The sequence below is a fragment of the Salmo trutta genome, chromosome 22 (genome assembly GCF_901001165.1).
Source record: "Salmo trutta chromosome 22, fSalTru1.1, whole genome shotgun sequence".
NCBI lineage: Eukaryota > Metazoa > Chordata > Actinopteri > Salmoniformes > Salmonidae > Salmo > Salmo trutta.
Genome location: NC_042978.1, coordinates 8,837,051 through 8,899,494, shown reverse-complemented (window position 1 = coordinate 8,899,494; position 62,444 = coordinate 8,837,051). Strand labels below are relative to the sequence as shown.

At 44.1% G+C, this 62,444-nt stretch overlaps 1 protein-coding gene across 1 annotated transcript; it reads left to right on the top strand.

Moving 5' to 3' along the window:
* Nucleotides 1-33,310: 33,310 nt before the first annotated feature.
* erich3 (glutamate-rich 3) lies at nucleotides 33,311-51,725 on the top strand. Its single transcript, XM_029706459.1, has 15 exons — nucleotides 33,311-33,653; nucleotides 35,534-35,627; nucleotides 38,133-38,258; nucleotides 38,612-38,683; nucleotides 38,838-38,966; nucleotides 40,708-40,866; nucleotides 41,080-41,292; nucleotides 42,641-42,818; nucleotides 43,006-43,192; nucleotides 43,450-43,682; nucleotides 45,203-45,355; nucleotides 45,653-46,105; nucleotides 47,604-47,738; nucleotides 47,837-51,421; nucleotides 51,542-51,725. The coding sequence occupies exons 1-14, from the start codon at nucleotides 33,613-33,615 to the stop codon at nucleotides 51,394-51,396; spliced, it is 5,733 nt and encodes a 1,910-aa protein (XP_029562319.1). The 5' UTR covers nucleotides 33,311-33,612; the 3' UTR covers nucleotides 51,397-51,421; nucleotides 51,542-51,725.
* The last annotated feature ends 10,719 nt before the right edge of the window (nucleotides 51,726-62,444 follow it).

The following is a 62,444-nucleotide window of genomic DNA, read 5'->3' as shown; positions in this document are numbered from 1 at the left end:
AATTAGAGAGAGCATATTTAAATTCACACTGGACACCGGAAAAGACAAGAGAAATACTCCAGATGTGACAGACTGACCCTAGCCCCCCAACACATAAACTACTGCAGCATAAATACTGGAGGCTGAGTCAGGAGAGGTCAGGAGACACTGTGGCCCCATCTGATGAAACCCCCGGACAGGGCCAAACAGGTAGGATATAACCCCACCCACTTTACCAAAGCACAGTCCCCACACCACTGGAGGGATGTCTCCAACCACCAACATACCATCCCGGGACAAGGCCGAGTATAGCCCACAAAGATCTCTGCCACGGCACAACCCAAGCGGGGGCGCCAACCCAGACAGGAAGACCACGTCAGTGACTCAACCCACTCAAGTGACGCACCCCTCCCAGGGACGGCATGGAAGAACACCAGTAAGCCAGTGACTCAGCCCCTGTAATAGGGGTAGAGGCAGAGAATCCCAGTGAAAAGAGGGGAAAACGGCCAGGCAGAGACAGCAAGGGCGGTTCGTTGCTCCAGCCTTTCCGTTCACCTTCACACCCCTGGGCCAGACTACACTTAATCATAGGACCTACTGAAGAGATGTGTCTTCAGTAAAGACTTAAAGGTTGAGACGGAGTCTGCGTCTCTCACATGGGTAGGCAGACTATTCCATAAAAACGGAGCTCTATAGGAGAAAGCCCTGCCTCCAGCTGTTTGCTTAGAAATTCTTGGAACAGTTAGGAGGCCCGCGTCTTGTGACCGTAGCGTACGTGTAGGTATGTACGGCAGGACCAAATTGGAAAGATAGGTAGGAGCAAGCCCATGTAATGCTTTGTAGGTTAGCAGTAAAACCTTGAAATCAGCCCTTGCCTTAACAGGAAGCCAGTGTAGGGAGGCTAGCACTGGAGTAATATGATCAAATTTTTTGGTTCTAGTCAGGATTCTAGCAGCCGTATTTAGCACTAACTGAAGTTTATTTAGTGCTTTATCCGGGTAGCCGGAAAGTAGAGCATTGCAGTAGTCCAACCTAGAAGTAACAAAGGCATGGATTAATTTTTCTACGTCATTTTTGGACAGAAAGTTTCTGATTTTTGCAATGTTTCGTAGATGGAAAAAAGATGTCCTTGAAACAGTCTTGATATGTGTCACGTCCTGACCAGTATAAGGGTTATTTGTTATTGTAGTTTGGTCAGGACGTGGTGCAGGGTGTTTTGTTTATGTGGTTCGGGGTGGTGATTTATGTAGTAGGGTGTTTGATTTATTAGTTCTGGGTTTTTTTGGTCTATGTTCTATGTTTTGTATTTCTATGTTCTTTCTGGTTTGGGGTATTTCTATGTGTAGGTTAATGGGAGGTTGGACTCTCAATTGGAGGCAGGTGCTTTCTCGTTGCCTCTGATTGAGAGTCCTATATATGGGTAATTGTTTGGTGTAGTGTGGTGGGAGATTGTTTCTTGTTTTGCCTGTGTGAGCATGACAAGACTGTTTTGTTGTTCGTGAGTTCTTCGTGTTGTTATTTTGGTGTTCTCTTTTTAAAAAAAAAATACAAGATGATCATCCACGTTCCTGCTGCGTTTTGGTCCTCCATTCCCGACGACAACCGTTACAATATGTTCTTCAAAAGAGAGATCAGGGTCCAAAGTAATGCCGAGGTCCTTCACAGTTTTATTTGAGACGACTGTACAACCATCCAGATTAATTGTCAGATTCAACAGAAGATCTCTTTGTTTCTTGGGACCTAGAACAAGCATCTCTGTTGTCCGAGTTTAAAAGTAGAAAGTTTGCAGCCATCCACTTCCTTATGTCTGAGACACAGGCTTCTAGCGAGGGCAATTTTGGGGCTTCACCATGTTTCATTGAAATGTACAGCTGTGTGTCATCCGCATAGCAGTGAAATTTAACATTATGTTTTCGAATGACATCAACGGACCCTTCCAAGTACCAACGGACCCTTCCATTACAAAAATATTGTATCATTGTTCAAATTTCTGATGTTACCATCTTGTAGAGTCTTTCTCTGTGGTAACAAAAGGGCTTTCCAAAAGTCCATTCTGTAGGGTGGAGAGAGAGTTTCGGTATTTATGAAAGGTCATAAACTGGTGGGGGGAAAAAGAAAGGGGGGGGTTATGACCCTCACCCAACAGGGCAAAGTCATGACAGTCCCCCTCTGTTGGGTTCATTCTTGTGATTATCCTGCAAGAAGCAAACCAACATAAAAATGTTGTGGGTTGTCCTGGTTGTGGGTCATCGTTGCTGTCCCCCTCTGGTGGTTTACCTTGGTAGGTTTTCTGGATGCTGCAATGTACCACAGGAATAGCCAGGGGATGTTAGGCTTGGTTTCTGTCCAGCACTTTGTGACATCAGCTGATGTAAGAAGGGCTTTATAAATAAATTTGATTGATGTCCGGGTTGAGGATCGCCGTTCCGGACCTGTCGTCTGGTCATCCAGACTGGAGGATCTGGGCAGTAACTTAGGCAGATGTTAACAACACACACACACTCACAAAATATATAATTACATTTCCTCCCAAATTGAGTGGCGTTGTGGCACTAACTGATGGTTGTATGGGGAAGTTGTTTATGGCTTCCTATCACTTCCTAAGTGTCAAAGAAAATGAAAGAAAATGAATAAAAGCATAAACAAAAGATAAATACAGTTATAAAATATAGTTATCACATCTTAATCCTCTAATTGGACTGTATTCTATATACGTCCAAGGTCTTGGCAAAATGACTATCGTGGCATTGTCTCTAATGTCATGTCTAGGACGTACCTAATTTGCGTTGTGTTGCTTAGGGCACTATCCTAAGTTGATAACTAGATGTTAAGTCCACAGCTGTAAGGAACTAGTTTTGGGCAGTCTACAAGACCTATGGACTTCTGGGGAGAAACTGGTGAGTACAGCGGCAGTAGGGTCAAAGGCCTCAGGGTAAATTTTCAATTAAGTGATCCTAACCACAATCCTCATTGAATGTTCTGTTGTACATGTGCGTTTATGCTTACACAAGCGTGCGTGCCAAGGGAAGTATCCTGGTCTCCTACAACTTGTTCAGAATGAGTCTGACGCAATCAGGTCATTTTCAGGTCAATGCCTGGAGGTCAGTCAGAATTGGTGTCGAGGGAGTCTGTAGTGGTTTTACTACACGTCACTAATGCCTGGAGGTCAGTTGGAATTGGTGTCGAGGGAGTCTGTAGTGTAGCGGCGATAGGTATGAAGAAGTCTATTTCATAGCTATGATATCCACGGAGGAGCTAACCTCACGACGGAAGTACTCTATAAGCACTGAACCAGTCGTACGCGGTGTGATCATGGTTCATGACTTCTAATAACTTTCCTCCTGAATGGAGGGTTCTATTTATTAGTGGCACGTGTGTTAACCATTGGAAGAGTGCTCTGGAGATTCCCTTCCACGTGTTGCAATCTGAGTGACTCCTAACTACGCTGTCGCTGTTGTGAAGCGCAATTTGATTTGTTAGGTCTCTAACCTTCTTACTGATTGTAGCTGGACTAACTGTTGCTGGCATTGGTACTGGTACTCAAGGGGACCAGGTATCCTACCGATTTGTTCTGAAATGTTATCCTACTGGAATAAATGATTAGAGCACTTTACTAGTTGCATTCTAGTGGCTACTACACATGGCAAAGAATCATTATTGTTGCCATTTGTTTTGGAGGTGAAAAGGTCCACTGGACTTCTTTTACGATTAGTGTGGTACACCTCAGTGATATCTCAGATGTGTTCTGAGTTATCCCCATCGAGGAGCCTGTCCGCTCCTCTCTGTTCTCATGGGAAAGTTTACAGATAGATTTTCTTCCTGCTCTGGCGGCCTCGTACGGTGCTGCTCGTAGTCTCGACCCCCCCACCGGCCTCGAGGAGGCTCATGGGTCTGGGCTGGTATTCCCCCCTTTGTGTCTCGGGACCCCCCCACCAGATGTTGGTGTGGGTATCCGAGGCACCAATGAAAAGGTCGGACCCTGTGTACGAGTTGTCAGCAGCCGCGTAGGTTGTAGATTGTGAATGACCAGCTTCCAAGGAGGAGGGAAGCTGGTCATTCACAGAGACTGCTGGCTCTAAATCATGAATAGGCTTTTCAATCAGGTTTTCTGATTGAAGGTTACGAGATACCGTAATATCTCCTTGGGTCAGATACAGCACCGAGAAGTGTTGAGACATCCTTTTCAAAAGGGGTCCTTGTGATAGATGGTTCTTGTGGGTGACTGTGTTGCAGTCAGCGGTTGGAGACGACAGTGTGGTCGGTGGAGACTGCACAGTTGCCTGTGACCATACTTGGTTGGTCTTCCAATCCATCAGAGGGATCAAACGATCCATCAAGTCTGTTCCGAGTAGCAGTGGTTCAGATTCGAGGCTGGCAACATACACAGGGTGAACAAGCGATACGTCTTGGAAAAGTAGTTTCAGCATGATTCGCATTGTGAGAGGTGAGGTAGCCTGAGTGACACCTCAAAGGAAAGTATTGCATTGTTCTGTTTTCAACAAACGTTTAACTGAGTTCAAAGCATTTAGTCGAGCCCGAATCAATTAGCACATGACAGGTTACGCAGTCCTCTAGGACTGTTTCCAGGTATGGGCGCCTTGAGTTGCGTTTTGTGGTCATGTAGCCCACAAAGTGGGGTGGTCGTTTGCAATAACGTGGTGTGTCGTTCTGTTCATGGTGAAAACAGACTGACTTCTCGGGTTTCGAGTGGAATTGGATCTTGCATAGTTTTTGATCTTCTTCGCAACCTTTTTATCAGAGTCTATAGACAAAGCCTGCATGCTTGTGTCTTGCTCTAGCTGGCCCAGGATAGGGTCTTGAGTGAGAGCGGGGGTAATTTAATTGTTAACGTCCTTGCTAAGGGTGTAAATTCTGGCGGACCTGTTGTCCGGCAAATCCACGTCTAGTCATAGTGACTTGTCTGGGTTATCACATTTTTTCTTTACTTCTCTTAGCAGAGCTTTTAGAGAGTATTCACGTATGTTTCAGTCATTATTGAACCCTTCGTCACCCTTGTGTTCTGACACTTCGGGTGGATGGGGTGCAGGAACGTAGTAATCCGGTCGATTGTAACGGTAGTCGTTTTGCTGGCGACGTACTTTACAGTTATGTCCACCGCGGTGGGTATTAGTATTGTGGTTTCGTGGTAGAAACTGTTGCTGTGTGTCATCTCTTGATGCTTCAATACCTAACAATGCACCCTCTAACTGGAGTGTGTGCTCCTGTTCAAACTTCAGAACTGGGATGTCAGGGCTCTCAGAGCTGCACACCTTTGATGCCTCAAAAGCTGTGCGCGTAAGCTGTCTGAGTTCAGAGATTGGCAAACCAACGTGGGCGGTAAGGCCCAAGTAGGTAATGAAGTTGGGATACATGTTCAACAGAAACATTTGTTTGAATGGTAACAGCTCTTCCATTCCTGTTTCAGTTAAGTAGGCCAAAGTAAGCTTAATGAAGCCTATGATAATAAGCTTGTGGGTGTTCATTCTGAGCTTGTTTGACAGTGTTAGCCAGTGAGCTGTCGTGTTTGTGAGTCACAGAACCACAGAATTAGGCTGAGAGAGGCTGGACTGAGAGCTTGTAGGCCTGTTGTAAGGCAGGTCCTCACCAGACATCACCGGCAACAATGTTGCCTATGGGCACAAACCCACCGTCGCTGGACCAGACAGGATGAGCAAAAATGGCTCTTCAGGTTTTGTCTCACCAGGGATGATGGTCGGATTCACGTTTATCATTGACGGAATGAGCATTACACCGAGGCCTGTACTCTGGAGCGGGATCGATTTGGAGGTGGAGGATCCGTCATGGTCTGGGGCGGTGTGTCACAGCATCATCGGACTGAGCTTGTTGTCATTGCAGGCAATCTCAACGCTGTGCGTTACAGGGAAGACATCCTCCTCCCTCATGTGGTACCCTTCCTGCAGGCTCATCCTGACATGACCCTCCAGCATGACAATGCCACCAGCCATACTGCTCGTTCTGTGCATGATTTCCTGCAAGACAGGAATGTCAGTGTTCTGCCATGGCCAGCGAAGAGCCCAGATCTCTATCCCATTGAGCACATCTGGCACCTGTTGGATCAGAGGGTGAGGGCTAGGGCCATTCCCCCCAGAAATGTCTGGGAACTTGCAGGTGCCTTGGTGGAAGAGTGATGCAACATCTCACAGCAAGAACTGGCAAATCTGATGCAGTCCATGAGGAGGAGATGCACTGCAGAACTTAATGCAGCTGGTGGCCACACCAGATACTGACTGTTACTTTTGATTTTGACCCCCCCCCTTTGTTCAGGGACACATTATTCCATTTCTGTTAGTCACATGTCTGTGGAACTTGTTCAGTTTATGTCTCAGTTGTTGAATCTTATGTTCCTACAAATATTTACATATGTTAAGTTTGCTGAAAATAAACGCAGTTGACAGTGAGAGGTTTCTTTTTTTGCTGAATTTAGAATGTGTAGACTTTCAAAGATACACTTCTGTCGTCCTATCATCATCAGTAACAATCTACCAAAACAATGACTGATCTGACATCGTATTCTTTAAGTACCAATGGACCCTTCCATTTCAGAAATATTGTATCATTGTTCAACTTTCTGATGTTACCATCCTGTAGAGTCTTGCTTTGTGGTAACAAAATAAATATGAAAAAAAAACAGAATATGACAGATGCGTTTGAAAAAAATGGTAGATGGAACTTCAAGCCAATTTATGCTTGATCCAAAAATGTGGTTGGAGGCTCCATATGGAGGATGTGATGCAATCGTGGAGCTCTAGAGGCATGCAGAGGCCAAACTGAGCTCAGTACCGCATCGCCGTGCACCTCCCAAATGTTATAACAATGCGGAGGGCTCCCTATAGCTCCGCATTGACATGATTGGTTGACGGTAGGTGAGGGCGGGAGGTCCTGTATAAATAAAAAACTCACTTCCTTTACAAGAGCTCTGCTCAACAGCTCTGCACTGCTCAGCAAAGCGCAAGACGTTTTAATCTCCTGCCATCTGCAGAGGCCATATCAATTCATTTCTATTTTCAATTTAAGGGCTTTATTGGCATGGGAAACATATGCTAACATTTCCAAAGCAAGTGAAGTAGATAATAAACAAAAATGAAATAAAATTAAGACTAAACATTACACTCGCAGAAGACATTTCAAATGTCATATTATGTCTATATACAGTGTTGTAACAATGTGCAAATAGTTGTAACAAGTACAAAAGGGAAAATAAATAAACATAAATATGGGTTGTATTTACAATGGTGTTTGTGCTTCACTGGTTGCCCTTTTCTTGTAGCAACAGGTCACAAATCTTGCTGGTGTGATGGCACACTGTGGTATTTCACATAATAGATAGGGGAGTTTCTCAAAATTGGGTTTATTTTTCGAATTCTTTGCGGATCTGTGTAATCTGAGGGAACATGTGTCTCTAATATGGTCATACATTTGGGAGGAGGTTAGGAAGTGCAGCTCAGTTTCCACCACATTTTGTTGGCAGTGTGCACATAGCCTGTCTTCTCTTGAGAGCTAGGTTTTGCTATGGCGACCTTTCTCAATAGCTCACTGAGTCTGTACATAGTCAAAGCTTTCCTTAAATTTGGGTTAGTCATAGTGGTCAGGTATTCTGCCACTGTGTACTCTCTGTTTAGGACCACATAGCATTCTAGTTTGCTCTGTTTTTTTGTTGATTCTTTCCAATGTGTCAAGTAATTCTCTTTTTGTTTTCTCATGATTTGGTTGGGTCTAATTGTGTTGTTGTCCTGGGGCTCTGTGGTGTCTGTTTGTGTTTGTGAACAAAGCCCCAGGACCAGCTTGCTTAGGGGACTCTTCTCCAGGTTCATCTCTCTGTAGGGGATGGCTTTGTTATGGAAGGTTTGGGAATCGCTTCCTTTAAGATGGTTGTAGAATTGAACGGCTCTTTTCTGTATTTTGATAATTAGCGGGTGCCTGCCTAATTCTGCTCTGCATGTATTATTTGGTGTTTTACGTTGTACACAGAGGATGTTTTTGCAAAATTCTGCATGCAGAGTCATTTTGTGAATTCTTGGTTGGTGAGTGGACCCCAGACCTCACAACCATAAAGGGCAATTTGGTCTATAGCTGATTCAAGTATTTTTAGCCAGATCCTAATTGGTATGTTGAATTTTATGTTCCTTTTGATAGCATAGAAGGCCCTTCTTGCATTGTCTCTCAGCTCGTTCACAGCTTTGTGAAGTTACCTGTTGCGCTAATGTTTAGGCCGAGGTATGTAATAGTTTTTTTGTGTGCTCTAGGGCAATGGTGTCTACATGGAATTGTATTTGTGGTCCTGGTAAGTGGACCTTTTTTGGAACACCATTATTTTTTGTCTTACTGAGATTTACTGTCAGGGCCCAGGTCTGACAGAATATGTGCAGAAGATCTAGGTGCTGCTGTAGGCCCTCCTTGGTTGCTGACAGAAGCACCAGATCATCGGCAAACAGTAGACATTTGACTTCAGATTCTAGTGGTTGAGTCTGTGTGCTGCAGACTGTTCTAGTGCCCTCGCCAATTTGTTTATATATATATATATATATATATATATATATATATATATATATATATATATACTGCTCAAAAAAATAAAGGGAACACTAAAATAACACATCCTAGATCTGAATGAATGAAATAATCTTATGAAATACTTTTTTCTTTACATAGTTGAATGTGCTGACAACAAAATCACACAAAAATAATCAATGGAAATCCAATTTATCAACCCATGGAGGTCTGGATTTGGAGTCACACTCAAAATTAAAGTGGAAAACCACACTACAGGCTGATCCAACTTTGATGTAATGTCCTTAAAACAAGTCAAAATGAGGCTCAGTAGTGTGTGTGGCCTCCACGTGCCTGTATGACCTCCCTACAATGCCTGGGCATGCTCCTGATGAGGTGGCGGATGGTCTCCTGAGGGATCTCCTCCCAGACCTGGACTAAATCATCCGCCAACTCCTGGACAGTCTGTGGTGTAACGTGGCGTTGGTGGATGGAGCGAGACATGATGTCCCAGGTGTGGTCAATTGGATTCAGGTCTGGGGAACGGGCAGGCCAGTCCATAGCATCAATGCCTTCCTCTTGCAGGAACTGCTGACACACTCCAGCCACATGAGGTCTAGCATTGTTTGCATTAGGAGGAACCCAGGGCCACCCGCACCAGCATATGGTCTCACAAGGGGTCTGAGGATCTCATCTCGGTACCTAATGGCAGTCAGGCTACCTCTGGCAAGCACATGGAGGGCTGTGCGGCCCCCCAAAGAAATGCCACCCCACACCATGACTGACCCACCGCCAAACCGGTCGTGCTGGAGGATGTTGCAGGCAGCAGAACATTCTCCACGGCGTCTCCAGACTGTCACGTCTGTCCCGTGCTCAGTGTGAACCTGCTTTCATCTGTGAAGAGCACAGGGCGCCAGTGGCGAATTTGCCAATCTTGGTGTTCTCTGGCAAATGCCAAACGTCCTGCACGGTGTTGTGCTGTAAGCACAACCCCCACCTGTGGATGTCGTGCCCTCATACCACCCTCATGGAGTCTGTTTCTGACCGTTTGAGCAGACACATGCACATTTGTGGCCTGCTGGAGGTCATTTTGCAGGGCTCTGGCAGTGCTCCTCCTTGCACAAAGGCGGAGGTAGCGGTCCTGTTGCTGGGTTGTTGCCCTTCTACGGCCTCCTCCACGTCTCCTGATGTACTGGCCTGTCTCCTGGTAGCGCCTCCATGCTCTGGACACTACGCTGACAGACACAGCAAACCTTCTTGCCACAGCTTGCATTGATGTGCCATCCTGGATGAGCTGCACTACCTGAGCCACTTGTGTGGGTTGTAGACTCCGTCTCATGCTACCACTAGAGTAAAAGCACCGCCAGCATTCAAAAGTGACCAAAACATCAGCCAGGAAGCATAAGAACTGAGAAGTGGTCTGTGGTCACCACCTGCAGAACCACTCCTTTATTGGGGGTGTCTTGCTAATTGCCTATAATTTCCACCTGTTGTCTATTCCATTTGCACAACAGCATGTGAAATGTATTGTCAATCATTGTTGCTTCCTAAGTGGACAGTTTGATTTCACAGAAGTGTGATTGACTTGGAGTTACATTGTGTTGTTTAAGTGTTCCCTTTATTTTTTTGAGCAGTGTATATATATATATATATATATATATATATGTTGAAGAGGGTTGCATCCCTGTCTCACCCCAAAGCCATGTGGAAAGAAATATGTATGTTTTTTGCCAATTTTAACCGCACCCTTGTTGTTTGTGTACATGGATTTTATAATGTCATATGTTTTCCCCCCCAACACCACTTTCCATCAATTTGTATAGCAGACCCTCATGCCAAATTGAGTCAGAAGCTTTTTTGAAATCAACAATACGTAAGAAGACTTAGCCATTGTTTTGGTTTGATTGTTTGTCAATTAGGGTGTGCAGGGTGAATACGTGTTCTGTCGTACGGTAATTAGGTAAAAAGCCAATTTGACATTTGCTCAGTACATTGTTTTCACTGAGGAAATTAACTAGTCTGCTGTTAATGATAATGCAGAGGATTTTACCAAGGTTGCTGTTGACACATATCCCATGGTAGTTATTTGGGTCAAATTTGTCTCCACTTTTGTGGATTGGGGTGATCAGTCCTTGGTTACAAATATTGGGGAAGATGCCAGAGCTAAGGATGATGTTAAAGAGTTTAAGTATAGCCAATTGGAATTTGTTGTCTGTATAGTTTATCATTTCATTGAGGATACCATCAACACCACAGGTTTTTTTGGGTTGGAGGGTTTGTATTTTGTCCTGTAGTCCATTCAATGTAATTGGAGAATCCAGTGGGTTCTGGTAGTCTTTAATAGTTGATTCTAAGATTTGTATTTGATCATGTATATGTTTTTGCTGTTTGTTCTTTGTTATAGGGCCAAAAAGATTAGAGAAGTGGTTTATCCATACATCTCCATTTTGGATTGATAATTCTTCGTGTTGTTGTTTGTTTAGTGTTTTCCAATTTTCCCAGAAGTGGTTAGAGTCTATGGATTCTTCAAATACATTGAGCTGATTTCTGACGTGTTGTTCCTTCTTTTTCCGTAGTGTATTTCTGTATTGTTTTAGTGATTCACCATAGTGAAGGCGTAGGCTCAGGTTTTCTGGGTCTCTCTGTTTTTGGTTGGATAGGTTTCTCAATTTCTTTCTTAGTTTTTGTTGCATTCTTCATCAAACCATTTGTCATTGTTGTTCATTTTCTTACGTTTTCTGTTTGACATTTTCAGATTTGATAGGGAGGCTGAGAGGTCAAATATACAGTTTAGGTTTTCTACTGCGAAGTTTACACCACTATTACATTGGAACGTTTTGTCTAGGAAGTTGTCTAAAGGGGATTGAATTTGTTGTTGTCTAATTGTTTCTTGGTAGGTTTCCACACTACTTTCTTTCCATCTATAGCATTTCTTGATATTATTTAGTTCCTTTGGCTTTGATGCCTCATGATTGAGTATTGCTCTGTTCAGGTAGACTGTGATCTTGCTGTTTTCTGATAGTGTCACAAAAATGTCGTACTGGAGAGAAGACCAAGGCGCAGCAGGTATTTGAATACTCATATTTTTTTTTTTTTTAAAAGGAGTAAAGCATCCACTGGACAAAAACAATTCACACGACATGAACAGTCTTGCAGGCATACAAAACGCAATGCAAGAACAACTACCCACAATCCCAAAGAAAAACACACCCTTCTATATAGGACTCCCAATCAAAGGCAACTCAACACACCTGCCTTCAATTGGGAGTCCCATCCCCAACACAAACCCTTAACATACAAACAACCTGTCACATCCTGACCACAACTGATACAATACCTCCCTCTGCTGGTCAGAACGTGACAGTACCCCCCCCCCTCAAGGTGCAGACCCCGGAATGCACAAAAAAAAAAAAAAAAAAAAAAAAAAAAAAAAAAAACAACAAAACCAATAAACAATAACCCCTAAACAATAAGGGAGGGAAGGGAGGGTGGCTGCCGTCACCGATGGCACTGTGCTACACCCTCCCTCCCCAACCCACCTATCCTGGAGGTGGCTCAGGTGCAGGACGTTGACCTCGCTCCACCTTCGGCGTCGCCCACTTCGGTGGCGCTGATAGCTGCGCCGGGCAGACGGGCCACTCGGGCTGACCCTGGCAGACGGACCACTCTGGCTGGACCGGAAGACATGCGGGCCACTCGGGCTGGGCCGGAGGACAGGCGGGCCACTCGGGCGGGGCCGGAGGACAGGCGGGCCACTCGGGCGGGGCCGGAGGACAGGCGGCCACTCGGGCTGGGCCGGAGGACAGGAGGGCCACTCGGGCTGGGCCAGAGGACAGGCGGGCCACTCGGGCTGGGCCGGAGGACAGGCGGGCAACTCGGGCTGGGCCGGAGGACAGGCGGGCCACTCGGGCTGGGCCGGAGGACAGGCGGGCCACTCGGGCTGGGCCGGAGGACAGGAGGGCCACTCGGGCTGGGCCGGAGGACAGGCGGGCCACTCGGGCTGGGCCGGAGGACAGGCGGGCCACTCGGGCTGGGCCGGAGGGCAGGCGGGCCACTCGGGCTGGGCCGGAGGGCAGGCGGGCCACTCGGGCTGGACCGGAAGGCAGGCGGGCCACTCGGGCTGGACCGGAGGGCAGGCGGGCCACTCGGGCTGGACCGGAGGGCAGGCGGGCCACTCGGGCTGGACCGGAGGGCAGTCGGGCCACTCGGGCTGGACCGGAGGGCAGTTGGCCACTTTGGCAGACCCGGGCAGTCGGGCCGCTCTGGCAGACCCGGGCAGTCGGGCCGCTCTGGCAGACCCGGGCAGTCGGGCCGCTCTGGCAGACCCGGGCAGTCGGGCCGCTCTGGCAGATCCAGGCAGGCGGGCCACTCGGGCTGGACCGGAGGGCAGGCGGGCCACTCGGGCTGGACCGGAGGGCAGGCGGGCCACTCGGGCTGGACCGGAGGGCAGGCGGGCCACTCGGGCTGGACCGGAGGGCAGGCGGGCCACTCGGGCTGGACCGGAGGGCAGGCGGGCCACTCGGGCTGGACCGGAGGGCAGTCGGCCGCTCTGGCAGACCCGAGCAGTCGGGCCGCTCTGGCGACTCCTGACTGGCGGGCAGCTCTGGCGACTCCTGACTGGCGGGCAGCTCTGGCGACTCCTGACTGGCGGGCAGCTCTGGCGACTCCTGACTGGCGGGCAGCTCTGGCGACTCCTGACTGGCGGGCAGCTCTGGCGACTCCTGACTGGCGGGCAGCTCTGGCGACTCCTGACTGGCGGGCAGCTCTGGCGACTCCTGACTGGCGGGCAGCTCTGGCGACTCCTGACTGGCGGGCAGCTCTGGCGACTCCTGACTGGCGGGCAGCTCTGGCGACTCCTGACTGGCGGGCAGCTCTCGCGACTCCTGACTGGCGGGCAGCTCTCGCGACTCCTGACTGGTGGGCAGCTCTGGCGACTCCTGACTGGCGGGCAGCTCTGGCGCCTCCTGACTGGCAGGCAGCTCTGGCGACTCCTGACTGGCAGGCAGCTCTGGCTGGCAGGCAGCTCTGGCGACTCCTGACTGGCAGGCAGCTCTGGCGACTCCTGACTGGTGAGGCTGGGCTGACACACTAGACGCCTGATGCGTGGGGCTGGTACTGGACGTGCCAGCCTGGAGACACGCACCTCCATGCTAGTGCGTCTAGCGGGAAACACCGGACCGTCGAGGCGCACTGGCGGTCTTGAGCGCAGGGTTGGTATCACCCCTTCCGGCTCGATGCTCCCCTCACCCTGGCACATGTGGGGCGCTGGTACAGGGCGGACTGGCCTGTGTGTCCGTATAGGCGAGATGGTGCGTACCTCAGCGTAACATGGCGCCCTCCACCTCATAGGCACCTCCCTGTAATCACGGGTAGCTGGCTTACGGCTCTTCCTTGGCCTGGCCAAGCTACCCGTGTGCCCCCCCAAAAAAATTATTTGGGGTGCCTCTCCGGCTTCCTCGCCAGCCGTGTTCCAGCATAACGTTCCCGTTGGTTCCTCTGTCCAGCTGCCTCCACTCTCCTGAGTGCCTCCACCTGTTCCCATGGGAGGCGATCCCTTCCGGCCAGGATCTCTTCCCAAGTGTAGACTCCCTTGCCGTCCAGGACGTCCTCCCATGTCCATTCATCCACCCTGTTCTCCTGTGGCTTCCTCCTCTTCCGCTGCTTGGTCCTTTGGTGGTGGGTAGTTCTGTCACAAAAATGTCGTACTGGAGAGAAGACCAAGGCGCAGCAGGTATTTGGATACTCATATTTTAATTTCAAAAAAAGGAGTAAAGCATCCACTGGACAAAAACAATTCACACGACATGAACAGTCTTGCAGGCACACAAAACGCAATGCAAGAACAACTACCCACAATCCCAAAGAAAAACACACCCTTCTATATAGGACTCCCAAAAAAAAGCCAACTCAACACACCTGCCTTCAATTGGGAGTCCCATCCCCAACACAAACCCTTAACATAGAAACAACCTGTCACATCCTGACCACAACCTCCCTCTGCTGGTCAGGACGTGACAGATAGGGGTGTCAGTAGGCTGACTGTGAACGCTCTGAGAGACTCTGGGTTGAGGTCAGTGAAAAAGGAGTCTACAGTACTACTGCCAAAAGATGAGCTATAGGTGTACCTACCATAGGAGTCCCCTCGAAGCCTACCATTGACTATGTACATATGCAGTGTGCGACAGAGCTGCAGGAGTTGTGACCCGTTTTTGTTGCTTATGTTGTCGCAGTTTTACATTTTTTACATTTTATTTCACCTTTATTTAACCAGGTAAGCTAGTTGAGAACAAGTTCTCATTTACAACTGCGACCTGGCCAAGATAAAGCAAAGCAGTGTGACAAACAACAACACAGAGTTACACATGGAATAAACAAGGGTACATTCAATAACACAATAGATAAAAGAAAGTCTATATACAGTGTGTGCAAATGGCGTGAGGAGGTAGGCAATAAATAGGCCATGGTAGCGAAGTAATTACAATTTAGCAGATTAACACTGCAGTAATAAATGAGCAGATGATGATGTGCAAGTAGAGATACTGGTGTGCAAAAGAGCAGAAAGTAAATAAAAACAGTATAGGGATGAGGTAGGTAGATTGGGTGGGTTATTTGCAGATGAACTATGTACAGCTGCAGTGATCGGTTAGCTGCTCAGATAGCTGATGTTTAAAGTTAGTGAGGGAAATATAAGTCTCCAGCTTCAGGGATTTTTGCAATTCGTTCCAGTCACTGGCAACAGAAAACTGGAAGGAAAGGCGGCCAAAGGAGGTGTTGGCTTTGGGGATGACCAGTGAGATATACCTGCTGGAGCGCGTGCTGCGGGTGGGTGTTGTTATCATGACCAGTGAGCTGAGATACGGCGCCGCTTTACCTAGTATAGACTTATAGATGACCTGGAGCCAGTGGGTCTGGCGATGAATATGTAGCAAGGGCCAGCCGACTAGAGCATACAGGTCGCAGTGGTGGGTAGTATAAGGGGCTTTGGTAAAAAAACGGCTGGCATTGTTATAGACTGCATCCAGTTTGCTGAATAGAGTATTGGAAGCTATTTTGTAGATGACATCGCCGAAGTCGAGGGTCGGTAGGATAGACAGTTTTACTAGGGTAAGTTTGGAGGCTTTATTGCGAAATAGAAAGCCGATTCTAGATTTTATTTTGGATTGGAGATGTTTAATATGAGTCTGGAAGGAGAGTTTACAGTCTAGCCAGACACCTAGGTATTTGTAGTTGTCCACATATTCTAGGTCAGAACCGTCCAGGGTAGTGATGCTAGTCGGGCGGGTGGGTGCAGGCAGCGAACGGTTGAAAAGCATGCATTTAGTTTTACTAGCGTTTAAGAGCCGTTGGAGGCCACGGAAGGAGTCTTGTATGGCATTGAAGCTAGTTTGGAGGTTAGTTAACACAGTATCCAAAGAAGGGCCAGAAGTATACAGAATGGTGTCGTCTGCATAGAGGTGGATCAGGGAATCACCCGCAGCAAGAGCGACATCAGTTGCGCCTAGGGGGTCATATGGGGGAGGGAATCTTGTCACCTCCAGGCAGGTGTTTGTCCCCCTCTGTGCTGAGAGTGTCAAGTTCTTGTCCAGTTCTGGAATTTATGTCGCCACAGACTAGTACATGTCCATTGGCCTGGAAATGATTGATTTCCCCTCCAGGATGGAGAAGATGTCTTCATTAAAGTATGGGGATTCTAGTGGGGGGGATATACTGTAGGTAGCACACAGGAGGACATTTTTCTCTGTTGAAATAATTTCCTCTTGAATTTCTAGCCAAATGTAAGATGTTCCTGTTTTGATAAATTTAATAGAGTGAGTTAGGTCTGCTCTATACCAAATTAGCATACCCCCCCCCCCCCCCCCCCGAGTCCCTTCCCTGTTTCACACCTGGTAGTTTTGTGGATGGGATTACCAGATTTATGTAACCTAGAGAGCAACCAGTGGGTCCCGCAGGTCTTGGAGAGTGTCTCGCTGGTCTGGGCGGAGTGTCTATTGATCTGTTGCTCCTGTGTGATGTGTTGGGACTGCGGTTAAGGGCGATGTCCTTTAGGGTCCGGGCGAAGTTGGGCACTGCTTCCTTGTATAGGTGGACCAGGGTGGAGCCAGGTAAACATTTTGTTTTGAGGCACAGTCATGGGAAATACTTGCATTTACCCGCTGTATGGTAGCAGGGTGGAAGTATTTTCGTGGTAGCAGGGTGGAGATAACCACTTGTGCGTTGGGGAAAGTAGAAGAAGCTTTTTCAATCACTCCCTTGAGTGCTGTGGCCACCCTTTCCTGCTGTGCTCTCAGGTCATTTGTGCCTGTGTGCATTATTATGTGGCTGGGTGACCCTACTTGGTCTTCAGACAGAAGGTCTAGGGTGCGCTGGGTGTTTGGACACCAGAGTTTAGACAATGTGTTTGGGAAAAAGTAGTTTTCTTGTATATATTTCCCAATTGAGTCCATAAGGAGTACAATCTGTGGCTTGTGTATGTCCTCAGTGGGTGTACTCTGTGCTGGGAGGTTGACTTTCCGCTTGGGGTTGCTCGTCTGTGGGGTTGTTTAATGAAGAGGTCTGGTCTGACACGCTCGGGATGGGGGTATCATTCTCAAGAGAGAGATTATCCCGCTGAGCTCTCTCTTTGATAATGTGAAAGTCCAGCTGAAACGGTTTGGGGTTTCCCTGTACCTTTACTGTTCCAGATGTATACACGTTCACATTTGCTGACTCAGAGTCCTTGTTGTCTAGCATCCTGAGTTTCCACCCATCGGTAACACCTCCCCTCTTAACAGAGGGGTTGTGTGTTGATAGCATTGTCTGTGGGGATGGTCTGTGTGGAAGATTAAGTTGCTTATGTTCCCATTTTTATAACAGTCAGCAAAAAGTGTCTCTTGATTTTCCATAAGGAGTTTCATTTTGTACTCTTTTTGTGCCTTATTGTTTTTTACGTACAGAGGGTACTGTATTTTAATTATCTCTGAACAGCAGGAGGGGGCTTTAAAGGCCTCTGCATTTGGGTGGGGTAGGCTGTGCGACTCTCCTGCCATTGTTGGGCTCAAGGGCTTTGACACCTCTCACTTCACACGTCAGTGCTAAATGAAGTTGTATCTCTTTGTCCTAGCAAGCTTGGTAGCCTTAACTTAGCATTCAGTCCTTATAAAGTAAAATATATTATTGTAATGTATTTTTCTTCTTGGCTTTTGAAAATAAAAAATAACTTCAGACTTAACATTACTCACTCAGTTCTAGGTTGGATGGTGTTTTCAGGTTTTTGTTTGTTTGCCAGAGCATTTGCTGTACAGTTTGGGAATAATAATCATTGGTATTAGGAAGCCTTCCAGGTAAGTCCATCCAAAATCAGGTTGGGAGTTTTGATTTGGAGTGAAGGTTACGTTGTGGAGGGTAGCATCCTGTATATGTCCCTTCCAAAAAAATCTAAGTTTATGTAACTCTGAATGTATCTTTTTGTAAAAACATGCCGAAAATGTTAAACATGCCGAAAAAACCGAAAGGTTACTGGATAGAATCCCCGAGCTGACAAGGTAAAAATCTGTCGTTCTGCACCTGAACAAGGCAGTTAACCCACTTTTCCCCAGTAGTCCGTCATTGTAAATAAGAATTAGTTCTTAACTGACTTGCCTAGTTAAATAAAGGTTAAATAAAAAATAAAAGTACGTCGTGTCGATCTCGCAACGGAGCCTTCAAACACAATGGCTTACTGATGATAGATCAGCTCCTAGAGCAGTGATATTCAAAGTCGTAAAAAAGATTACAGATTATTCTATGGGACAATATTTTTGAGAAACATAATTTGAGGGAAAAAATATATTGAGTAAATGTATTTACTGGTTTCTTTTAGATGAAAATGCATTATAATTGAATGTTATTTGTTGATGTAATTTTTTATTTTAAAAAAAATAAATAAATCGACAAATCCCAAAATTTGCCAATTTATAGATTTAGGTTGGGGTGGGGAGAAATTCTTGGGGATATAATGGGTCCCCGGAAATTCTGGAGCCAAAAAAAAGGGTCACTGCTGAAAAAGTTTGAATACCACTGTTCTAGAGAAATATTATCACCTATGGTTACAAATATTGAGGCTTATTCTAATGCTTACCCTATAATAATGCACTAAATCAAGATTTGGCACATCATTGCGCACATGTTACACATCACAAAATATATCAAGGCAAAAACTACAGTAATTTTAAAACCATAATCTCGGTTTTCATTTGAAGCATCTATATCTTTCACTAGATATGCAAAGAAATGGGTAACTTTGTATTATTATCAGTAGCAACGTTTCCATGAACTTATCCAGTGATTTTTTTTCTTCGATATTTAAGTTCGGACAGAAAATAGATGCGACAATTGCCTGCATTCTAGGGTGTGTTTCCATTTAGCACAACTATCTTGTGTAGATAAATAACATGTATTTTTTTGCAATACAAATGTAGTGGTTAAAGTTTTTCCATTGCCCTTTTAGGCAAACAAATTCGCGATAGGTGGGAGGGCATACAGGCTATCTGTTTCATGGCTAGAATGTAATAATTGACAAATATTTGCCATATTCTAATAATTATCATGTGCCAACTTGTCACCACGGTATGTGCCATGGTGAAACCTGCACACCTGTAGATCTGAAATAGTTGATGGTGAAACTTGCCAGCCAACCAGAATAGTAAGATGAACCAATTTAGGCATTCTTGAAAGTCAGAACAATTCTTGTCCTGCAAAAAAAACATTATATCATAACCTAGTTGAAAAAATAGATTTTGCAAGCAGTAGACATTTACAATAAAATGGGTAGTGGAGCTACAATATATATACAAAAGTATGTGGACACCACTTCAAATTAGTGGATACGGATGTTCAAGCCACACCCGTCGCTGACAGTTGTATAAAATCGAGCACAGCCATGGAATCTCCATAGGAAAAAATGGCAGTAGAATTACCTTACTGAAGAGCTCAACTTTCAACGTTCGAGCATCATAGGATGCCACGTTTCCAACAAGTCAGTTCGTCAAATTTCTGCCCTTCTAGTGCTGCCCCGGTAAACTGTACAGTTGAAGTCGGAAGTTTACATACACCTTAGACTAATACATTTAAACTTAGTTTTTCACTTTTCCTGACATTTAATCTGAGTAAAAATTCCCTGTCTTAGGTCAGTTAGGATCACCACTTTATTTAAGAATGTGAAATGTCAGAATAGTAGAGAGAATAATTTATTTCAGCTTTTATTTCTTTCATCACATTCCCAGTGGGTCAGAAGTTTACATACACTCAATTAGTATTTGGTAGCATTGCCTTTAAATTGTTTAACTTGGGTCAAACATTTCAGGTAGCCTTCCACAAGCTTCCCACAATAAGTTGGGTGAATTTTGGCCCATTCCTCCTGACCGAGCTGGTGTAACTGAGTCAGGTTTGTAGGCCTCCTTGCTAGCACACACTTTTCAGTTCTGTCGACAAATTTTCAATAGGATTGAGGTCAGGGCTTTGTGATGGCCACTCCAATACCTTGACTTTGTTGTCCTTAACCCATTTTGCCACAACTTTGGAAGTATGCTTAGGGTCATTGTCCATTTGGAAGACCCATTTGCGACCAAGCTTTGACTTCCTGACTGATGTCTTGAGATGTTGCTTCAATATATCCACATAATATTCCTGTCTCATGATGCCATCTATTTTGTGAAGTGCACCCGTCCCTCCTGCAGCAAAGCACCCCCACAACATGATGCTGCCACCCCTGTGCTTCACGGTTGGAGTGGTGTTCTTCGGCTTGCAAGCCTCCCCCTTTTTCCTCCAAACATAACGATGGTCATTATGGCCAAACAGTTCTATTTTTGTTTCATCAGACAAGAGGACATTTCTCCAAAAAGTTTGATGTTTGTCCCCATGTGCAGTTGCAAACTGTAGTCTGGCTTTTTTATTGCGGTTTTGGAGCAGTGGCTTCTTCCTTGCTGAGCGGCCTTTCAGGTTATGTCGATATAGGACTCGTTTTACTGAAGAAATGTATACATTTATACCTGTTTCCTCCAGCATCTTCACAAGGTCCTTTGCTGTTGTTCTGGGATTGATTTGCACTTTTTGCACACAAGTACGTTAATCTCTAGGAGACAGAAAGCGTCCTACCTGAGCGGTTTATACTTGCATTCTATTGTTTGTACAGATGAACGTGGTACCTTCAGGCGTTTGGAAATTGCTCCCAAGGATGAAGCAGACGACTTGTGGAGGTCTACAATTTGTTTTCTGAGGTCTTGGCTGATTTCTTTTGATTTTCCCATGATGTCAAGCAAAGAGGCACTGAGTTTGAAGGTAGGCCTTGAAATACATCCACAGGTACACCTCCAATTGACTCAAATGATGTCAATTAGCCTATCAGAAGCTTCTAAAGCCATGACATCATTTTCTGGAATTTTCCAAGCTGTTTAAAGGCACAGTCAACCTAGTGTATGTAAACTTCTGACCCACTGGAATTGTGATACAATGAATTATAAGGGAAATATTCTATCTGTAAACAATTGTTGGAAAAATTACTTGTGTCATGCACTAAGTAGATGTCCTAAACGACAAAACTATAGTTTGCTAACAAGAAATTTGTGGAGTGGTTGAAAAATGAGTTTTATTGACTCCAACCTAAGTGTATGTAAACTTCCGATTTCAACTGTAAGTGCTGTTATTGTGAAGCAGAAACGTCTAGGAGCAACAATGACTCAGCCATGAAGTGGTAGGCCACACAAGCTCACAGAACAGAACCGCTGTGAGCTGAAGCGCGCAGTGCGTAAAAATCATCTGTCCTCGGTTGCAACACTCACTACCGAGTTCCAAACTGCCTCTGAAAGCAACGTCAGCACAATAACTGTTGGTCGGGTACTTCGTGAAATGTGTTTCCATGGCCGAGCTGCCGCACACAAGCCTAAGATCACCATGCACAATGCCAAGGGTCAGCTGGAGTGGTGTAAAGCTCACTTCTATTAGTGTCAACTGTAAAGTTTGGTGGAGGACGAATAATGGTGTGGGGCTATTTTTCATGGATCAGGCTCCTTAGTTCCAGTGAAGGGAAATCTTAACACTACAGCATACAGTGACATTCTAGACGATTCTGTGCTTCCAACTTTGTGGCAACAGTTTGGGGAAGGCCCTTTCCTGTTTCAGCATGACAATGCCCTCGTGCACCAAGCGAGCTCCATACATAAATGGTTTGTCGAGATGAAGAACTTGACTGACCTGCACAGAGCCCTGACCTCAACCCCATTGAACATCTTTGGGATGAATTGGAACACCGACTGCGAGCCAGGCCTAATTACGCAACATCAGTGCCCAACCTCACTAATGCTCTTGTGGCTGAATGGAAGTCCCTGCAGCAATGTTCCAACATGTAGTGAAAAGCCTTCCCAGAAGAGTGGAGGCTGTTATAGCAGCAAAGGGGGGACCAACTCCATATTAATGCCATGATTTTGGAATGAGATGTTCGACGAGCAGCTCTCCACATACTTTTGGTCATGTAGTGTATATAGTTACACGGTGACATCACGTGCCCCGTGTAGGCCTACTTCCAAAATGATTCGGCAATCCTCATTTATAAAAAAAAAAAACACAGTCGTTAAATAACAAGGGCTTTCAAGAACAACCTTGTAACAATGGTTTTGGAAACAGCTCAGAGATTTAACAATGCTCCAACAAAGGTTCTAACGATGAACATAGCCCTAATGCTTTTGGGGAACCGGGCCCAGTCACACACACAACCAAATATAAATGTAGTAGATAATTTGAGATTCCTCTAAGAATTTGATTGAAACAAAACATCGTCATTATGTCAATAGTTTCATTCAAGGGTTTTGAACAGATAATAATTCCGCTTGATCAAAGATTAAGGTGCAAGATTTGGGGCATCATTGATAATAGAAACTACAAGCATTGGCCAAAAAGGAGTCTTCTAAAATCCCATAATTTGCTACTTCCTTGCTTTCTTTCAAACTTTGGGGCTTCAACTACTTATTTGTTTCATTGAAATGAGGCCAAATTTTGGTGGTTTACAATTGAAACAATGACTTTGGCGTGACCTTTTCTCCTTGATGTGAATGGTTCCTCGTTGAGGCTCAAGGGGGCCTAGTGTTGACTGGGGGCCGATGAGGGATTCAGTAGAAATCACGGCGGTGAAAATGGCAGTGGCAAAAGGGCTCTGATTGCATCAGGACAGCATGCGAGGTGGTGCGACGTACTCGGGCCCAATCAGGGCGACGTGGGGGAAAAAGTGCCCTTATCAGCCAGTAATGGCCCACTTGACAATCACACAGGCACAAAACTGCTCTATTTAACGCTGATTGCAAAGACTGGTTACCCCCCCCCTTCATCCCCAAACCGCATGACTCCTCCAGATCTCCCTGCCACCCCTCCCCCAGCTTAAAGCCAAGCCGCCCCTCCTGAAAGGAATTTATAATCACCCCACATCTATTTGCAGGCTAATTGTTATTTTAAGAATTATATTAGACATTTATTTCCAGGGAAATGTCGGCCTTGATTACTATGTTTAATATGGGCATTGGAGGTATTCATACACACACACTGTACCTCGCGATTCCACCAACTTGACGAGAGGGGAATGTTAAATACAAATCTGTCTGTCTGTCTTTCTGACCGTCTGTCTGTATGTCTGCCTATCTGTCCATGTCTGTCTATCTGGCTATCTGTCTGTTTGTTTGTCTGTCTGTCAATCTGCCCATGTTTGTATGTCTGTCTGGTTGTCTGCCCATCTGCCAGTGTCTGTCTGTCTATGATTCCTGCTTCTACACTAGCCTCTAAGTTAGAGAAGCAGTCCAGTAACTGCAGGGTTGATGGTTTGAATCCCAGGGTTAAATGGGAAATCTGTTAGGAGTATGAGATGGCAACCAGAGAATTGCTAGCATCAGAATATTGAGTGGCACCTACTGCCATTGTGCCCTTCTGTCAAGTTAGTTGTTGATCATTGCTAGATCAATTTAAGTCAAATCCGTAACTAGGCCACTCAGGAACATTCAATGTTGTCTTGATAAGTAACTCCAGTGTAGATTTGGCCTTGTGTTTTAGGTTATTGTCCTGCTGAAAGGTGAATTCGTCTCCCAGTGTCTGTTGGAAAGCAGACTGAACCAAGTTTTCCTCTATTATTTTGCCTGTGCTTATAACTGTATCCCGTTTCTTTCTATCCTAAAAAAAACCTGCCTAGTCCTTGCCAATGACAAGCATACCCATAACATGATGCAGCCACCACCATGCTTGAAAATATAAACAGTGGTACTCAGTCGTGTTGGATTTGCCCCAAACATAACGCTTTGTATTCAGAACAAAAAGTATATTTTTTGCCACATTTTTTTTACAGTATTACTTAAGTGCCTTGTTGCAAACAGATGCATGTTTTGGAATATTTTTATTGTGTAAAGCCTTCCTTTTTTTCACTCTGTCATTTAGGTTAGTTATGTGGAGTAACTACAATATCGTTGCTCCATCTTCAGTTTTCTCGAATCACAACCATTAAACTCTGTAACTGTTTTAAAATCACCATTGTCCTCATGGTCAAATCTCTAAGGAGTTCCTTCCTCTCCGGCAACTGAGTTAGGAAAGACACCTGTGTCTTTGTAGTGATTCGGTGTATTGATACATCATCCAAAGTGTAATTAATAACTTCACCAAGCTCAAAGGGATATTCAGTGTCTGCTTTTTAAATTTTTTATACATCTACCAATCGGTGCCCTTCTTTAAAAGGCATTGACAAACCTCACCTTGTGGTTGAATCTGTCCTTGAAATGCATTACTCGATTGAGGGACCTTACAGATAATTTTATGTGTGCGGTACAGAGATGGGGTAGTCATTCAAAAATCATGTTAACCACTGCAACGTATTATTCGATTTGTTAAGTACATTCTTACTCCTGAACTTATTTAGGCCTGGCATCAGTGGCGACCCGTCATTCAGAGTAGGTGGGCCAGAACCCCACCTGTTTTAAGCCCCACATTTTTTTTTTTGGGGGGGGGGGTCTTGCCTGTTTTGCATGTTATTTTGGCATTAATACGTGTCACATATCAGTTTGCAAACAATGTAAAAAATATGTATATAATTGAGTTAATAAAGCCACATAGAAACATGGTCTCTTTTTTGTTTTCTTAAGTAAGGCAGCTCGAAAATGCAGGTGTTTCAGCCTAGCTCAGTGCTTTCTGTGGTGGTGGGGCAAGCCAGCAGATAACACGAAGCGTTGAACCGGGATTGGCTCAGTGATCGGGGTAGAGCTAGAAAATTCTATCCCCCTGGGTGCTGCCATAGAGTTACATTAGAAGTGCCAATCCAAGATGGCTCAAGGTCATTGGCCACAGATAAAATTATGTCAAATCACGTTATATGTACAGTAGCTTTGATTGGACTGAACATGTCAACATCATACCTTCAAAATCTTAGCTAGCCGTGATCAACATGAATCAAGTCGACAATCTAATGGAAAATATTTTTTAATCCTTGTCATATGAAGAGAAGTAATGAAGAGAAATTACAGATAAAACGTATCAGAGCTCATTGGCCATTGGATATAAACATTACACAACAAGTTGGAAATCGCAAATTCAACAATGAGTGGTTTGGAAGAAATCAGTGGCTAACTGCAAGCATTGCAAAGCAATCACTAGCCTGCTATTCAATGGAGTGTCTGTGTGGTCCTAGATCTGGGATAACGGGGCTCTTTTCCAAGTTTAAATTGATAAACATTCAATGTTGGCCATGCTGACAATGAAGTATGATCTGACTTGGTGCACATGTAGCCTATAACCTGTTTCAGAGAAATGAAATCTTCAAATATTGTAAGGATTTTCATTGTCTGCAAGCATGCCTCCTTTATTTATCATATGCTTCTGACTTGGTGTACAGGGAGAACACTGTATTTTTTACATTTAATTTAAATGTAAACTTTATTTAACTAGGCAAGTCAGTTAAGAACAAATTCTTATTTACAATGACGGCCTAGGAACAGTGGGTTAACTGCCTTGTTCAGGGGCAGAACGGCCCAACTTGGCTGGTAAAAACGGCCCAAGGTCTGAATTCTGTCGCTGTACATTTCAAAAGTACTAAACAAATAGTTATATTAATTACGTCCATCCTAGCTTGCCCATTAACATCTTAATCAACATTACGGATTGCCTCTAATCTGCTTGCTGTCCACTTATGCCATAGTTTGTACATCTTAATTGTCATTAGAAACCACATTTGTTTAAGCAAGTCAGCCATATGAGCTATGTTTTTTTAAAAGGCAGTAAATGAGGCTAAATGAACTGTTTTGCTGCCAGACATGGCTCCTCTGATAGCCAGGTGTAGCAGTGGTAAGATGTTGGGACTGCTGTTGGGACAGCTTTATGTAGCCCCTAACAGTTTGTGGGCACCGTTTGTCACCATTATAGTGCAATTAATATATTGGTTAGTGTTGTTTTGTAGCTTTGCTGGCATGCATGCCACTTTGTTTTTTTTTGCCGGCATTGCCCAACCAAGATTTACATGCTAAAATCCCCACTGCCTGGGATAACAAATACATTGAATACTTATTGACTCAAGACATTTCAGCTTTTAGTTTTTGATTTGTTTAAAAAAACGTCTACTAACAAAATTCCACTTTGACATTATGGGGTATTGTGTGTAGATCTCAATTTTTAATTCTGGCTGCAACACAACAAAATGTGGGAAAAGTAAAGAGGTGTTAATACTTTCTAAAGGCACTGTAACAAGAGAAAAAACGCTTTGGCACAACTAAATTTCTAAATTGCTCAGTGTGTTTTCTATTAATCTTACTCTCAGTAAGTTGACCCCAACTGAGTTCCCTATTTTTTAGGGTTGGGGGCCCTCCAGGCATACAGTTGAAGTCGGCAGTTTACATACACCTTAGCCAAATACATTAAAACCTCAGTTTTCACAATTCCTTCGAGTAGCCTTCCACAAGCTTCCCACAATAAGTTGGGTGAATTTTGGCACATTCCTCCTGACCGAGCTGGTGTAACTGAGTCAGGTTTGTAGGCCTCCTTGCTCGCACACGCTTTTTCAGTTCTGCCCACCAATTTTCTATAGGGTTGAGGTCAGGGCTTTGTGTTGGCCACTCCAATACCTTGACTTTGTTGTCCTTAAGCCATTTTGCCACAACTTTGGAAGTATGCTTGGGGTCACTGTCCATTTGGAAGACCCATTTGTGACCAAGCTTTAACTTCCTGACTAATGTCTTGAGATGTTGCTTCAATATATCCACATAATTTTCCTCCCTCATGATGCCATCTATTTTGTGAAGTGCACCCGTCCCTCCTGCGCAAAGCACCCCCACAACATGATGCTGCCACCCCTGTGCTTCACGGTTGGGATGGTGTTCTTCGGCTTGCAAACATAATGATGGTCATTATGGCCAAACAGTTCTGTTTTTCTTTCATCAGACCAGAGGGCATTTCTCCAAAAGGTATGATCTTTGTCCCCATGTGCAGTTGCAAACCGTAGTCTGGCTTTTTTAGGGTGGTTTTGGAGCAGTGGCTTCTTCCTTGCTGAGCAGCCTTTCAGGTTATGTCAAGATAGGACTCGTTTTACTGTGGATATAGATACTTTTGGACCTGTTTCCTCCAGCATCTTCACAAGGTCCTTTGCTGTTGTTCTTGGATTGATTTGTACTTTTTGCACCAAAGTACGTTCATCTCTAGGAGACAGAACCCGTCTCCTTCCTGAGCAGTATGACGGCTGTGTGGTCCCATGGTGTTTATACTTGCGTACTATTGTTTGTACAGATGAACGTAGTAACTTCAGGCGTTTGGAAATTGCTCCCAAGGATGAACCAGACTTGTGGAGGTCTACAATTTGTTTTCTAAGGTCTTGGCTGATTATTTTTTATTTTCCCATGATGTCAAGCACAGAGGCACTGAGTTTGAAGGTAGGTCTTGAAATACATCCACAGGTACACCTCCAATTGACTCAAATGTATGTGGCAGGGTCTACAGTCAATCACAGACTATAAAAGGAAAACCAGCCCCGTCGCGGACCAGGATGTCTTGCTCCCAGACAGACTAAACAACTTATTTGCTCGTTTGAGGACAATACAGTGCCACTGACACGACCCGCTACCAAAACCTGCGGGCTCTCCTTCACTGCAGCCGACGTGAGCAAAACATTTAAATGTGTCAACCCTCGCAAGGCTGCAGGCCCAGACGGCATCACCAGCCGCGTCCTCAGAGCATGCGCAGACCAGCTGGCTGCTGTGTTTACGGACATATTCAATCAATCCTTATCCCAGTCTGCTGTCCCCACATGCTTCAAGAGGGCCACCATTGTTCCTGTTCCCAAGAAAGCTAAGGTAACTGAGCAAAATGACTACCGCCCCGTAGCACTCACTTCTGTCATCATGAAGTGCTTTTGAGAGACTAGTCAAGGACCATATCACCTCCACCCTACCTAATGCCCTAGACCCACTCCAATTTGCTTACCGCCCCAATAGGTCCACAGACGACGCAATCACCTGCACACTGCCCTAACCCATCTGGACAAGAGGAATACCTATGTGAGAATGCTGTTCATCGACTACAGCTCAGCATTTAACACCATAGTACCCTCCAAACTCGTCATCAAGCTCGAGACCCTGGGTCTCGAACCCACCCTGTGCAACTGGGTCCTGGACTTTCTGACGGGCCGCCCCCAGGTGGTGAGAGTAGGTAACAACATCTCCACCCCGCTGATCCTCAACACTGGGGCCCCACTAGGGTGCGTTTTCAGCCCTCTCCTGTACTCCCTGTTCACCCACGACTGCGTGGCCATGCACGCCTCCAACTCAATCATCAAGTTTGCAGATGACACAGTGGTAGGCTTGATTACCAACAACGACGAGACGGCCTACAGGGAGGAGGTGAGGATCCTTGGAGTGTGGTGTCAGGAAAATAACCTCACACTCAACGTCAACAAAACAAAGGAGATGATCGTGGACTTCAGGAAACAGCAGAGGGAGCGCCCCCCTATCCACATCGACGGGACAGTAGTGGAGAGGGTAGAAAGTTTTAAGTTCCTCGGCGTACACATCACGGACAAACTGAAATGGTCCAACCACACAGACAGCGTGGTGAAGAAGGCTGAAGAAATTCAGCTTGTCACCAAAAACACTCACAAGCTTTTACAGATGCACAATCGAGAGCATCCTGTCGGGCTGTATCCCCGCCTGGTACGGCAACTGCTCCGCCCATAACCGTAAGGCTCTCCAGAGGGTAGTGTGGTCTCCACAACGCATCCCGGGGGCAAACTACCTGCCCTCCAGGACACCTACACCACCCGAAGTCACAGGAAGGCCTAAAAGATCCTCAAGGACAACAACCTCCCGAGCCACTGCCTGTTCACCCCGCTATCATCCAGAAGGCAAGGTCAGTACAGGTGCATGAAAGCAGGGACCGAGAGACTGAAAAACAGCTTCTATCTCAAGGCCATCAGACTGTTAACCAGACATCACTAACATTGAGTGGCTGCTGCCAACATACTGACTCAACTCCAGCCACTTTAATAATGGAAAAATTGATGTAATAAATGTATCACTAGCCACTTTAAACAATGCCACTTCATATAATGTTTACATACCCTACATTACTCATATCATATGTATATACTGTACTCTATACCATCTACTGCATCTTGCCATCTTGATGTAATGTATCACTAGCCACTTTAAACAATACCACATTTATATGTTTACATATCCTACATTACTCATCTCATATGTATATACTGTACTCTATATCATCCACTGCATCTTGCCTATGCCGTTCTATACCATCACTCATTCATATATTTCTTTATGTACATATTCTTATTCATTCCTTTACACTTGTGTGTATTTTTATTTCACCTTTATTTAACCAGGTAGGCAAGTTGAGAACAAGTTCTCATTTACAATTGCGACCTGGCCAAGATAAAGCAAGCAGTTTGACACATACAACAACACAGAGTAACACATGGAGTAAAACAAACATACAGTCAATAATATTGTAGAAAAATAAGTCTATATACAATGTGAGCAAATGAGGTGAGATAAGGGAGGTAAAGGCAAAAAAGGCCATGGTGGCAAAGTAAATACAATATAGCAAGTAAAACACTGGAATGGTAGATTTGCAGTGGAAGAAAGCACAAAGTAGAAATATAAATAATGGGGTGCAAAGGAGCTAAATAAATAAATAAATAAATACAGTAGGGGAAGGGGTAGTTGTTTGGGCTAAATTATAGATGGGCTATGTACAGGTGCAGTGATCTGTGAGCTGCTCTGACAGCTGGTGCTTAAAGCTAGTGAGGGAGATAAGTGTTTCCAGTTTTTGAGAAATTTTAGTAGTTCGTTCCAGTCATTGGCAGCAGAGAACTGGAAGGAGAGGCGGCCGAAGAAGAAATTGGCTTTGGGGATGACCAGAGAAATATACTACAGGTGGGTGCTGCTATGGTGACCAGCGAGCTGAGATAAGGGGGAACTTTACCTAGCAGGGTCTTGTAGATGACCTGGAGCCAGTGGGTTTGGCGACGAGTATGAAGCGAGGACCAGCGAACGAGAGCGTACAGGTCGCAGTGGTGGGTAGTATATGGGGCTTTGGTGACAAAACGAATGGCACTGTGATAGTGTCACGTCCTGACCAGTAAAAGAGGTTATTTGCTATTGTAGTTTGGTCAGGACGTGGCAGGGGTGTGTTTGTTTTGGGTTGTTGGGTTTTTTGGGTTGTGTTCTATGTTTTGCATTTCTATGTTCTATTTTCTAGTTTTCTATTTCTATGTCTAGTTTATTGTTTTGACCTTCAATTGGAGGCAGCTGTTCCTCGTTGCCTCTAATTGAAGGTCCTATTTAGTAGGGGTGTTTTTTCTATGGGATTTGTGGGTAGTTGTTTCCTGTTTAGTGTTTGTTGCACCTGACAAGACTGTTTTCGTTGTTCTTTTTGTTCACTGTTCATTTTATTTAATAAAAGAAGATATTGAGCATTCACATTCCCGCTGCGTTTTGGTCCAATTCATACGACGCCCGTGACAGATCGACTGCATCCAATTTATTGAGTAGGGTATTGGAGGATATTTTGTAAATGACATCACCGAAGTCGAGGATCGGTAGGATGGTCAGTTTTACGAGGGTATGTTTGGCAGCATGAGTGAAAGATGCTTTGTTGCGAAATAGGAAGCCAATTCTAGATTTAACTTTGGATTGGAGATGTGTATAAGGTAATTGTTGTGAAATTGTTAGGTTAGATTACTCGTTGGATATTACTGCATTGTCGGAACTAGAAGTACAAGCATTTCGCTACACTCGCATTAACATCTGCTAACCATGTGTATGTGACAAATAAAATTTGATTTGATGTCAATTAGCATATGAGAAGCTTCTAAAGCCATGACATCATTTTCTGGAATTTTCCACGCTGTTGAAAGGCACAGTCAACTTAGTGTATGTAAACTTCTGACCCACTGGAATTGTGATACAGTGAATTATAAGTGAAATAATCTGTCTGAAAACAATTGGTGGGAAAATTACTCGTGTCATGCACAAGTAGATGTCCTAACCAACTTGCCAAAACTATAGTTTGTTAGCAAGACATTTGTGGAGTGGTATAAAAATGAGTTTTAATGACTCCAACCTAAGTGTATTTAAACTGTATGTCTCTTATACCTGGAACAGGCCATGTACATACTGACTCACCATAAAGGGAATAATTTTGGTACCACATCATTTTACAATGCTTGAATATTACAGTACTTGCAAATACTCTAACTATTTCAACTATGTTAGAATTTTATAATTACCAGATTAGGCACTAGCTAAGTCAGGGAATCTAGAGATAAGAGCAGACTTCATTACTGCTCCTCTTGGCTCTCAATATCTAACTAGAAAAAGAAAAACAATCAAAATAGCTTGATATTGAATTTATATACAGTACCAGTCAAATGTTTGGACCTACTTATTCGAGGGTTTTTCTTAATTTTGGCTATTTTCTACATTGTAGAAAAATAGTGAAGACACCAAAACTCTAAAATAGCACATATGGAATCAGGTGGTAACTTTTTTGGTTACTACATTATTCCATATGTGTTATTTCATAGTTTTGATGTCTTCACTATTATTTTACAATGTAGAAAATAGTACAAATAAAGAAAAACCCTTAAATGAGTAGGTGTGTCCAAACTTTTGACTGATACTGTATTTCAATGTTATTGAGACATAAATGAAAATTAAGACTTATTAGCACAATTATTATCAAATATGATATTACAATTATAGGAATATGTTTTATATTTTCTTCTTGTGTATCTTATATACTTATGTAAATAAGGTATTTCTATTTATTTATTTTTATAAATTAGCAAACATTTCTAAAAACCTGTTTTTGTATTGTCATTATGGGGTATTGTGTGTAGATTGAGGAAAAATATAATTTAATCAACTATAGAAATAGGCTGTAACGTAACAAAATGTGGAAAAAGTGAAGCGGTCTGAATACTTTCTGAATGCACTGTAAGAGTATGGGATGTGAGGGTGAAGAAGATGCTGAATCCAGTAGCTCATGCTCTTCAACCATTGACAAACTGGGATCACAAACATTTCCTACACATTTGCCAGAATTGCCCTTTGGCCAGTCCATCCCTGCCTGGAGGGCTGCAGAATGTGCAGGCTCCTGTCTCAACCTAGCACAAAAACAACTAATCATCACCCAGACCTTGATTGGCTGCCCTCTAGTGTCAGTGAGGAACATTGGCACCATACTGTAAGCCACAAACATTCGTATAAGGCCTATGGCTCTATCTACTGGTCAACTGCTGCACTGCAGAGACCTCTTCAGCAAACAGCTGCTCTCTGACAGAAACGAGAGGCATTTATTAAGGACCAGGAAATGTTCCTGAGCAAAGATTGGCAACCTTGATCAAAGAGGCAGACACATACTCTGTTTGGCAGAGATAGATGTGTAGCATGCTGTGAAGAATGCAGAAGACCCAATAACATTATTTACATCATATTCCTAATTACATCTTTTCATATTGTGTGGAATGGACCATAGATGTGGAGCTCAGTGACCTGTTATGTGGGGTAGCAGGTAGCTCATTGGTTAAGAGCACTGGGCCAGTAATTGAAAGGTTGTTGGTTTGAATTCCTAGAACCAACTAGGTGACAATCAGTCTACAGTATATGCCCTTGAGCAAGGCACTTAACCCTAATTGCTCAAGGGTTGCTTCCAATTTACAGTTCACACACTTGTACATGTGTGAAACAGGATGACAAATGTAAGCACCCACCTAATTATTATATAATAATGCATTTTGTATAATTCGTCACTTGATCAACGGTATGCATTGCAATAAGGAGGATTTGGGGTTATTTCCTATATCATGGGCTGTTGGTAACTAGTAATCACTGTGTCTGGTCTCTCATCTCCAGCAGACGGATACCGTGAGGGGTTCTTGGTAGTAGGCCTACAGTAGTGCAATGCATGAGTTCAATTTTGGTTCCACACACATCAATAGTGTAGAGGTGAATTGAATACAGTCAGGAACGGACTGGGACCAGAAATCATCTCGGGCATTTCTGACACCGGACCATTTTTTTATACCTCTATGTCCCCATTATCAACACAATAAATACATTTTGTGCAAAACCCCCCAATTTCAACAGGGCCAGTAGACTAAAGATGGCCCAGCCCATCTGGCATTTGCCAGAACTTCCCTATGGCCAGTCCGGCTCTGAATACAGTCCAGGGTTGCTACCTACATCATTATAATAACAAATAAAATAAAAATTAATTATACAAAAAACTACAGATGGGGTCCATACATATCTGATCATGGATAGAATATAATATAATTTAGGTCCAATAATTCAGACATGTTTTTTTATTCTAGAATAAAATACAATAGAAAAATACCCTGCAGAAAAAGAAAATAATCCTTACTGTAGTTGTAAGTGGAGACCAGCCTCCTCGATAGCATCGTCACGTGACTTTCCATAGCAACGGGGAAATTGTCATCAGTTCCGCTCGGAAAGAAGTGTAGCAAGTACAGTCTGGGTTTACCAAGCCGGGCATTAGAATAGGACAGTATTCTATCGTCTGGTTCTATATTTGCATGTATTTGACCAAGGCGGACAGTCTTCCGACCCGGAGTGCTCCGTTTATTATATGAAACTGCATCCCGAAATCATGAGTCACCTATACCCAGGGTAGGTGCCATTCTTTGGAAATGTTTTACAGGTTGACGTTCCCTAGTGATGATAGAGGTTTTAGTAGGGCTTGTCTACAGACGCGAATGATAGGGTAGACTACTTGTTGACAATTCTAAGACTTTATTATTCATGTTTGAAATATTTTTTTATTCATAGGCTATTGGACTCTGTTTAAAAAATGCTTAGCTTTATGGAATTAAGTGAACATTAAATATTAGTAGAGAATGGAGAGAACGGGACGCGAACTCGGGTCACCGGCGTGAAAGGCATAGCCTACACCCTACGCATCTCGCCAAAAGGCGTAACTGAATTGGTGGGAATTGTAACGTGGCTCATATACAATATAAAAGTTGTTAAGGACTTTATAGCGAATTATATTTTAGCAAATAGCAACTTAACCTTGGTCCAGCTACTGTCATTGTAACACCTTGGCGGTTACGCCAAGAGATCCGAACCTCTTGACGAGATCGCAAGGTGTTGCGTTCAGGTCGCTACATTACCCCTTCCTTCGGTAAAGCGTGTCCCACGCTTCTATAAACCAAGTTCCTCGTGTGTACACGCTTCTCGGATGGCCTCCTGTCCGTCATCTCTCTTATGGCAAAAACCGTTTTTTTGTGAATTCTGGGGTCGCCCCAACCGGGACTTGAACGCTGGTCCAGTGAATGTCATCACCTTACCTTAGCCATTACACCAAGAGATCCGTTCTTAAGATCACTAGGTGTTGTGTTAAAGGGATAGTTTACTAAAATTACATATTCATTTCCTTACCCTATAAGCAGTCTATGGACAAGGTATGACAGAAATCCATACTTTGGTTTTGTTTACCTGGCCACTGTTTCAAATGCTAACTTTTTAGCATTTGTGGCACAAATTGTGGCATTTCTGGCACAAGTCAATGGAAACAATATAAGCATTTTCACGCTTCATGACCAAATCGCCCTAAAGTATCAAATAAAATATTTAAATTATTTTGTTACATAGAGATGATTTGGACGTGAAGCGTGAAAATGCTTATATTGTTTCCATTAACATGTATTGGATTTGTGAAACATGTAAAAAAAAAAGAAAATATGTGGTCATATTAACAAACCAAAGCAAGGATTGCCGTCGTACCTTGTCCATAGAGTGCTTACAGGGTAAGGAACCCAATATGTACTTTTATAATTTGGTGAATTATCCCTTTAAATTCGCTGCAATATTATTATTAAGTAGCATATCTTTAGATGTTATATCTTTGTATAGGATGACAATGTATCCCATGCTCTTGGACAAGCTCTGGTGACCGTATCCCGATGAGAAATCCGTACCGATGTTATTTAGAGCAGGAGAGAAAGACATGGACACAAAAGGGTGATTGGGTTAAGTGCGCTATCCATCCCTTAATTCCTAAGGTAATCAGACACCGGTAATAGAGCTGATTGTTGTGGGGATACTGTTGTCCCAATGACTAACGCTTTAGGAAATCAAGTTTGTGTTGGAAAGAGCTAGGCAGAATTGAAGTTGAACACATCCGAGGGTAGACCTGGCACCGTGATAGCCTAGTTAATGACAAAAACAACAACATGGATTTTAGTTTTTTTTTTTTTTACTAATGGCGCAGATGAGTCATTGACATTTAGGCTAGATGTTGTAATGATGAAATTAAGCATAATTGTTACTTTCAGAGGTGATGCAGACCGGTGAACCACTAAATTCATTAGACAGGTATTCTCAATCCATAATACAACCCACTATAAAGGAGAACAGCCAAAATGAATTATGTTACTGATACATGACATATTAGGCACATTAAATGGATACAGTTCGTATGATGTTTTCACATAACAAATAAATAGCCTTTCTGTCATAATGTAATAGGACCTGCCTTCTCTCTTCAGGCTACTTTCAGCCTACAACAGTCTGACAGACAAACACCTTACTGGATACTTCAACAACACCCGGATCAGGAGACATCTCCAGAGAGTTGGCCTGGTACGTCAAGAACACCAGTGGTTAACTCTCATCAGCAACATTCCCCTCAAAGTTTGTATTAGTTGATGATGGTGTAGCTTTGGTCCTGGGCGTTACAAGCCACACGTAACGCCTTGGACCAGAGCTAATGATGATGATGTAGCTTTGGTCCCGGGTGTTACAAGCCACACGTAACGCCTTGGACCAGAGCTAATGATGATGATGTAGCTTTGGTCCCGGGTGTTACAAGCCACACGTAACGCCTTGGACCAGAGCTAATGATGATGATGTAGCTTTGGTCCCGGGTGTTACAAGCCACATGTAACGCCTTGGACCAGAGCTAATGATGATGATGATGTAGCTTTGGTCCCAGGTGTTACAAGCCACACGTAACGCCTTGGACCAGAGCTAATGATGATGATGTAGCTTTGGTCCCGGGTGTTACAAGCCACATGTAACGCCTTGGACCAGAGCTAATGATGATGATGGTGATTAAGCAATAAGGAACAAGACTACAGTCCTAGCTAAATTCTTTCTTGAGAAATTGCTCTTGCTAAGAAGCTATTTTTGTTTATTTTTGATCCTTTTAATTGAAAACAATCACAGTAAGGTACTTAATTGTTACCCAGAAATGATTTGATATCGAGATAAAAACAGCTGAGCTGGACCTTTAAAGCAAGTTTTCTGCAATTCTATACATTTTGCTATGGGGTGGAGAGGAAAAAAATGCAGTTACAGCTAATTTCCTGCAATTCTACTCATTTTGCCATGGAGTGGAGATCATGGCAAATTGAGTGACTGTCAGTGACTGACATAGCAAGAGAAAAACTGCTGATGCACAAACACATTTTGAAATTGCACCTGGTGTATTCTACTATTCTTACTCTCAGTAGTAAGTTGAGATCCAGACTGAGTTCCTAAGATATATATAGTACCAGTCAAAAGTTTGGACGCGCCTACTCATTCAAAGGTTTTTCTTTATTATTTTGTTCCTAGACTGTCATTGTAAATAATAATTTGTTCTTAACTGACTTGCCTAGTTAAATAAAGGTAAAAATTAACTTTAAATTTTTTTGATATTTTCAGGATTGACTGACCTTCATGTCTTTTCTCATTGCTTATTTGAGCTGTTCTTGCCATAATATGGACTTGGTCTTTTACCAAATAGGGCTATCTTCTGTATACCACCCCTACCTTGTCACAACACAACTGATTGGCTCAAATGCATTAAGAATGAAATAAATTCCACAAATTAACTTTTAACAAGGAACACCTGATTATTGAAATGTATTCCAGGTGACTACCTCATGAAGCTGGTTGAGAGAATGCCAGGAGTGTGCAAAGCTGTCATCAAGGCAAAGGGTGGCTACTTTGAAGAATCTCAAATATAAAATATATTTGGATTTGTTTAACACTATTTTGATTACTACATGATTCCATATGTGTTATTTCATAGTTTTGATGTGTTCACTATTATTGTACAATGTATTCTACAACCCTTGAATGACTAGGTGTGTCCAAACTTTTGACTGATACTGTAATATATATATATATACACACATTGAGTGTACAAAACATTAAAGGATACCTGCTTTTTGTGAAAGCTATGAAAAAGCTATGATCCCTTGTCACTTGTTAAATCCACTTCAATCAGTGTAGATGAAGGTGAGGCGACAGGTTAAAGAAGGATTTTTAAGCCTTGAGACAATTGAGACATTGATTGTGTATGTGTGCCATTCAGAGGGTGAAGTCAAAAGATTTAAGTGCCTTTGAAGTGGGTATGGTAGTAGGTGCCAGGCGCACCGGTTTGTGTCAAGAACGGCAACGCTGCTGGGTTTTTCACGCTCAACAGTTTCCCGTGTGTGTCAAGAATGGTCCACCACCAAAAGGACACCCAGTCAAGCATTGGAGTCAACGTGGGCCAGCATCCCTGTGGAACACTTTCGACACCTTGTAGCGTCTATGCCCCGACGAATTGAGGCTGTTCTGAGGGCAAAAAAGAGGTGCAACTCAGTATTAGGAAGGTGTTCTTAATGTTTTGGTCAGGCTAAGCGGCCGCTGATTTCGCTATGCCTGGAACCAGCCTGTCCATGATAATTATGTTGATGCGTGATTTCGACTGGCTCATAAAAAGTTGTATCGTCTCGTTTGGGCACGGTTCACTCTATGTATGGTACTACACAGATCGAAATTCAAAAGTGAAACATTGTTTCTCAGGTTGGACAGGCAGACAGCGAGTCTTATATTAACCAACGCTGAACCAAACAAAATGCTACTGTAGGCTTTGAAGGGGAAATAATACCGAGTTGAGATAGCAGGCATAGGTGTGTCTGTGACGGCCAATACAGCACGGCTTGGAACGCTGCTCGTCCAATCAGCATCCAGGATCCAAACAACCAGTTTTGTAATGATGATGATCATTGAAGTGTATGGGAGACAGAATGGGTAAGATAGTAAAAATCTTCTTTTGAGGACCGTACAGGCTAATAATAACACTTCCTAATGTGATGTTTGATATTCTATCAGATCACCAGGAGTGGGCGGATTGTCCCAGACAAAGAGTACAGACACAATGTGATGCAGAGAGCGCACCAGAAGCATGTGAGGGAATGCCTGGCCCAGGCCATCTTCCATAAGGTGCTGGACATGGAGGTGAGAGGGCTAGTAGGGGGAAGTTGCCCCTAGACGCTGACCTTGGGTCAGTTTTGCATTTCCCCCCCCCCATTAGTGTTTTTTATTTTAGTAATTGTTTTACCTTTTATTTAACCAGGAAAGCCCATTGAGACCCAGAGTCTCTTTTTCAAGAGAGACCTGGCCAAGAAGGCAGCAACAATCAATACATTAAATAATTCAAACATACAACAATAAGAACATGATTTAGCCTAAATAAAATTGCATTTACATTCCTGTATATGACCCTGTCCTAGAGACCATGATCCCATTGTTCTGATTGGTGGGTTCTTCATGCCTCTGCATGTAACGTAAACATTGTCCTTCTCATCCAGCGTCTCCATCAGATCGAGATCAAGAGGAAGTTGGAGGATTTTGCCCGGAGGGAGAGAGTGCATAAAATCAAGGTGCCTCATTTGGATATGAATATTCTGTATAACCTGTGACTCCTTTGAATTAATTGTTTCAAACATAATCGTATGCAACCCGATGTCTCTCGTGTATTTTGGAGGGTAGTCGTGAGTAAAGGCATTATAACCATATTCTTTTGTCTTGGTGAAGGTGGAACGTTCCAAGAGGTACGAGGAGGAGGTAATCCATATCCTGTCTCCACGGCCGCCCACGGGCCCCAGGGTCTCCCACGCACAGCATTCTGGGCCAGAGGGGGAGCACTCTGAATCCTCGGAATCTGTGAGTGATGCCTCTGAGACTATAGCAATTAAGGCAAATGCACAACTAGGGATCTCTAATAACAATTTTGATAATGATTGCTCAAGAGTCGCATTGTTGTGACAAGGTAAGGCCGGATAGTTGTGACAAAGGTTTCGGAAAATAAGTATCAGTGTTGGCGGTTATGATGTTTGTTTTTAAACTTGATCACGTTGGACGTTTTAAGAGTTATTGTTACAAGAGTTATACACATGTAGCAAATTGTGCTTTGTTTCAACCACACAGCAGCCGTGGAAAATGTATTTCATCGGTAGCTATAGGCTGTATGTTGATGGATGTGTGTGGAGCTGATTCATGGCCTGTGCATCCCAAATGGCACTCTATTCCATATATAGGGATGGGCCCTGGTCAAAAGTAGTGCACTATATAGGGAATAGGGTGCCATTTAGGATGCAAACATAGCCTGTACGTGCCGAGATAGTTGCCAGGTTGGTGTTGACATTCTAGTCAGCAGGTCTGAAGAACACGTCTCTCTTGTGTTTGCTCAATGTCTCGTTTAAGAGTGTATTCAACGTGAAGTGGTGGGATTACACAAGTTGATCTCACGCTTTTGAAATGTAAGATGTGGTAGGTCTTAATGGCTGAATCAACATATGTTGAGGGGTGAACGCCTGCCTGGGTTTTTCTGGCTTTGATCGTTGTATTTACTAGAAGTTAGATGCTGTCTCTTGACAAAATCTGCAAACAGATGTATCACAAGCATGTTGGGGCTTATTCAAATCTTACTATATAGTGTTGCCAAAAATACTTCAAATATCATTAAAAGCACTTGGTTAAACATACACTGAACAAAATATAAATGCAACATGTAAAGTGTTGGGCCCATGTTTCATGAGCTGAAATCAAAAATCCCAGACATTTTCCATATGCACAAAAAGCTTATTTCTCAACAACAAATAATTGCACAAATGTGATTGCATCCCTGTAAATGAGCATTTCTTCTTTGTCAAAATAATCTATCCACCTGACAGATGTGGCATATCAAGAAGCTGATTAAACAGCTTGATCATTACACAGGTGGACCTTGTGCTGGGGACAATAAAAGGCCACTTTAAAATGTGCAGTTTTGTCACACAACACAATGCCACAGATGTCTCAAGTTTTGAGGGAACGTGCAATTGGCATGCTGACTGCAGGAATGTCCACCAGAGCTGTTGCCAGAGAATTGAATGTTAATTTCTCTACCATAAGCTGCCTCCAACGTTGTTTCAGAGAATTTGGCAGTAAGTCCAACCGGCCTCACCCCGCAGACCATGTGTAACCACGCCAGCCCAGGACCTCCACATCCGGCTTTTTCACCTGCAGGATCGTCTGAGGAGTTTTTATGTCTGTAGTAAAGCCCTTTTGTGGAGAAAAACTCCTTCTGATTGGCTGGGCCTGGCTCCCCAGTGGGTGGGCCTATGCCCTCCCAGGCCCACCCAAGGCTGCGCCCTGCCCAGTCATGTGAAATCCATAGGTTAGGGCCTAATGAATTTATTTAAATTAACCAATTTTCTTATATGAACTGTAAGTCAGTAAAATCTTTAAAATTGTTGCATGTTGCATTTATATTTTTGTTCAGTATAGTTAATGTGTAGATAAGAGCATGTTTAAAATATTGAAACATTTACTATGATGAGCATTTAAATGTCCATCAGAATTTAAAAAAATATATGTATCCCGCTTAGAATGTATGATTGATGTGTGTGTGTGTGTGCCTCAGCCGGGCTCGTCTCGACCCAACACGGCTCCAGGGAAGATGCAGAGGCCGGTGCGTCTGAAGCCCATCCATAGTAACAGCACCACAGCTTCCCACAGGCACACCTCCCCCTACAGGCCCCATGACTCCTCCAATGAAACGGACCAGCCTTTCAACTGCATTGTGAGACCACCAACATCGACTGTATTATTTATAACACTATAGCACTCACGCACGCACGCAGACACACACAGACTTACGGGGCTGGCCACCAGTGGAGTCTCTAGCCGTTAGTCAGAATTCCATGCATGTTTTATTGCACTTGCTTGCCTTTGAATTCCCGGAATGAACTTGTAATTGAAGCGTTATCACAGGAATTTTGTATTTTCTTTCCAGATGGACAAAGACTCCAGAAGACATTTGACCTTGACAGAGTTTTCCCGGGGTATATCCCCCTACCGCCTTCCAGTCATCAACAACTTTGTTACCCCAGTGCCACCTCCGACTAAGAGGAAAGAGAGGGGTGGTTTTAAGGGTACCCCCAATGGCACTTTCAGGGGACGGAGACTGCGCCCCACCACGGCCCCAAGTGGCCCCGGAATGACGGAGGTCTCTCTCGTCTTTTCTCCCTTCCTCCCTCTCTACCTCTTCAACCATAGTTCCCTCCACCCTTCAGATGACAGATGGTAGAGTGTCCAACCATTCTATAGTCAAGTCTGATCAAACGCACACTATTTTATGGGGTGCGGGTCAAAAAAAGTCGGTATAAAATAAATAGAATCTGCACACTCGTGAGCTCCACCACGTACCTTTATTAATAAACAAACAGAGTTGTTGGAGACGTGCTTTGGTTATGAAATTTCACTTTCTCATGATATAAAATACATTTTACCAATACAAATATGATTATTCATGTTCTGAATTGTTCAGTGGGGTCTTTCTCTAACATATCATTAACATTATATCGAAGAAGTCAGATTTCGTAACCTAATACATCCGATAATAATCACTGAGCGCTGTTGACATAGTGGTGCAGGGTTCTCGTAACAACTGTTGAGGATTTTACATTTCGGGGTTGTCGTCTTCAAAATCGTTATCTGCGGGTTGCAAAGAGCTAAATTAGCATGACACGAGCTGAATTAAATGTAAAAGGCTTTGAAAATAAAAAGCTTGGTATAAGCTCAGTGCTCTGTTAATATTTCACAGAGATACGCTTAATATTAAAAGCGTATACTACAATTTGAAACTACTACATGTCACGTCTCAAACTCGATATCCATCTTACCTCTGTGTTGTTTTTATGTCCTGTGGATTCGCGAAGAAAGATGATGAGTTCAACTGGAAAATGAGCTTGTCAGGTAACCAGTAGCCTTAATTCTTGCACAGAATCCAGCCTAGTTGGCGCGATGCAATTTTCCAGATTTAAAAAAACAAACATTTTTCATCTGACAGAGATATTAGGTTTGGACCATTGCTTTTCTTGGAGGATTATCTACATAATTAACATAATTCGACCCATTTGTCAAAATATGCGTTTTTGATTGGACATCCTACACATGAGTTTTTTTTATTCCCTACAATAAACACACAGTGAAGCATTTTTATGCCAGACCAAATCCCACTTCTCTCAGATATATAATGCTCCAGAACCAGTGCACAGCTGTAATTTATAGTACAGTTTGATTACAAGGGCTCTCCAGATAGGCACAGTGACTAAGTTAGCTGCCCACTTCTATCATACCCAATAGAAACCATTCAGGTTTTATGGTGCTTACTTAGTGTAATATAATAATAATATATGCAATTTAGCAAATGCTTTTATCTGAAGTGACTTACAGTCATGCGTATATACATTTTGAATGAATGGCCCTGGCGGGTACTTACTGATTTAATTCTTCCTTTGCAGTATTATAAAGGCCGCAGGACACATTGAAAACAAATGTGTTTTTGCTTCCAGGACTCTACTCTCCTGCGGACCTCTGTGCAGAGTAAAGTATGTGTGAGCATGGTGTTCTTTGGAAAGATAGTGCACCTGTCACATGACCTGATGGACATGAGGGATGAGGTGAAGGTGTTCCAGCAGCACTGTGGGGGAGAGAACCTGTGTGTGTACAAGGGCAGAGTCAAGGAGGGAGGTCAGTATGGGAACATGCAGGAAGGGAGGTCAGTGAGTGTGTGACAGACAGATTCAGGTCTACACAAATATTTTTTTTAAACTTTTTTTTCTAATCTCAAACCATTTGCATACAGATTGCGTAAACATTCCATAAAATATGAAATACTACAATACAAAAGTATCTACTTTACCTCTATTTGTTTTAGAGACGTTCCAGTTTGTGTCGCGGCGCCACCGTGGCTTCCCCTTCAGCCTGACGTTCTTTCTCAACGGGCTGCAGGTGGAGCGCCTCAGCTCCTGCTGTGAGTTCAAACACCGGAAGGGTTCCCGGCTAGGCGGCCGCCACGGACATTTTGGATTCTCCAGCACGGAGGGAGCCTCGCCCTGCTACAGGTAAGATACAGTAACAGCAGGATTTTAAAAGTACATGTTACTGTCTGTGAATGGAGTGGTCATGTCGAAAGCAAAGATGTTATCCTGAGTGTTAGAAAATGTATATTCAATCCAAACTCTTTTTTTTAGCACCTCTATTATCTGAATTTGTCAATAAATCGCCAATTATGATGAAATCTCAGCGATACACGTTCAATGTCTGCAGTCATATCAGGTGCACAAGGATACAGTATGTGAGGTCCATTTTCATGTTCCAGGTGTATCATAGCCATGGGGTTAGACAAGAAACCCACCCCTCCTCCAAAGAGAGTCAAAGAGGAAATCATAGTCAACCGCCCTCTAGACACTGGGAAGGACACTGCAGAGGTGGAGGAGGAGATGATTGGTAAAGACAGTCACTCTCAACCAGAGCCTGAGACAACTCAGCCACAGGACATGGAGACAGAGATCAAAGAAGACATTCCACAAGAGGAGGACAAACCCAAAGACGGTACACTGAGCTGCACAGATGGAGACCTGAGAGTTATATCAATATTATATTGACATTTTGGTCACACTTTACTGTAGCCTCCCTTACATGCATTTACAAAGCCTTTATAACAGCTACAGTTGAAGTCGGAAGTTTACATACACTTAGGTTGGAGTCGTTAAAACTAGTTTTTCAACCACTCCACAAATTTCTTGTTAACAAACTATAGTTTTGGCAAGTCGGTTAGGACATTTACTTTGTGCATGACACAAGTCATTTTCCCAACAATTGTTTACAGACAGATTATTTCACTGTATCACAATTCCAGTGGGTCAGAAGTTTACATACACTACATTGACTGTGCCTTTAAAGAGCTTGGAAAATTCCAGAAAATGATGTCATGGCTTTAGAAGCTTCTGATGGGCTAATTGACATCATTTGAGGCAATTGGAAATGTACCTGTGGATTTATTTCAAGGCCTACCTTCAAACTCAGTGCCTCTTTGCTTGACATCATGGGAAAATCAAAAGAAATCAGCCAAGACCTCAGAAAAAGAATTGTAGACCTCCACAAGTCCGGTTCATCCTTCGGAGCAATTTCCAAACGCCTGAAGGTACGACATTCATCTGTACAAACAATAGTCTGCAAGTATAAACACCATGGGACCACACAGCCGTCATACCGCTCAGGAAGGAGACGCGTTCTGTCTCCTAGAGATGAACATACTTTGGTGCGAAAACTGCTATAAAAAAGCCAGACTACGGTTTGCAACTGCACATGGAGACAAAGATCGTACTTTTTGGAGAAATGTCCTCTGGTCTGATGAAACAAAAATAGAACTGTTTGGCCGTAATGACCATCGTTATGTTTGGAGGAAAAAGGGGGACGCTTGCAAGCCGAAGAACACCATCCCAACCATGAAGCACGGGGGTGGCAGCATCATGTTGTGGGGGTGCTTTGCTGCAGGAGGGACTGGTGATCCTAACTGACCTAAGACAGGGAATTTTTACTAGGATTAAATGTCAGGAATTGTGAAAAACTGAGTTTAAATGTGAACTTCCAACTTCAACTGTACATGAAGACATAGCATCCATCATAGGCTGTCATAAACAAGGCATAAGTTACCAATATTTTTGTGAAAATTATTAATAATACCTAGTCAGTTGTCCAACTGAATGTATTGAACTGAAATGTGTTTTCCGCATTTAACCCAACCCCTCTAAATCAGAGAGGTGCAGGTGGCTGCCTTAATCAACATCCACATCTTCAGTGCTCAGGGAACAGTGGGTTAACTGCCTTGCTCAGGGCAGAAAGACAGATTTTTACCTTGTCAGCTCAGGGATTCGATCCAGCGACCTTCTGGTTATTGGCCCAACACTCTAACCACTAGGCTACCTGCCACCCCATAATAGAATCATAGTAGTTGCTCTGTCTAACTATCTATGGTACACAATTAAAATCATCTTAATAAGATAGTTAATCATGTTAAAAATAGTTTTCATGCGATGGAGTCATAAGGCGCTATTTGTTTTTCCCAACAGACTATGAAGAGGACTTTGAGGCGGACGACGAGGGGCAGGCTGAGGACAGAGGAGAAGAGAAAGACAAGAAAAGTGTTCCTCCCTCCAGAGAAAGAGACGGAGAGGATAGAGAGAAAGACGAACAGTCTGACAGTGAGGACGATGACAACGATGGTTAGTTAATAATCTTGAAAAATCTTGATTTATAATCAAATGGAAATTAATTAATAAACGAGTTTACACCCCAATCCAAATATAGTCCACTTCATCTCTTCATCGTAGATCTCAATCCAAATGTAGTCCACTTCATCCCTTCATCGTAGATCTCAATCCAAATATAGTCCACTTCATCCCTTCATTGTAGATCTCAATCCAAATATAACCCACTTCATCCAATCATCGTAGATCTTAGCTCTTCAAATGATAAATGTTCTATTCCTTTGTCTCCTGTTAACACTGTCTCCCTTGTAGAAGAGAGAAGGTCAAGGTCGAGGTCAGACTCCAGCTCCTCAGGAAGTGACATGGACGACAGTGAGGTTGAGGCCAAGGAGGACCAAGCAGTCAACCAGGCAGCTGACCTAGAGGAGGCTCCTCCCCAGGCTGAACAGGCAAAAGACACCCCCACCACCATAGCACTTGATCCAGACCAACCACTCACAGAGGATCCCACCACAGCCACAGAGAGCAGCTCTCCTACCCCACCCCAGACCACTTCGACTGGGGAGGAAGACACAGGGACCTTGGGGTACAGCCCTGGGGACAGCACAGCAAGACCCACAGAGCTTGAGGTGTCAGACACAAGTGAGCTGTCAGAGAAGGAGGGGAAAGGGGATGATGATGGGAGTGCTGAGGCTAAGGAGGAAGACAAGGAGAGTGGGGCTAAGGCGAAGGGTGAGTCTACACAGGAGGAGGCGCCTGAGAGGGGTAAGTATGTACCGTCACATCCAGACTCGCCTGAATGAGAGCTGTACCCCTCCCCTCTCTGGGGCCTTTTCCATAATCAGAGCTGTTAGTTTTTCTATATAATACATTAGTTGAGCTTTATATATTTCCATGTATACAGGCCTTTACATAAGAATCCATTGATTTAATTCTGAGTATTGTGAGATAACAGGTCAGTTCGGATGGTGGAAAAGGTGATTCTGTGTGTTGCTTGGGAGAAACCATTTCCTGCTGCATTTTGGACCTGCCTGTTCTTTTCTCATTCTCCTTCACGCCTTGTAATTGTGATGATAAATAAGATGGCTGTTGGAGCTAAGTGGGAACATGCTTTTTTGGTCTCATCTGTGTTTCTATTCAAGTGCGTGCCAGTGTTTTTGGACTTTAATTTGATAAACATTGTAATGTACAGATGTAGGATTTTAATTTGAGCTACAGCAGGAAAATAATCCTTAAGCAACAGGAAATGTGAATTATTACGTGGATTATAATTCAAGGACCTTCTTGTAGTCTAAAATTTCAAAGTGGAAATTACGAACTTCAAGAGGCTTTTTAAACCTCAAATACACTACAAGTTTTACATTTCCTGAATTGCAGGAAAGTTCTCCTGCAACAGCGTGATCAAATTAAGATCCTACATCTGTAGAATGCCTCTGAGGAATTTGTATTACTTCACCGTAGTTCTTCCTCAGAATTGGTTGAACAGATTCAACATTCTTAATTAACAACTTTGTACTGTATACCTAACAAATTACGTCTGAAAATACTGAGCTGAGGATTGTGAATGTCTGTTTTGAGTTTGCTCTCCTGTGTTCTTTGTTACGTTGATGTAATTTTGGCCAACACAAAATATCTTTTTTTATTTGTTTGGGCCCATGAACTTTCTCTCTGTATTGCTTTTTGCTTGTTTATTTAGCTGGTTAGCGTTTTTCGTCATGAATCTTGTTCTGGGGGCAGCTCTGTAGAGTGGTCACTAGCTGGCACGGCCACAAACTCATAAAATCAGATTTTAAACATAACCATAACTTTAACCACACTGCTAACCCTAATGCCTAAAATCCTAACCTTAAATTAAGACCAAAAAGCAAATGTTTGTTTTCATGAATTTGTACAATATAGCTGATTTTTACTTTGCAACTGGCCTTAGCAGAAATTGGTCAGTTCTGCCTCCAGGGCCAGATTCATGACAATAAACGTCAACCTGCATTTATTTCATGCATGCTGAACATCTGAATGTGATATACATTATACTATTCTCCTTCAATTGGCTAATGTAAATATTAAAATGAGTCTCTCTCTGAAATGAAGTTTCATTTGACTTTGTTCTGTCTAATGTCCAATCATTGCTTTCAGTTTATTTTTGTTTTAATGGCTCCTCATGATGTTCTTTTTGTATATGATTATACTGCTTGTGTTTGTTGACATGTAAAGGTCATTCATTGCATGCTTCACGTCTCTGTCTCCTTCCCACGCCAAACCCAAGCCAAGTCTGTGCAGGAGAAACTAGCAGAGGCCATTTTGAAGGAGGCTCAGAGTAACTCAGAGCCAGAGCTGAGTGACACCAGCACTGAGACAGAGGAAGACCCCACTGAGAAAAACCAACAACAGGACACCATTGGTAAGAGCTCCACTTATTTGTCCTTAACACCTGTGCAGTATATTTAGTGTGTGAGAAAATGTTATTAGTCACTCACCTACCGCCTATTTTTTCCGCAGGTACGGAACCAGAGCAAGCCGGGGCTTTCACTCTGGAGCGTCAGATCAGTACAGAGGAAGTGAAGTGTGAGGAAAGTTCACTCAGTGCACAGGAAATTACCTCACAGAGTGCTGCCGAGGGAAAAAAAGTCGGGACTGAGCTGAGGAAAGAGGAGGAAGATGGTGCACCGGAGTCTGAACAGATAACTGAAGAAACCAGTGGTGTGACAGAGGAGAAAGAGGAGGACCCAAAAGACAGTCCAGAGACGGATGATCAAGAAGAGACGGGCAGCAAAGTAGAAACAAAGGGGAAAGAAGAGGGTGAAGAAACTAAGGGCAACCAGGAAGAAGATGAGGCTGTGGATCTTCAGGCGGACGAGCCAGCTAAAGCAAGTGATTCTGTAACCAGTAAAGAGCAGCAGGAAGAGAAAACCACAGCAGATCCAGACATACCACCTAGTGAGTCAGAGGAGATGAAAAGCACTAAAGATGATGCGTCATCTGCACCAGAAGAACCAGCGAGCAAGACTGAGATAGAAACAGCTGTGACGGGTGAGGCAGGGACTGAGGTGGCAGAGAGTGAAGCAGAGCCCATAGCGGATTCAGAGTCCCATAGCCTTAAAGAGATGTCTATAACTGACAAAGACAGGCAGGGAGATGAGGAGGAGGACACGGTTGGAGGCACAGAGACAGAAGTCACAGCAGATAATTCAAGCAGCGTGTCAGAGAAAAGTGGAGATACTACTGTCTGTGCTGGAAAGACAGCAGAGGGAGCTGAGAAGAGTGAGGATGCACCTGGAGAAACCGAAGCCAAACTTGAGAGTGACACAGGGGAGGCTATGAAGGAAGACAGACTAGAAAAAGAAGCTGGTCAGGATGAAGCTGGAGGAGAAACTACTACAGAGGATAAGGCAAGTGATAAGGTAGAAAATGATTTTGCCCAAACTGAAGAAGGGAAAGTAAAGGACGGTGAAAAGACTGGAAATGATAAGAAAGAAGAAAAGGAAGAGACTGAGGAAGTAAATACTGGAGAAGCTAAGAGAGATGAAGAGAAAGTTAGTGAGGGTAAGGTAGACAGAAGTGAGAAAGATGGGGAGGATAACGCAGAAGAGAGGACACAGGGTGGAGAAAATGCTGAGGGGAATAAGGCAGAGGAGGGAGAAACAGATGACAGCAAAAAGGCAGCAGAAGTAGAAGATAAGGTGGAGTGTGAAGAGAAGAAGGTTGGACAGGCAGAAAAGGAAGACAATGATGGAGAAGAAATTGTAAAAGAAGAGGGCAAGCTAGAAAGTGGGGAAATGGTTGAAGAAAATAAAGCAGCAAAAGTATCTGAGCATGAAACAGGAGAGAAAGTGGGAGAGGAAGTAGTTGAGGAAAATGTTGTGGATGCAGAGGAAGCCAGTGAACTTAAAGCAGAGGAAGGAGAAAACGTGACAACAACTGAGGTCAAAGTTGAAGAGACTGAGATCAAAGACAATGTTCAAGAATCTGTATGTGATGCGGACGAGAATGATGAATCTGATAAAGAGAGTGGCTCAGCTCCAATTGTTGGAGATAGCACTGCGGCCAGAGATGAGACCCTAGTCAGCAGGAAAGAAACAGAGAAAAAGGACAGTGAGGTAGATTCTGAGAATGGAGAGACAGCTGCAGCCTCTGAAGTTCAGAGTGACACCGCAAGAGAGGAGACAGAGTCCACAAACCAAGGCAAAAACGATACAGGAGAGGAGAAGGTAGATGAAAAGGACATGGAGGCAGAAACAAAGACAGATGACCTAAACAAGGTGGAGACAGAGGAAGATCCTAAAGACCAGGAAGAGGCAAATGACAAATGTGAAAATACCAAAGTAGATCAGGATGCAGACACAGAAGACAAAGAATCCAAGGCTGAGGAATCTAACAGAGATAGCCACGCTGGTTCACATGTAGGAGACCCAGAGTCAGTTAACACTGGGGCTGAATCCAAAGAAGAGGCTATGTCAGAGAATGCTAATAAGGAGACTAAGAATGTCAAGGAGATAGAGGCATCTGTAGAGTCTCAAGAGCAGTCTGAACAAAAAACTCAGTCAAAGGACAGAATTGTAGATGCTATACTTGAGAGTGAAGATAAGAACCCAGATACAAGCACAGATAGCTTGGATGACGGCAAAGAGAAAGTTAATGATGCTACTACAGAGGTGATTGTTGTTTCTGAAGAGACACAAGCTCAAACATCAGAACCCAGAGCTATGGAGTTAGAAGATACTACAGAGACTGAATCAGATCTGAAGGAAAAAGAACATAAAATGGAAGACGAATCCACAGAAGGGGCAAGCAAGCCATCTGAAGAAGGAGCCAGCGTTGTGCTCAAACCTCAGTCAGAAACACAACAAAAAGAAAGCAGTGCATCAGGTAAGGAAGCTAATGTACTTGAGGAAAGTGTTAAAGCTGAGGACCATGCTGCAACTCCAGAGACCTTGGAGAAAGGAGACAATAGGGATCTTGTAACTAACTGGGTGAATGTACATCAATCCTCAAAGTTCTTCGAGACATTCATAGAGCCTCTAGATTACTTTACTTCTGAGAATGTCATCAGTGAGTCTAATTCAGATGCCAGGGCTATAGCGCCAACACACGTGACCGAACTTTCTAGACCAGAGAGACCTACTAAAACGGCAAAGACACCAGACCCGAAACCTGACGATCATGATACCAATGCCTCAGAGAGGAGCGCAGCTGTTGGAGGCGGAGGGGACACCATTGTTGAGAGTACAATTACAGAACTTAAAGAGGCAGCCCCATCAACAAAAGATGAAAATGAGTCAAACAGTAGTAACAAGGTGGAAGTGATCCAATCAGATCTCAGGAGTACTCACTCAAGAGACGATGAAGCCAGTGAAACTGGGATAACAAAATACTCTCTCGAGGCGAAAGAAGAAACAGAAGTCACTCTCTTCACACTCTCTACTGAACTTGAACACAGCAGCAGAGAAGACACAGCTGGGCCACAGGAGGAGGGTCAGAGTTCTTCAGAGCTCAAAGGAACAACGGGGATGTCTGAGGATGACAAGGACAAAGATATGACAATGCAGGGAGAAACTGATCTGACAGAAATGTCCAAAGCTGACGTTGAAAGTATACAGGGCTCTAACCATTCAGCTGCCAGTGGCAGGCCTGAAAATATCATTGAGAATCCAGCAGAGACTGAAGAAACCAAAGACAATTCTGGGTTGGACGAGCAACAAACGTCGGAAGAGATAACCGTCCTGACGACGTCTGAGAGTCCAGAGAATCACTCTGAATCTGGCACAACATCAAGAGAACCAGAAGACACCAAAGATACAAAGGAACCGAAAGAGAAAGAGGCTGCAGAGGTTACAGAAATAACAGAGCTAAGAGTCATTTCTAAATCTGAGAATGAGAGCCAGGAATACTCCCAAAGTGTACAGCTCCATTCTAAACAACTGGATGGAAGCAGGAGGAGAGACAAAGAAGATCTACAGCTGATTGACCAGCTGAGCACCTGCTCAGTGGAAGACTCTTCGCTGATTGGCCACACCTCATACCCTCTGTTGACAACTGCACCGACTGACAGTAGTTATTAGAAGAAAGCAACATGCTGGCACAAGGGTAAGCTGCACAATTATTCAATTTCTATATATCTGAGATTTGTTGATATCTGAAAAAGAAAGTAAGATAGCATATTGGCCTATTATTTTGAATGACGTTTGCTCTATCTATATTATAAAGCACACGAGACAATCAGATGGCTGCAGGATGGCCTGGAAGGATATTCTTCGACATCACATTCTTTCCGGAGTTGCGTTATTCTTGCTGCAATGGTTCTCATGAGATGACACTGCAGGAACAGTTGCTCCACAATTGTTAATGTATGTTTGAGTTTAATGATTTCCCCCTTTTTACCAACAAAAAAGTCTGGGTCATGAAAATGTGTGTCTTTATAAAGGTTTTGATAGTAGCATAGATGTTTACAACCATCCCTTTTTGGGGACAAACAGTGAGACCTTGTCTGCTGGAGGTATCAAGCACAGGTGCTGTCACCAGCCCCCTGCAAACAGATACCCCTCAATTCACGCTGCACAAATAAATAAATCATTCATAGTCGTTAAGCCTTGTGGAGGTCAGCTTGCCCCAAAGCACCTTAACACACTTCGCAAGGCATGGTTGTGTGATGATTGGTTTGGAGAGAAAATAAAATACTCCCGGCCACCACTGATTTAAAGCACTTACAACACTTTTGCGTTGATGACAAAGACCTGATGGGATTATAGTTTGGCACTGGAGAGGAAATACAGTTGGCTCTTTATACTGGATGTATAACCTTAATTATACAGATAATGTTCATTATTTATATACAGAAAGAAGATTTATGCGATAGATTTCCATATTTTACGTTGTGATATCTTTCCAGAGATTTGTTTAACTTTATCTGTAATGTATACATGATCTGTTGTCACAAATTGTATCCCTGCATTTCCATTTCCATTCAACTAATTACAAATGATTCCTTTAGAGAATTTTCTAATCCAATCTAATTCAAGACATGCAGTGAAATAAAATTCACCCAGTTCATTTGAAAACATCGTATGTCATACATAAAACATACAATTAATGCCTACTGTACACAACTACACAAACAGTAATAATAAAGAATTGCCTAGTTAAATAAAGGTTAAATAAAAGGTTCAAGGTTAAACATACAGTAATAATAGTTGGAGAAATTGTGAAATGTCCTATGTAGGAAACAGTTTGTGTCAAAATATGTTGCTGCTAACACATCTAATACCTGTACTCTTCTTCGTTCATTTATTTCTTCAGTTGCCATTCATTATGAATCCTGTATTTAATAATAAGATGTTTATTGTCACAAACAGCGAATATGTGCAGTGAAATGTGGTGTTTTACAGGGTCAGCCATAGTAGTACGGCGCCCCCGGAGCAAATTAGGGTTAAGTGACATTGCTCAAGGACACATCGACTGATTTTTCACCTTGTCGGCTCGGGTATTCAAACCAGCGAACTTGCAGTTACTGACCCAACGCTATAACCGCTAGGCTACCTGTCGCCTAGTTTGGCATAGTTTGGTTAGGATTCTTCTTGTTTACGTATAAATTGTTTACATATATATTATATCAATGTGAAATCATCTAGAATGAAACTCAATGTGATTTCTCTATTTTATTGAAAATAAAAGCACAAATTGACTGAGCATTCTGAGGCTGAAATATGGTTTTATCGGAATACTATACTATTTTCAAAACCCCCAAAATGCCTAAATATTTAATAGGTGGAAACGGCATATTCCTCCTCAGTTCATCCAGAGATGGACCTTGGGAATCACGTCATCCTCGCTAAAAAGAAAAAATATATGAGTTGTTATAAGGTTGTAATGTACTTCCTACTCTAGAATGCCCTTCTAGCCAATCAGAAACGAGTTTTGAACAATACCATGGTTTAAAGAGTAATTAACCCCTACTACACCACTTACTTTAAAGCTGAGTTGTGCTAAAGGTGTTTGCCTTGGCACTGTTTGCCTTGGCACTGTTTGCCTTGGCACTGTTTGCCTTGGCATTGTTTGTTATTGTTTTTTGTTTTGTTTATCGAACAGAGGGGGATGTGCATCCAGCACCGTGGTACTCTGCTGTTCTATCCTGTGTACAATGATGTCAGAGGAAAAGAACACCGTGGTGGTTGTATGAAGTAACGTCTTTAATATCCCAAACGGACGTGGCAGTGTCACCGCAACGGATTCCAACTTTAAAGGAACTTAAAAGGACAATCTGCATCATAGGGTTGGTGCATATTTCGTATGTGCTCCCCAATGAAAGATACATTAGGTTGTATTAGATGAGGCAGGTATAAACACATCTCTGATGTCTTCTGATGAATCCAACATGACCCCCCCCCCGTGTGATGGTAACATTGTCACACTGGTGTAAAGGATTTGGAGACAGGCGCAGGAATACACAAAGACAGAGGGAACAGAGGGCACATATATAACATACTAATCAGGGGAAATGGGAACCAGGTGTGTGTAATCAGACAAGACAGTCCGGGGGTTGATGATAATGAATCCCGCTCAGTGAAGCCTAGAAAGCCGGTGACGTAGACCTCCGGAACTGGTGAACAGAATGAGCAGCAGTACCGGGGGGATCCATGACAAACATGACACCCCAGGACCTAATATCCACGCTCTCTCACTTTCACGTTGACTAAAAACACAATTTATGAAACTTTTGATCTACTGCCAGGACGTTTCTAACGGACAGACACTTCAGCAGTAGAGCACGCATACACAAATCCAACTCCAGTTACTGTGTCCCTGGAGACCGTTGCCAGGCTCACTGCTCTCTATTCCCTTCTCTCTCCACACACACTCGCACTTGCAGATACACACATGCAGTGTTTTGCATTCTCTCTCTCTCACGCACGCACGCACGCACGCACACACACACACACACACACACACACACACACACACACACACACACACACACACACACACACACACACACACACACACACAGGGCTGGCCACCAGTGGAGTCTAGTCCTTAGTCAGAATATCATGCATGTTTTATTGCATTTGCCTTTTGTTTTCCCTGACCCGTATCCGGGCAACTCCACCTCTAACCGTTGCAGTAAAGTGTCTCTAGTGTTGTACGCTGCTCAAACAATGGGTCAAGGCGAGTGCTATAGCTGCAACAAAGCTGAATTTTATCATTACAGGCCCAGACATGACGTTCATGGAATTCCTACTAGTACTGGACTTTACACTCAACTTGGTTATGCCTAGCAATCCAGTTTATTGTGCACTTAGAGAAAGGAAACGCAAGCCAACACGCCCAGATAGAGAAGAGATACATGTTTTAACTCCCTAAGTGAAACTTTCATTTAACCCACTCTTACTCTAACCCCACTGCATGTTTAGGAGATGATGATATCCTTGTCTGGTCCCAGATAACGTTGTGCTGTGTAGTCAACACCTACGATCATTATCAATGCCAGGCAACAACAGATCTAGGATCAAAATAGTGATGCCTGACCTCAGAGTCCAGACTGCGTAGGCGTGCATACTCCAGCTCGAAGCAGGAGCAGAGGGCGGCCCACGCCGGGCAGTCAGAGGAGCCCGAGGGCGACAGGGACCTGCTGCTGTTACGGGAGGCCAGTGACATCGACTGTGGATCACACACACAAAAAAGCACACACGCAAATATGACATTATATCCGACAAGGATCATATCATAAGGACAGTCAGGAAAGGAATCGGTAAACTTCTGAAAATGTAAGCAGCATGCATCTATGTTTATTCCCAACTGATTTAGATTTGACTTTAGAAAGCTTTTTGTATGTTTGTGGATAGCCAAGCTGTAATTCCATAATTCAACATTGCACAGGCATACCTCAAGTGTGGCCAGCACCTTAGAGAACTCAGGCCTATCCTGATTCAGAGGAGACAAAGCAGCATTAAATCACCTCATAACATTAAACAACTCTCAACAGAACAAAGACACACACACACACACCTGTGCTCTCTCAGTCTGTCTGTGTGGTTATTTGGATCTACCCACGCATAAATCCAAGGTGAACTCTGCTTCAAAAGCAGGCTTTAGATCTCCTACTTCACTGTGAGAACTAACACAGACCAGAGTAGAGGTACTCAATAATACATTACATTCACAGTGGCCATGGTCTGTGTGCTGTTTTCAATGAACAAACCCAAGAGAGTATCCAAATTGTGCTTCTTGGGAGTGTCTATTATTAAAATGCACAATATTCATCATCCTTATCAACAATTAAAAGGCTTTAATCGATGTATATTGCTAATAGTCATCTTAATCAACATTCATTCACATGTTTCTACATTTTAAACATGAAAGTCAAAAATGAACAACCAAGGAAACCTGGAAATGGTTGGACCATGTGTACATGGTGACCAACAACAAAAAAATAGAAGCATGTTGATTCTGCCCCCAACTGGACCGTAAATTAAAGCACATGACCTTTGGCACAGTTTCGGAATGGGTAGGCTGGGACACTCAGGCCCTAACAAGAGAAGTTAACTACGGTTGAGATCGTGAGAGCAGAGCTGCTGATAACAGCACCACAGCACAACATTTCAGTCCAGAGAGACGGTTGTCTGGCAACCCAGCCCTGCAAACAGAAGAACTAGGACCCTGGAGCATCATGGGAGATAAGAGATGAGTGCCGCAACCTGCCGGCAACAGCTAATAAGGGAATAATAAACTATGCCACATCTAGCGGGTTCGTCACAGCTTGGCTCTATGGGATGGCCATGCGGTTCACAGATTGTGTGGATTCATGCAACAACACAGCACCTGGGGAATACAGTTCCATTAATTATAGGTTTCATGATACTTTCTAAACCCCTCTGCTAGCATCTGACCTTAGCATTGACTCTGGTGGAAACACCTCTACAGGTCTATACAAGTACAGTAAACTTAGCTCACATGAACTTAGCATACTTTACAACATGAATTTAGCATACTTAGCACATTAAATAAGCCTATTTTAGCACATGAATTTAGCACACTTAGCACATGAAATCAGTTGTCACATATAGTTGCAGGTAGCCTAGCGGTTAGAGCAATGGGCCAGTAACCGAAAGATCGCTGGTTCAAATACCATATTGGACAAGGGGAAAAATCTGCCCTTGAGCAAGGCTCTTAACCCTGAATTGCTCCAGGTGTTCTGTACTACTATGGCTGACCCTTTTAAACAACACAGTTCACTGCACCTATCTGGTGTATGTAATTATACAAATATTTTTTCTGTTAATTTGAACTTAGCATAATTAGAACTTAGCATAATTAGCACTTAGCTCATATGAACATAGCATACTTAAGCACATGAACTAAGCTCACGTGAGTTTGTGTCGTTTCACACTCTCTGAAATCAAGGGGCTATATTTTGTAAGAGGACACTGACCTCTGGACAGTCGTTTCAGCCCCTCATTAGCATGGCAGAGATTGATTTGGGGATCGAGTAGCCAATAGGTGTCACGACTCCCGTCGAAGTCGGTCCCTCTCCTTGTTCGGGCTGCGTTCGGCGGTCGACGTCAGCGGTCTTCTAGCCATCGCCGCTCCACCTTTCATTTTCCATTTGTTTTGTCTTGTTTTCCTGCACACCTGGTTTACACGCTTTTTTCCTTGGGCCGGAGTGTTGTGACGCAGTTGCGTCCGGCTGTTTTCCTCTGCCTGAGTAAAGTGTGCCTGTTCACTCATCTCTGCTCTCCCGCACCTGACTTCCTTCGACCAGTTGCGCACACTCTGACAATAGGAGGCCGGATGTGGTGGTAGGCCATGTCTGCAGCTGTTGCAGCTGTGATGAGGGTAGGAAAAATCACAGTCTAAATACATTTCAACATAAAAAAACAGCAAAAAAAGAAACAGACCTTTTTCAGGACCCTGTCTTTAAAAGAACATTCGTAAAAATCCAAACAACTTCACAGATCTTCATTGTAATGTTCATACAAATACTTACACATGTTAAGTTTGCTGAAAATAAATGCAGTTGACAGTGACAGGACATTTCTTTTTTTGCTGAGTTTACGTAACATGTTTGGAACAATTCAACTCTCTCACTCATTGCTTCCCGTTCTCTCAATACAGTTTCAGATTGGTGTTTGTATTCATGCAGGGATTACCAGGTTTCAGGTGGGCAAAGGGAATCTCTCCAGTGTGCAGCTCCCACAGACACAGGGCATAGCTGAACATGTCTGCCTTGACAGTGTAGCGGGTACACTGAGTGAATGTCTCTGGGGCCATCCAGCACAGGTTCAATTACCAGCACAAACACTCTGGCTACCGAAGACAAATTGTTCTTCAGCGAAAGCTTCCCCCGGGGAGCATAACACACACACACAGCATCTGAGCTGAAAACCACAGACCTAGCACTATCCCCAATGGTGACACAGCAAATCTAGACCCATTCTGCCTGAGTGCAGTTTCTTCCAGGTCCTAATTCACATTATGTAGTAATTTATAGTATGGTAAATAAGGAAGTTGGACTAACCCCAGGCTGCTTGGTCATATTGTCCACAACCTCAGGTGACAGGCACCTGGATTCTGAAGAGAGAACAAAAGGGTTCAAGATCTTGATAATGACGTTAGTGATGTCAATGACTAATTAACTACAGGAAATAGCTATTTTACTGTAATCTGTCTTCATTATACTGCGAAGGTTCGTTGTAACTGCTTACCTCCAAAGTTGGCCACCACGTCATGTCCATCCTCATTGAGTAGAATGTTGTGACTAGAAATGGCAAATATCATCATAAGTAGAATAACTCGCAACAGTTCATTTCATAGTCACAATTCAACCTTACTACCAATGCTACTAAATGTGACACACACACACACACACACACACACACACACACACACACACACACACACACACACACACACACACACACACACAGTGACCCCCACCCTCCACATTTACTTGTTGTGGTCCCTGTGGATGACGGGCTGGGTGAGGTTGTGCAGGTACTCCATGCCCTTGGCCAAGTCAATGGCGATGATGAGCTTGGTCGATGATCCTGTTCATTGACACATCATTACACATCATTAGAGGAGCAACAGCAACACTTAGCAACGCAGGTCGATGCTCCCTGGCCCTGCCAATCAACTGATACCACTTTACACAGCAGTAGATCAATGAGCCAGGTCATAGACTGTTAGACTTCATCTAGACGCAGAGTAACACTTAGTATAGATCAATGATGGGAAAGACTGATGTAGAGACAGTACCAAGAAATGATACTTATAACAGCTACTATGAAGGCAGACCATATTCATTGTGGATTTATAATGCATAGCCTACCTTTTCATGATACACACGTTTCCAGCCGGGCGCTGTGAATTACTTTGTTCTTCATTGCTAGCACCATTTGTGGTACAGGTATCCCTTATTTTAAGGTATACATATTAGCCACTAATGTGTAATTTATAAGAGTGTATATAAGTAACTAATGAGGCCTTTCTTATGTCTTATTAGCCATATAATAGGCTTTAGTTAAGTATTTCCTTATTCAAACATTAGAAGTAATGTATTACTGGCTAATCCTTAATAACATAATAACATACTAATGTTTAATGAAGAGCCAGTTACACAAAAAAACATACTCTGTAAATTGCTAAATAGTTCTGTTGTGATACAGTTAGGTACTGTATGTAAGAGGAAGGAAAAATGCCAGGGTCGGATTAACAATTCATAGGCTCTGTTTTTTTTGTGTTTTTTTTATAGGTCCAAATCCCCCCCCCCCCCCTTTCTGTAAAAAATCGTGCACCAGGATGCAATTGGATGCGTGGTAAATTTACTGTTGAAGAAAAATCCTCTTAACGTAAAGCCATAATAATGATTGCCATGTGGCATAGGCTACAGTTGAGCAGATGTCACGACTTCCGCCGAAGTCGGTTCCTCCCCTTGTTTGGGCGGTGCTCGGCGGTCTTCCAGCCATCATCCATCCACTTTCATTTTCCATTTGTTTTGTCTTGTCTTCTCACACACCTGGTCTCAATTTCCCTCATTACATGTTGTGTATTTAACCCTCTGTTCCCCCCATGTCTTTGTGCGGAATTGTTTATTGTAAGTGCATGTGCACGTTTTCTCTGGTGCGCGACAGGTTTTGTATCCATTTGTTTGTGGTTCTGGTTACCGGTGGTTTTATGAATAAAACTGCTCCGTTGATTACCAAGTTCTTGCTCCCTTACAGAATTCTGCACCGCTAATGGAGTCAGCAGGAGCAGGTGCCCCTGAGGGGCCCCTGATATAGGAGTGGGGGAGCGCGTCCGGGAGCATGCAGCGATGCTCCACCATCTTGGCACCTCCATGGACCGCGTTGTCCAAACAATGGACCGCTGTGAGAGACAGGGAGTTCTTCCAGCACCTCCACCAGCACAACCGGGGTCTCCACCCAGCGTCCCTCTTCATCCTGGTCCCAGTGGGATTCGTCTCTCCCTGCCTCAGGAATACGATGGGAAGGCTGCGAACTGCCAGGGGTTCCTTCTACAACTGGACCTATACCTGGCCACCGTCCACCCGGCTCCGTCGGGCCGTGAGAGGGTGTCCGCCCTCGTCTCGTGCCTCACCGGGAAAGCCCTGGAGTGGGCCAACGCCGTGTGGAGAGAGGGAGATGCGGCGTTGGACCAGTTTGAGGAGTTCACCTGCCGTTTCTGGGCAGTCTTCGACCACCCACCCGAGGGTCGAGCGGCGGGTGAGCGCCTCTTCCATCTGAGGCAGGAGATGAGGAGCGCCCAGGAGTTCGCACTGGAGTTTCGGACCCTGGCAACCGGCGCGGGATGGAACGACAGGGCCCTGATCGACCATTATCGTTGCAGTTTGCGCAAGGACATCCATCGGGAGTTGGCCTGCAGAGACACCACTCTCACGTTTGACCAGCTGGTGGACCTGTCCATCCGGCTGGACAACCTGCTGGCTATCCGTGGACGTTCAGATCAGGGTCTGGTGGTTCCATCCTCCCGCACCCCCTCTCCAATACCTATGGAGCTGGGAGGGGCGGTGCGCAGGGAGACCGGAGGGGTTTCCAGCTCGTGCACCATCTGCGGCCGCAGAGGTCACACTGCCAGTCAGTGCCGGGTTGGTTCCTCTGGGGATCGAGGCAGCAGGCAGGGCACTCGGGCGTCTCCCCTGGTGAGCCGGCACCATTCTCACCCAGAGCCCTCTGTTGCTCATATGTTTGTCTATGTCACTTTTTCTGAGTTTTCCCCGCATTCCCAGCATAAGGCGCTTGTCGATTCAGGCGCAGCTGGGAACTTTATAGATAGATCGTTCGCCCGTAGATTAGGGATCCCCATTGTTGCCGTGGCTGTGCCCTTCCCCGTTCATGCTTTAGATAGTCGACCATTAGGGTCAGGTTTGATCAGGGAGGCCACCGCTCCTCTGGGCATGGTGATGCGGGGGGGGGGGGGCACAAGGAGAGAATTAGTCTCTTCCTTATTGACTCTCCTGCTACGACGGTGGAAACTCCAGACCAGGATTCCACCGTGCACATTCCCCCTGAATATGCCGATTTGGCTGTCGCCTTCTCTAAAAAGAAGGCGACTGAATTACCACCCCATCGACAGGGCGATTGTGCAATAAATCTCCTGGTAGATGCTGCACTTCCCAGGAGTCACATGTATCCCCTCTCACAGGCGGAGATGGAGGCTATGGAAACATATGTCTCCGAATCCCTGCGTCAGGGGTACATTCGGTCCTCCACTTCACCCGTCTCCTTGAGTTTATTTTTTGGAAAGAAGAAGGAGGGAGATCTGTGCCTGTGTATTGACTATCGGGGTCTGAACCAGATCACTGTGAGGTATAGTTACCCGCTACCACTCATAGCCACAGCGATTGAGTCAATGCACGGGGCGCGCTTCTTCACCAAACTAGATCGAAAGATCGCTTACAGCCTGCTGCGTATCCGAGAGGGATACGAGTGGAAGACGGCTTTCAGTACCACCTCAGGGCACTATGAGTACCTCGTCATGCCGTACGGGTTGATGAATGCGCCATCAGTCTTCCAAGCCTTTGTAGATGAGTATTTCAGGGACCTGCACGGGCAGGGTGTAGTGGTGTATATTGATGACATTCTGATATACTCTGCTACACGCGCTGAGCATGTGTCCCTGGTGCGCAGGGTGCTTGGTCGCCTGTTGGAGCATGACCTTTACGTCAAGGCGAAGAAATGCTTGTTTTTCCAGCAATCCGTCTCCTTCTTAGGGTATCGCATTTCCACCTCAGGGGTGGAGATGGAGAGTGACCGCATTTCAGCCCTGCGTAATTGGCCGACTCCCACCACGGTAAAGGAGGTGCAGCGGTTCTTAGGGTTTGCCAACTACTACCGGAGGTTTATTCAAGGTTTTGGTCAGGTAGCGGCTCCCATTACCTCACTGCTGAAGGGTTGGCCCGGTGCGTTTGCAGTGGTCGGCTGAGGTGGACAGGGCTTTTAGTCACCCGAGGGCTCGGTTTACCTCGGCTCCCGTGCTGGCCCATCCGGATCCCTCTTTGGCGTTCATAGTGGAGGTGGACGCGTCCAAGGCTGGAATAGGAGCGGTGCTCTCTCATCGCTCGGGTCCGCCACTGAAGCTCCGCCCCGTGCCTTCTTCTCGAAGAAGCTCAGCCCGGCGGAGCAAAACTATGACATGGGGGACCGGGAGCTGTTGGCTGTCGTCAAGGTCTTGAAGGCGTGGAGACATTGGCTTGAGGGGGCTAGACACCCTTTTCTCATCTGGACTGACCACCGCAATCTGGACTACATCTGGGCAGCGAGGAGAGTGAACCCTCGCCAGGCAAGGTGAGCCATGTTTTTCACCCGTTTTGTGTTTACCGTGTCCTACAGACCAGGCTCCCAGAACGAAAAGGCAGACGCAATGTCCTGGCTGTATGACACAGAGGAGCGGCCCATGGATCCCACTCCCATACTCCTCACCTCCTGCCTGGTGGTGCCGTTAGTGTGGGAGCTGGACACGGACATAGAGCAGGCGTTACGTGCAGAGCCCGTTCCCGTCCAGTGTCCCGATGGGCGTCTGTACGTCCCGTCTGCTGTTCGTGACCGGTTGATCTATTGAGCCCACACGTCACCCTCCTCTGGTCATCCTGGGATTG

Excerpts from the sequence above, each read along its gene's own strand:
- erich3 (XM_029706459.1), top strand. The coding sequence starts at position 33,613 with ATGAAACTGCATCCCGAAATCATGAGTCACCTATACCCAGG. Across the intron at positions 38,259-38,611 it reads ATAAGGTGCTGGACATGGAG|CGTCTCCATCAGATCGAGAT; the intron begins GTGAGAGGGCTA and ends CTTCTCATCCAG. Across the intron at positions 46,106-47,603 it reads GGAGGAGGCGCCTGAGAGGG|CCAAGTCTGTGCAGGAGAAA; the intron begins GTAAGTATGTAC and ends GCCAAACCCAAG.